Here is a 72,089-nt window from a genome sequence, read left to right as displayed (position 1 = left end):
GAGAACAAGTGACCTTGGAACTTCTAGGCTCATACTCATTGCTTTTGCTTTTGGATGAGTTTATGGGTTGATGTTTTCCTTTGTTATTTTTGTTCCAGTGTGTTCTTGTAAAGGATAAGAGGTTGTGTCCAGGTTAGTTTTTCTAAGATACAGTAAATTGCAGACTGCATGATATGTTGAGAGAAAGGAGATAATGGTCTCCCTGAAGAAGAATATATATATATTTTTTCATATTAAATTCCTATATTTGTATCACCTTTAGAAAGACCTCAGTTGGATTAAGTTTTTGTGTTTCCTTGGAGGGAAAAACATTTACCTAATTTATCAGGAGGGTAAATATTTAATTACCACCTATTTTACCAGAGGGGAACAGGGAAACAAGAAATGGCACACACAGTGGTCCACTTTAATTGTGTAAAAGAGGTCTGAGTAGCAGTTACTTTCTGTTAAAACAGTTTTAAGGCCAGGAGCTTCAACACAGGCCCTTGGGTAGCCAGACAAGAAATCCAGGAAAAGAACAGAGAAAGAACATAGCATTTGGTATCAGTGACTTCCCGTTTTAAAGTTGTTGAAGTTTCTTTGTAGTTAGGCGAGCTCAAGCAAATAAATTTGTAAAGTTTTTAAATCTACAAATGGAATAAAAATTTCTATTCCTAAGTAGTTTTAAAGACTTAACAAAGTAATATTACCAGATATTAACTGACAAGTTATAGCTATTTAATGATCATTAGCTTTCCTCACCTTTCATTTTACATCTTAAGTTCCTGGTGACCAGGGCTACAAGTCTGGCCAGAGTTCAGATCCAGAGTATGCTCTTGAGGGATGAGGCAAAATATGTGAGTTGGGCATGGAGAAGAGTATAATTTGCCAGTATGGGACAAGGAGGGGTCTGAAAATAAATGTTTAAAAAGAGGAGTCACGGTGTCTTCCTGTCTGGGTTCCATTTCTTAACTAATGAGGTATAAGACCTTATGGAAATTATCCTTTTCCTTATTAATTATTTCTATAGCTAGTTGTTTGGGAATTAGAACAAACATTATTACATCACCCCTCCCACCAAACTAAAAAATAAAATCTGTAATGACTATTTATGGTATTTATTGAGAATATGAAATTATATTTATAGAAGTCAAAAAAACAAATGAGATAGGTAAAAGTCAAAGATGTTAAGAAATAAATAAGTTAGTAACTCGGAAGACATGTTGTACATAAAGTAAAAAAAGCATATGTGTGTGAAATAGATGTGGATGAAAAGATCAAATAGACACTAAATATCCATGACATACTAAATGTTCATGAGGCACCAAATATTCATGGATTCATGACATAATAAAGACATATATTATGTTATATACATAACAAATATATATATATACACACACACACATATATATATGTATTTAATAAATGTAACACCCTAAATACCCAATATGCATTAAATCTTAATTAGGCCTTCCATTAATAACACTCATTGTAACTCCATCAGTCCTTTGCCCATTAAAACCATATCTGCTCAGCAGGTTACCTGTCAAGTGACTTGTATCTATATCTCTCTAATGGAGCAAGTGTGTGTCATTGCCCCATGTACTTTTCATCTTATTGAGATCTTTCACTCAAACTTCACCTCCAGTACTCATAACCATTGGAGAAGAAGATGTGTGTGTGTGTGTGTGTGTGTGTGTGTGTGTGTGTGTGTGACAGAGAGGGAGACTGAGAGAAAGAGAAAGAAAGAGAGAGAGAGAGATTGAGAATTCAGGTCATGTATTCCTTACCCATTTATACCCTACCCTAAATGTTCTGACCTGTCCCTCTCTTATTCCTGGCTTTTCACTGTGAGTTTTCCTGATAACATATTTGAAGGCTATCATTGCATCAAGGCAGTTTTTCACATGGCAAAAGCAATAAAGAAATTTTAAAACTGTTAATGCAACAAGTTTTATAATATATCAAATCTGCAAATCCCTTTATGTTCAATTATGGTTTAAAAACAGTTTCAAAATGAAATGTAAATATAGGTATATGGTCTTTATAAGTTAGAAGTTCTTCATCTCATAGCTCAAATAATTCTGCAATATAATTTCTTAATATGAAAAAGAATCCAGAAATAGGCTTCATGATATTTTGCCTGGTCTTATTAATGAGTAAAAATCAAATAATGTAAACTTAATAGAAATGCCACTCTTGATGTAACAAAGTATAGGGTCTTCATTGCACAAAATCAAAATATAATGAACTATTTTTGAATGAGGTCAGCAAAATATTGGACTAAGAAGCTACAGGTCCTCCTTCTTTCACAGAGACACAGAGTTTGTAACAATAAACAGACCAGAATACCTCTGTGAGAACTTTAGAGACAAGTTGAGAAGCTGCAGGACCTAAGCCATTGTAAAATCTGAAGGGCTTACAGTGAAATGGGTAAGAAAAATTTATGACACTTACCTCACCCAATCATGCTTCACCCCCTATGCAACATCTCAGAAGCAACCAAGAGGAAACTTCCCATATCAGGGTCATTCCTTGGGAGGAAAACAAAAGAGTGTACCTGAATCCAATATTCTGACTTATCTAGGGAGGTTACCTGAGGGACTGGTCTCTATCACCTTTGCATGCTGACAAGATTGGGGCCAGAGTTTGGAAGCTGCTGAAAAGAGAGGCAACCAACATGTCAGGGCTACAGTTCCACAGGCAGACACCAAGGGAAGCAAGAGATCAGAAAGTTTGTGAAGTCCTAGAATTTCCATCCAGATGGATTGGTGAAGGTCTTCCTCTGTGAGAAGCCAATACACATAGCCTTAGAGAGGTGGTAGCTTCTCAAATGTCCAAATCCCAGCATTAGAAAAAAAAAAAAAAAACACAAGGCATAAAAGAAATATAAAAACATGGTCCAAACAAAGAAACAAACTAAAACTCTAAAAATCAACCCTAAAGAAATGCAGTCTGACAAAGACTTAAAACAAATATAGAGATGCTCAGTAAGCCAAAGGAAAACACAGATAGGCAACTAAATCAAATCAGGAAAATGATACATAACAAAAGGATAATATCAACAGAGATAGAAAATATTAAAAAAAAACAGAAATTCTGGAGCTGAAAAATATAATAACTAAACAAAATTCATTAGAGGGATTCAAAGACAGACTTGATCAAGCAGAAGGAAGAATCAGTGATCCTGAAGACTATTTGAAATCATCAAGTCAAAGGAGGGAAAAAAGACAAAAGCAATAAAGAAAAGCAAAGAGAACCTAAGGGGAATCCGGAATGTTATCTATATGCACATTATGAGAATCCCAGAAAGAGAAGAGAGAGGAAAAAGGGGCTTATTTGAAGAAAAAAATGACTGAAAACTTCCCAAATATGAGGAAAGAAGCAGATATATACTTTTAAGAAGCTCAAAGAACACCAACTAGACTAAATTCAAAGAAACCACATAGAGGTATTATAATCAAATTGTCTAAAGTCAAAGACAAAAAGAGAATCTTGGAAGCACCAAAGAAAACCAACTCTCACCACATATAAGGAATCTTCCATTAGATTATCAGTAGACTTGTCAGTAGAAATTTTGCAGGTCAGAAAGGGGGATAATATATTCAAAGTGCTGAAAGAAAAAATATCTGTCAGTCAAAAGTACTATATTTGACAAAACTGTTCTTCAAAAATGAAGGAGAAATTAAGATTTTTCCAAATAAATAAAAGCTGCAGGAGTTCATTATTATTAGACGTGCTCTACAAGAAATGCTAAAGGGAGCCTCTGAAATTGGTAACATAGACAGGGAGGAAAAGATGGCGGGGGAGTAGGGGACCCTATTCCAACTGGTCCCCGGACTTGAGCTGGATATCTACCAGACCACTCTGAGCACCATAAAATCAGCCTGAGATGTAAGAAGATCTGGATCTCTACAAACAGAATATCACAAGCATTTGGTTTCGAGGTAGGAAGTGGGGAGCTATGATTCCACAGGCAGATATTGGGGGATAAACGGCAGCGGGAGGGAGCCTGGCCATGGGGATCCAACACCACTGGTGAGCGATAGCCTCCTGCGCTGCAGACGGGGCACAGACTCACAGACCAGTATCAGCGGGGAAAGGACTTTAGACGGAAACCAGAGCGGCAAGGTCGGGCATGCGAACTGGGGGTGGCTGGCGGTTCTAGAAGCACAAAGAGCAGAGATGTGCCCCGACCTGGAGGCAGGACTGGGAGTGCTGTGGAGGGGCACACAACCCAGGACACTGCACTTTATAGCAGCACAGACAGAAATGGAGATGGTGTGGCCTGGAGAGCTCACTGAAGTACAGACTGTGATATCTCTGCTCTGACTCTCAGAAAGCAGCCAGGGAAAGCCACCAGGGAACAAAAGCCCCAGAAAACCAGTTCCCACTGAGCCCATCCCCCACCACAGGGGGCAGGGCAACTCTGCCCAAACATGGTTGCCTGAGTAACAGGGCAGCAGGCCCCTCCCCCAGAAGACAGGCTGGGAAAATAAGAGGCCAACAACCCTAAGGTCCCTAGAAAACAGGTGCATCTTGCTTAGGTTGTGGTCAATAATTTGGACTCTATACATTCCCTCAACCACCCATCAACAGAATGACTAGGAGGAGCCATCAAAATAGGAAAAACTCAGAGATTATGACTTATGCCGCAGATTTACAAATGGACTCAGATATAACCAAGATGTCAGAGATGGAATTCAGACTAGCAATTGTGAAGACAATAGCTAGAATGGAGAAATCAATAAATGGCAGCATAGAGTCTCTAAGGGCAGAAATGAAAGCTGAATTGGCAGAACTTAATGCTATCAATGAGATCCAATCTAATCTAGATAATCTAACAGCTAGGGTAAGTGAGGCAAAAGAACGAATTAGTGACATGGAAGACAATTTAATAGATAAAAAGGGAAAAGAGAAGGCCAGGGAAAAACAACTCAGAATCCATGAAAATAGAATCAGAGAAATAAGTGACACCATGAAGCGTTCCAATGTCAGAATTATTGGAATCCCGGAGGGAGTGGAGAGAGAAAGAGGACTAGAAGATATATTAGAGCAAATCGTTGCTGAGAACTTCCCTATTCTGGGGAATGAAACAAACATTCATGTCCTAGAGGCAGAGAGGACCCTTCCCAAGATCAAGGAAAACAGGCCAACACTCCAGCATGTAATAGTAAAACTCGCAAATCTTAGAACCAAGGAAACCATCTTAAGGGCAGTTAGGGGGAAGAGATTCCTTACATACAGTTGGAGGAACATCAGAAAAACATCAGACCTATCCACAGAGACCTGGCAAGCTAGAAAGGCCTGGCAAGATATATTCAGGGTACTAAATGGAAAGAACATGCAGCCAAGAATACTTTATCTGGCAAGCCTGTCATTTAGAATGGATGGAGAGATGCAAAGCTTCCAAGACCGGCAGAAACTGAAAGAATATGTGACCACTAAGCCAGCCCTGCAAGAAATATTAAAGGGGGTTCTATAAAAGGAGAAAAATCCCAAGAGTGATATACAACAGAAATTTACAGGGACAGTCTATAAAAAAAAGTCTTCAAGGCAACATGATGACAATAAATTCATATCTTTCAATAATCACTCTCAACGTGAACGGCCTAAATGCTCCCATAAAATGGCACAGGGTTGTAGATTGGATAAAAAGACAGGACCCATCCATATGCTGTCTACAAGAGACTCATTTTGAAACTAAAGATACATCCAGACTAAAAGTGAAGGGATGGAGATCCATCTTCCATGCCAGCAGACCTCAAAAGAAAGCTGGGGTAGCAATTCTTATATCAGACAAATTAGATTTTAAACTAAAAACTGTAGTTAGAGACACAGAAGGACACTATATCATTCTTAAAGGGTCTATCCAACAAGATCTAACAATTGTAAATATCTATGCCCCCAACATGGGAGCAGCCATCTACATAAACCAACTGTTAACCAAAATAAAGAGTCATAGTGATAACAATATGTTAATTGTAGGAGACCTCAATACTCCACTCTCAGCAATAGACAGATCATCTAAGCAGAAAATCAACAAAAAAACAAGAGCTTTGAATGATACACTGGACCAGATGGACCTCATAGATATATACAGAACATTCCACCCTAAAACAACAGAATATTCATTCTTCTCAAGCACACATGGAACTTTCTCCAGAATAGACCACATACTGGGTCACAAATCATATCTCAACCAATACCAAAAGATTGAGATTAGTCCCTGCATATTCTCAGAGCACAATGCTTTAAAACTGGAAATCAATCACAAGAAAAAATTTGGCAGAAATTCAAACACTCGGAAGCTAAAGACCACTCTGCTCAAGAATGTTTGGGTCACAGGAAATCAAAGGAGAACTTAATTCATGGAAACCAATGAGAACGAAAACACATCAGTCCAAAACCTATGGGATACTGCAAAGGCGGTCCTAAGGGGGAAATACATAGCCATCGAAGCCTCACTCAAAAAAATAGAAAACTCCCGAATTCACAAACTAACTCTACACCTTAAAGAACTAGAGAAAAAGCAATAAATAATGCCTAAGCCATGCATTAGAAGAGACATAATTGAGATTAGAGCAGAGATCAATGAATTAGAAACCAGAAACACAGTAGATCAGATCAACAAAACTAGAAGCTGGTTCTTTGAAAGAATTAATAAGATCGATAAACCACTGGTCAGACTTATCCAAAAGAAAAGAGAAAGGACCCAAATTAATAACATTATGAATGAAAGGGGAGAGATCACGACTAACACCAAGGAAATAGAAACAATTATTAGAAATTATTATCAACAGCTATATGCCAACAAACTGAGCAATCTAGATAAAATGGATGCCTTCCCGGAAACCTATAAGCTGCCAAGACTGAAACAGGAAGAAATTGACAACCTGAATAAGCCAATAACCAGTAAAGAGATTGAAACAGTGATCAAAAACCTCCTAAAAAACAAGAGTCCAGGGCCTGATGGATTCCCTGGGGAATTCTACCAAACATTCAAAGAAGAAATAATACCTATTCTACTGAAGCTGTTTCAAAAAATAGAAACAGAAGGAAAGCTTCCAGACTCATTCTATGAGGCCAGCATTACCTTAATCCCAAAGCAGGCAAAGACTCCACCAAAAAGGAGAATTTCAGACCAATATCCCTGATGAATATGGGTTCCAAAATCCTCAAAAAAATCCTAGCTAATAGGTTCCAACAAAATATTAAAAGGATCATCCACCACGACCAAGTGGGATTTATCCCTGGGATGCAAGGGTGGTTCAACCATTCGAAAATCAATCAGTGTGATAGAACACTTTAATAAGAGGAGAGAGAAGAACCATATGGTCCTCTCAATTGATGCAGAAAAAAGGATTTGACAAAATACAGCATCCTTTCCTGATTAAAACTCTTCAGAGTATAGGGATAGAGGGAACATTCCTCAAGTTCATAAAATCCATCTATGAAAACCCACAGCGAATATCATCCTCAATGGGGAAAAGCTGAGAGCCTTTCCCTTAAGATCAGGAACATGTCAAGGATGCCCACTCTCACCACTATTGTTCAACATAGTACTAGAAGTCTTAGCAACAGCAATCAGACAACAAAAAGTAATAAAAGGTATTCAAATTGGCAAAGAAGAAGTCAAACTCTCTCTTTTCTCAGACGACATGATACTTTGTGTGGAAAACCCAAAAGACTCCACCCCCAGAACTCATACAGCAATTCAGTAATGTGGCAGGATACAAAATCAATGCACAGGAATCAATTGCTTTCTTATATGCTAACAATGCAACTGTAGAAAGAGAAATTAGAGAAACGATTCCATTTACAATAGCATCAAAAACCATAAGATACCTCAGAATAAACCTAACCAAAGAGGTAAAGGATCTATACTCTAAGAACTACAGAACACTCATGAAAGAAATTGAAGAAGACACAAAAAGATGGAAAAATATTCCATGCTCATGGATCGGAAGAATAAACATTGTTAAAATGTCCATGCTACCCAGAGCAATCTATACCTTCAATGCCATCCCGATCAAAATTCCAATGACACTTTTCAAAGTGCTGGAACAAAGAACCCTAAAACTTGTATGGAATCAGAAAAGACCCCGAATCGCCAAAGAAATGTTGAAAAAGAAAAACAAAGCTGGGGGCATCACATTGCCCGATTTCAAGCTCTATTATAAAGCAGTGATGACCAAGACAGCATGGTACTGGCACAAAAACAGACATATAGACGAATGGAACAGAATAGAGATCCCAGATATGGACCCTCAACTCTATGATCAAATAATCTTCGACAAAGCAGGAAAAAATATGCAATGGAAAAAAGATAGTCTCTTCAATATATGGTGCTGGGAAAATTGGACAGCCACATGTAGAAGAATGAAACCCGACCATTCTCAAACACCATATGCAAAGATAAACTCAAAATGGATGAAAGACCTCAATGTGAGACAGGAATCCATCAAAATCCTAGAGGAGAACATAGGCAGTAACCTCTTTGACATTGGCCACAGCAACTTCTTTCAAGATACATCACCAAAAGCTAGTGAAACAAAAGCAAAAATGAACTTTTGGGACTTCAACAAGATAAAACACTTCTGCACAGCAAAGGAAACAGTCAACAAAACAAAGAGGCAACCCACAGAATGGGAGAAGATATTTGCAAATGACACTACAGATAAAGGGCTGGTATCCAAGATCTATAAAGAGCTTCTCAAACTCAACACCCAAAAAACAAATAATCAAGTCAAAAAATGGGCAGAATATATGAACAGACACTTCTCTGAAGAAGACATACAAATGGCTGACACATGAAAAAATGTTCATCATCATTAGCCATCAGAGAAATTCAAATTAAAACCACAGTGAGATACCACCCTATACCAGTTAGAATGACAAAAAATGGACAGGGAAAGAAACAACAAATGTTGGAGAGGTTGTGGAGAAAGGGGAACCCTCTTACACTGTTGGTAGGAATGCAAGTTGGTACAGCCACTTTGGAAAACAGTGTGGAAGTTCCTCAAAAAATTAAAAATAAAGCTACCCTATGACCCAGCAATTGCACTCTTGAGTACTTACCCCAAAGACATAGATGTAGTGAAAAGAAGGGCCATATGTACCCCAATGTTCATAGCAGCAGTGTCTGCAATAGCCAAACTGGAAAGAGCTGAGATGCCCTTCAACAGATGAATGGATAAAGAAGATGTGGTCCATATATACAATGGAATATTACTCAGCCATCAGAAAGGATGAATACCCAATTTTTACATCAACATGGATGGGACTGGAGGAGATTATGCTAAGTGAAATAAGTCAAGCAGAGAAAGTCAATTATCATATGGTTTCACTTATTTGTGGAACATAAGGAATAGCTTGGAGGACATTAGGAGAAGGAAGGGAAAAATGAAGGGGGGGAAATCAGAGGTATTTGAACAAAGGGGTTCATCAGAGATGAACCATGAGAGACTATGGACTCTGAGAAACAAACAGGGTTTTAGAGGGGAGGGGGGTGGGGGGATGGATGAGCTCGGTGATGGGTATTAAGGAGGGCACATATTGCATGGTTCACTGGGTGTTATACACAAATAATGAATCATGGAATACTACATCGAAAACAAATGATGTAATGTATGGTGACTAACATAGCATAATAAAAAAAATAGCAACACAAAGTCATATGAAAGTATAAGGTTTACCAGTAAAAGTAAATACATGTACAAATATAATAAGCTATACTATTGTAATATTGTTTTATAGAATTTAAATGATAAAAACTTAAAAAAACCTATAAATCTGTGTTAATAGGTATTAACATCTAAAGATATAATTTGTAGCATCAATAACATAAAGTGGGAAGGGGTGGAGTTGTAAAGAAGTAGAGTTTTCTGAGAAACAAACTCAGGGTTCTAGAGGGGAGGGGGGCGGGGGGATGGGTTAGCCCCGTGATGGGTATTAAAGAGGGCACGTTCTGCATGGAGCACTGGGTGTTATATGCAAACCATGAATCATGGAACACTACATCAAAACTAATGATGTAATGTATGGTGATTAACATAACATAATAAAAATAAATAAATAGAGACCAAAAAAAAAAAAGAAGAGTTTTGGTACCCAACTGAAATTAATTTGCTCTCAGTTTAAAATAGAATGTTATAACTCTAAGATGTTTTATGTATTTTCAATAGTAACCACAAAAAAAAATAGCTGAGGAATGTATGCAAAGGGCAATGAGAAGGGAATCAAAGTATATCACTACAAAAAAATAATTCAGTGAAACTCAAAGAAAGACAGTAAGAGAGGAAAGGAGGGACAAAAAAAAAACCTCTAAGACACAAAAATCAATTAGCAAAAAAGCAATAGTTAATCTTTCCTGTTACTGATTACTTTCGAAGTAAATGAATTAAACTCCCCAATCAAAACACATAGACTGGCTCAATGGATATAAAAACAGGACCCCACTATATGTTGTCTACAAGGGACTCATCTTAAATCTAAGGACACTTGTAGGCTTAAAGCAAAACAATAGCAAAAGATATTCCGTGCAAATTGCAACCAAAACTGAGCAGGAGCAGCTATACTAACATCAGACAGCTGGACTTTAAGTTAAAAACTGTTATGAGAGACAAAGAAGGATATTATATAATGATAAAAATGTCAGTTTACCAAGAAGATATAACAATTATAAATATGCATCAAACCTCAGAGCTCCAAAATATGTGAAGCATATCTTGACAGACTGAAGGGAGAATAAATAACAACACAATAATAGTATGATACTTCAAAACTCTACTATCAATAATAGAATAAGCAGATGAATCAATAAAATAGAGAAAATTAACAACATTGTAGACCAATTGGACATAACAGACATATACAGAACACTGCTCTAATAATAGCAGAATACATTCTTCTCAAGTGCCCATAAAACATTCTCTAGGATAGACCAGATGTTAGGCCACAAATCAAATTTCACTGAATTCAAGAAGCCTGAAACTATACAAATTCACAATGAAATAAAACTAGAAATCAATAGCACAAAGAAAACTGAAAAAATACACTAATACGTGAAAATTAAACCATGTACTCTAAACAACAAATGGGCAAAAAAGAAGTCACAAGGAAGTTAGAAAATACCTTGAGACAAATGAAAATGAAAACAAAACATATCAAAACTTATAGCATGGAGAGAAAGCAGTGCTAAGAGAGAAGTTTATGGCTGTAAATGCATATGTTAAAGTAAAAAGATCTCAAATCAATAGCCTAACTTTACACCTCAAGAAACTAGAAAAAGAACAAACTACACCCACTGCTAACAGAAAGAAAGAAATAACAAGATTTGACCAGAGATAAACAGGGAATAGAAAAAAATCAATGAAAGTAAGAGTTGTTTTTTTGAAATTTCAACAAAATTGACAAACCTTAGATTAAAAAAATAAAGATAAAATACTTAAATAATTAAAATCAGAAATGAAAGAGGAGGCATTACAATTGATGCCACAGAAATAAAAAGGATTATAAGAGAATACCTTAAACATGTATGCCAACACACAGGTTAACCTAGATTAAATGGATACATTCCTAGAAAGGCACAAACTAACAGGACTGAGTCTTAAAGAAGTAGAAAATCTGAACAGACCAATAATGAGTAAAGAAATTGAACTAGTAATTAAAAACTTCACAAGAAATATAAGCCCAGGACTGGTTGGCTTCACTGGAGAGTTTTACCAGTTAAAGAAGAATCAATACCAATCTCCTGAAACTCTTCCAAAAAACTAAAGAAGAGAGAATACTTCTAAGCTTATTCTATGAGGCCAGCATTACCTTGACACCAAAGCCAAAGCCAATACAAGAAACAAAAACTATAGATCATTATCCATGATAAATACTGAAGCTAAAGTTTTCAATAAAATATTAGCAAACCAAATTCAAAAGCACATTAAAAGAATTATGCATGATGACCAAATAAGATTTTTTCCTGGAATGTAAGGATAGTTCAACATAGGAAAATCAATCAGTGTAATATACCACATTCACAGAATAAAGGACTAAAACCATACATAATCTCAACCAATGCAGAAAAAAAAACATTTGACAAAATTCAACATTCATGATAAAATCATTCAATGAATTAGGAATAGAAGGAAACTACCCCAACATAATAAAAGCCATTTATAAGAAGCCAACAGCTAACATCATAAGCAGTGGTGAAAGGCTGAAAGCTTTCCCTCTAATCTCAGAAACAAGAAAGAATGCCTGCTCTCATCATTTATATTCAACTTAGTATTAGACATCCAAGCCAGCACAATTAGGCAAAAAAAGAAAAAAATGACAAAATCGGAAAGGAAGAAGTAAAAGAATCTCTTTTTACAGGTAACCTGATTTGACATGTAAAAACCCTAAAGAGTCCATAAAAAAAACTGTTAGAATTAATAAAAGAATTCAGCAAAGTTGTAGGATAAAATGTCAACACCCCAAACTGGGATGTGTTTCTATCCATTAACAATGAACAAGTCAAAAAGAAGATTAAGAAAAAAATTCAATTTACAATAGCATTAAAAAGAATAAAATACTTAGGAATAAACCTAACCAAAGAGGTGAAAGCCCTTTAATTAAAAACTACAAAACATTTCTGGAAGAAATTTTAAAAGACACAAATAAATGGAAAGTCATCTCTATTTATTCAGTTGGAAGACAAATAATATTAAGATATCTATACTACTAAAGAGATGTAAAAATTCTATGCAATCCTGCTTAATAGACCAAAGGCACTTTTTTTGCAAAATTAGAAAAAAATTACCTTAAAATTCATATGGAATCACAAGAAACCTCTTTTAGCCAAAGACAATTTTGAAAAATAAAAACAAATTTGGAAGAATCACAGTTCCTAATTTCAAAACATATTGCAAAGCTACTGTAATGAAAACCAGTGTGGTAGTGGCATAAAGACAGACAAATAGATCAATGGAAAAGAAGAGGGAAATAAGCCAGACATAAGCCCCCACATATATAATCAAATGATCTTTAGACAACAATGGCAAGACTATTCAATGTGGAAAGACCAGTCTCTTCAACAAATGGTTTTGGGAAACTGGGAATTTACATGCACAAGAATGAAGTAAGACCCTTAATATATACCTTTTACAAAAATTAACTCAAGGGGCACCTGGGTGGCTCAGTTGGTTAAGTGTCTGACTCTATTTCAGCTCAGGTCATGATCTCAGGGTCATAGGTCGAGCCCCACATTGGGTTCTGCACTGGGTGTAGAATTTGCTTAAGATTCTCATTCTCTGTCTCCCTCTGCGCCTCCTCTACCTCTCTCTCTCAAAAATAATAATAATAATAATAACTGAAAATGCATTAAAGACCCAAAACCATAAAGCTCCTAAAAGAAATAATGGAGGAAAACTTCATGGCATTGTACTTGACAATAACTTCTTGCATATGACAACAAAAGCACAGTGAACAAAAGCAAAAATAGACAAACCCCAAAAAATATGCACCAAAGGACACAATGAACAGAGTGAAAAAGCAACATAGAATGGGAGGAAATATTTTTAAATCATATATCTAATATGAGGTTACTATCTAGAATATAAAGAATCTGAACAAATGAAAAACAAAACAAAAAATAAATAAAAACTTGATTAAAAAGTGGGCAAAGGACTTGAATAGCTATTTCTCCAAGGATCATATACAAATGGCCAACAAGCATATAAAAAGGTGTCCAACATGATTAATCATCAGAGAAATGCTACTCAAAGTCACAATAAGGCATTACTTAATAGCCATTATGATGGCCATCAAAAAATAAAAACAAAAACACAACAATAGAAACTAACAAGTGGTGGTGAGGATGTCGAAAAATTTGAGCTTGTGCATTGGTGATGGGATGGTAAAATGGTGCAACTACTATGGAAAACATTATGGAGGTTTCTCAAAAATATGAAAAATAGTACTATATGTCTCAGAAATCTAACTTTTAAGTATGTACCCCAAAGATTCAAAAGTAGGGTCTTGAAGTGACATTTGCACACCCACATTCATAGCAGCACTATACACAACAATCAAGAGGTGGAAGCAATCCAAATGTTCACTGCTGGATGAATGAATGAACAAAACATAGTATGTATGTATGTGTGTGTGTGTGTATTTGAATATACATATAATGGGATATTATTCAGCTTTAAAAAAAAGAAAATACTGTCACATGTTACAACAAGGATGAACCACAAGGCCATTATATTAAGTGAAATAAACTCCAGAAGAACAAATACTGCATGATTCCACTTATATGAGATATCTAAAGTAGTCAAATTCATAGAGACAGAAAGTAGAGTGGTGATTACCAGGGGCTGAGTGGGGAGGAGAGTTAGGGAAGTTGTTGTTTAATGATTATACAGTTTCAGATTTGCAAGATAAGAAAAGTTCTGGAGATCTGTTTTACAACAGTGTAATTGTACATAACACGCTGAAGTCTACACTTAATAATGGTTAGGATGGTAAATTCTATATTATGTGATTTTTGCCACAATAAAAAATTATAATAGAATATTTTTGATGCACTGTAAATATCATTAGAAGAGGAATTTCTTTGTAAATGAAGTTATAACAAATAAAACTTACTTGGAAGAAGGTCAAATCCCTCAAGAAAAACACATTTATAATACCTAGAAAGAAAAAGGATCATTTTTTTAAATACACATAAAGTTTTCAGAGTACATTTATGAATATCATGATACTATTAACATGTTAAGCAATCAGCAAATATTAAATTAAGTAAGTTAAGTACTGCTTGAATGTCCATAAACCCAAGATTTAAAATCCACAAATGATTAGGTAAGTTCTTCAAATTCCCACTTTTTCTTTTTCATGCTGTGATGCTTGTCATTCTTTTCCTTATATGAGAACAATTTTATATTGTGGAATATTAATCTAAATGTCTAGAACTCTGGACACCACACCTAAAAATAACAAAATAAACATGTACAATATGGAAAAAATAGGGAAGAGTAATTGAAATTTAAACATTTCTAAGTAATATTTTATCGAGCATACAGTGCATTTTTATAAATCTCATTGTTTTTAAAGGACTGATATTTTCAAGTTACCTTTGAAGGAACTGGAATGATCATTTATACAATATATTTTCTTCCTGTGTTTACTAAATTATTCTTTAAAGAGAACCCACGTGACACTTTCTCTCGAAGTGAACTTAAAGGCATCAACCACTCCAAGTTCTGTCCTCACTCTACTGGCTGGTTGACATGAGGTAGGGTTGAGGTATTGGGCTGTGCTTGGTGGAAAGAAGTCACAGCAGATCCACGTTTTGTCAGGATTGAGTGTGTAACAGAAGATATCTATAAGTACCTGTGACTATAGTGTCTATGCCGGAGTGGGTCCAACATCCACATTTCCTTTCACTGCAATGGACTCAATTAAAATTATCGGGTGACAGAAATAGACTCACACAAATACACTCACCTCAGTTTTGACAATGGTGCAAAAGTAATTCAGTGGAGGACAAAGGACTGTTTCAGTAAATAGTATGGAAACAACTGGACATCAGTAGCTGCAAAAATGATCCTCAACCTAATCCTCAACCTTATACAAAAGTGAACTCTAAATGGATCATAGATCTAATGTAAAAGGTAAAACTATAAAACTTTTGGAAGACAATGTAGGAGAAAATCTTCATGACCTGGGGTTAGGCACATTGTTCTAATGTATGACACCAAAATCATGAACTAACAACAACAAAAAAAATGGATAAATTGGATTCCATAAAAATTTAAATTTCTTATTCTAAAAATTATTCTGTCAAGATGATGAAAGTTCAGTCACCGAACTCTCTAATTTCCACAGTAAAGGAAAAAAAAAAAAACAATTCAATTAGAAAAATGGAAAAAGATATAAACATCACCAAAGAAAGTATACAGATGGTAATTAAACACATGAAAAGATGTTCAACATCGCTAGTCATTAGGAAAATGCAGATTACAACCACAGTGAGATGACACTACGTATGTATTAGAATGGCTAAAATATGGGGCGCTTGGATGGCTCAGTCAGTTAGGTTAAGCATCTGCCTTCGGCTCAGGTCACAATCCCAGGGTCCTAGGATTAAGCCCCTCATTGGACTCCCTGCTCAACGGAATGTCTGCCCCTCCCTTTCCATCTACCTCTCCCCCAGCTCATGCTCTTTTTCTCTCACTCTCAATCTCTCTCCCAAATAAATAAAAACTTTAATGAAATGAAATGAAATATATTTCTAATATCAAATTCTGACAAACATGCAGAGAAATCTGATCCCTCATACATTGTTGGTGGGAATGTAAAATGGTACAGCCACATTGGAAATCATTCTGGCAGTTTTTTTAGAAAGTTCAATATACACTTACCATGTAACCCAGCATTTATCGCTTGGGATTTATCATAAAGACTGAATATTTAGGGGCACCTGGATGGTTCAGTCCCTTAAGCATCTGACTCTTGATTTCACGTTCAGGTCATGATCTCAGGTTGCAGGATTGAGCCCTGCTTAAGATTCGCTCTCCCTGTCCCTTTGACCTCCCCCCCCACCCAACTTGCATATGCACATGCTCTCTCTAAAAAAAAAAAAAAAAAGACTGAACATTTATATTCACACATAAACCTGCACATGACTATTCATAACAACTTTATTTGGGGGTAACCCAAAACAGGAAACAACCCAGGTGTCCTTCAATGAGTGAATGGTTAAACAAACAGCAGTTCTTCCAAAACAAAAGGAATAAATTATTGATACATGCAACAACTTGGAAAAATCTCAAAAGCATTTATGCCAACAGAAAAAAAGCTAATATCAAAATGTTACATTCTGTATGATTTCATCCAGCCTCAAAATATAAAATTACACAGATGGAGAACTTTTTGGTGGTTACAGAAGGAAAAGAAGGGTGTGACTATAAAAGTGTAGTGTATGGAAATTTCTTTGTGGTGGTAGAACAGTTTTATTTCCTGATTGTGGTAATGGTTATTAAAATTTGTACATATGATAAAATATCTTAGAGTTATACACAAAGATATTTTTTAAATGACTGCATGAAAAATTTGGTAAGTCCAAGTAAGAACTGGAAGCATGTTAATGGTATTGTGCCAATATCGAGTTCCTGGTTTTGATAATGTACTATGCCTATGTAAGATGTCATCATTGGGAGAAACTTGGTGAGGGTATAGCTGATTTTTCTGTACTGTTTTTGCAGCTTTTTGTGAGTCTAAAATTGTATATGTGTGTGTATATATTTGAAAATGAAGAAATTTTCCACCAGTTCTGGAAGTCAAGTCCAGAAAAATGGTCAATTAACTTCCTTGGATTGAAGCTTCAATACTTTGATCAGGAAAAAAAAAATAATCTAAAAGATCTTGGCACCAATGTAGATGAAATGAGTATTTAAATAATAAACAGATTTTAAATAGTGCTATAAATACATTTTTCAAAATCCATCCATTCATTCATTCAAAAACAAGATGCATCAGAACATGGGGAATAAGAGTATGGTTATGGAAATCTGGGCTTGAATACTGGCTCTCCCATATAATAGCTATGTGAGCTTTGGCAAGTTCTTTATGTCCTGCTATGTTTTTGTCTATAAAATAGGGATAATGATAGAACTAAACTCTTAGTTTTGCGATGATTATATGTATTAATATATGCTAGAAAAATGTAAAGTGTATATTAAGCACCATCTAAGTGTAAATTATTACTACTATTATTTATGTATTCTTTTATTGAAAGTTTGTTTTGTTCAAGGTGATTTACTACAACATACAGAAGATAAAAAAGTAATTTATTTAAAGTTCTGTGTCCTTGAGAATTTTACAATTTAGCAGGAGACAGAGATGGAAATGGATAGCATAAGTAAAAAGCATAAAATCCTAAGTACCTAAGAGACAACCAAACTTAGTATTGAAGAAAGGAGAGCTAGCACAGCATGTTTTGGAAATTAAGGAGGGATTATTTGAAGGGTGACATCTGAACAGGGCTTGAGAACTAGATTTGATTCATATATTGTGAGGAAGAGCATTTCAAATAGCAAGAACCACATGACCAACAACAAGAGGAAGCAGAGTAGGGGCTGTGCTCTATCTAGAAATAGAATCCTGTTAGACTTGTGTACAGTCTAGAAAGAGGTATGAAACTGATTATCAACACTGAAATGCAGATTGATTGATTGATTGACTTTTATTTAAATTCAAATAATTAACATGTAGTGTATTATTTGTTTCAGTGGTAGAGTTCAGTGATTCATCAGTCTTATATAATACCCAGTGCTCAATGCATCCCATGTCCTCCTTAATGTCCATCCCCCCACTCCCCTCCCCCCCAACCCAGCAACCCTCAGTTTTTTCCTATGATTTAGAGTCTCTTATGGTTTGTCTCCCTCTCTGATTTTGTCTTGTTTTGTTTTTCCCTCCCTTCCCCTATGCTCCTCTGTTTTGTTTAAATTCCACATATGAGTGAAATCATATAATTATCTTTCTCTGATTGACTTATTTTGCTTAGCATAATATCCTCTAGTTCCATCCACATCGTTGCAAATGGCAAGATTTCATTTTTTGATGGTTGACTAGTATTCCATTGTGTGTTTGTGTGTGTGTGTGTGTGTATCCACATCTTCTTTGTCCATTCATCTGTCGATGAACATCTTGGCTCTTTCCATAGTTTGGCTATTGTAGACATTGCTGCTATAAGCATTGGGGTGCAGGTGCCCCTTCGGATCACTACATTTGTATCTTTGGGGTAAATACCCAGGAGTGCAATTGCTGGGTCGTAGGGTAGCTCTATTTTCAACTTTTTGAGGAACGTCCATACTGTTTTCCAGAGTGGCTGCACCAGCTTGCATTCCCACCACTAGTCAAAACACAGATTTAAAACAGATTATGCCAGCACTGAACACCAGAATAAAGACCTGTCGAAAGAGGTAAGAAAGATCATTCTTTCACTGAAAGAGACTTCCAAATCTATGAATTCTCTCCCTTCTGCAGCACAGATCCAGCTGTAGAGAAGCCATGCTTGGTCTATGTGCTGGCAAAATTTCCATCTGATGGAATACTGAGGCAGGGACATATGCTGAGATACTTTAATTGTTTTCTTAATTGCATCTCTGCTCTTGTGAGGGAGAGTAAACACCATTCTGTTTGCCTGGATTTGCTGCACTCACTCCCCCTAAAAGATTCATTTAAATTAATGCGATTGACAATTGTATTTTTCAGATAATAGGCAGTTGAAACAAAACAGTGTTTGCAGGCCCTGTGAGGCAACCTTTGATTGGAGCACTTAACACCCATTGTTGTGGCATTGATTCAACCCCATCCAGCTTTAAAGTAGTTGGATAGCTGTGTAATTCTTCACAGAATCCTGGCTTAGCATTTTGGACTGAAAACAGTTGGGGCAATTTCCAGATGATGCCCTGGAGACAGAGTTTTTTTTTTCTAAGAACTATTCTGAAATGTCCCTCTGGGAAAGAAAAGTGGCTTGTTTAAAGGAGAATAAAGGATTAAGGTCCTTGGGGAATTAAAAAGGCATGAAGGGAATGCTTTAATATTTTCAGATGACAATCAGTGTTCACCTGTGACAGGCTTTGGTGAAAAATGAGAGTTTCATCCTAATAATAAATGCATACCCAATTTATGCATTGCACAGTAGGCAAAGGGACATTTTCATTATCCATATTCAAAGGTATTTGTGTGACAAGGAAAAACTGCATGTACTACATCAAACGCAGAAATAGAGAAGTTCCTACTTGGGATGCCCATGATTTTAATGCTAAGCCAGGTGCCAAGAGGAAGATGACCTCTTTCACTTCCTTCCCTGGAGTCCTTTCCACCTTTTCATATTTCCTAGCTATGCATTACCCCTCAACACAACCCAACTCATGTTTTTATGTAAAGCCAGAAACTTGGGAAAGTAACTTTTTAAAAGCGCTTTCTATTTTCCATCATTTTGTATTTTTAAAAGCAGAGTTTCCTTGACAAAGTATGTTCTAGGTATAATTCTCAACTGAGTAACTATTTAAGGTCCTTTTGGTAATCTGTAAGGACAAAAGTATATCAGGTAATAAAATCCATTATTTTCTTTCAATCGCTCCCTACCATTTTCAACTTTCAATTTCCCATTTCTTTACCTTAATGGCTCAGAACTATCATTTATTTCACTTTTACCTTCTACATTGAAGACTACCATAAACGCTTTAATGGAAAACTTGGAAAATACTGAGAACATATCTTATGACAAGGGATCATCCGAATTATGTAGGATGATCTGAAATACCTGGTTCTGAAAGCTCTTTATCCTTCTACTCCACACCATGTAATGGCTTATTCTTTCGGAAGTATCCTAAGCTTGACACAGAAATAATAGTATAACTTAAATGTATGCTGTCAGAGCAGAAGCCAATCTTAGGAACTACTTTATTGTTTTGTTGTTTTATTGATTGAGAGATTGTTACTTATAACACTAATATGTGTGTATGTAGTGGTATAATTAAAAAGATGTAGTCAAGCTAGACATTTCTGTTTCCTATTCTCATTACCAGCATCCCTTTCTCTTACAATGGGCCACTAATGGAATCTGAGGACACAAAGCAACACATTCCCTTAATCAGATATTGAACTGTGTGGAAGTGATCAAAGGTTAAGGGAGCACCTGGCTGCCTTTGGTCACCTTCATGAGTTATGACAAGCTGGCATTCTTGGGTTCACCCCCAAAGGTTCTTTAGCCTCAAGGAAATTTATGTGGATTAGATGACATGAAGAGTTGAAGAAGGCAAATTTCTAAACATTTTTAGAAAAACCAAACAGGGAAAAAAAGACAGTTATATAGTTTAATAACAGAAGCTATACATTAGATGTCTTGATGTCACAAAGGTGTATAAAATCATCTGAAAATTAAAATAGCTAGAGAGAACAAAAGGGACTTATTTTCAGCCAAGGTAAATGGCAAGTTAAATTCAAAAGAAAGTTTTTTTCATCATATTTATGCCCCTTTGATTCCCTGTTCTTAAATGAATAATGAAGAAGTCTTATCTTGCCTTTTGTTCTATACTATACAACTACATTCTCCCAGAGTTTGATTTTTAGCTCATCTTAAATTTTTTCCCCCACTTTGGTTCATCCTAAAATGAACAATGTTTCTTTCTCCTCAGTTTGTTTCCTGCTCTTTTGCATCAAATCTTGGTGATCAACCTTGATACATCAAGCCACCAGGATAATTTCTATGTCCTTGCTCTTTAAATCTAAATTCCCTTTGCTTGCCCTTTATGCATAACTTCAGGTCCCTGATATTGCTCTTCAGACATGTCAATCATATTTCATCAAAAAATTGCAAACATCTGCAGCCAAATTCCTACCTTTATTCCCTGTGGCTTTTATTTTGCCTCTTAGCAGTGGCTATAAAATGTCTATCATTACATTCTCAGAAAAACATTATTATGTGCTTTATGCATTCTCAAATGTCCTCCTTAAAGTGTCTCTTTGAAAGTCTTTGCCTCCCTTCTTTTTTATCACCACTTTATTTCCAGGATATATTCTTAATTAGAAAAAACTACATTTGACAAGATAAATTAAGGAAGCTTGAATTTAGATACCTGAATTGATTACAGTGGGGCAGGGCTGAATAACAGAACCAGATGCTTCCCCCACAGCCACCTGATCTCTTCACATTACTCTTACCCTGATTGAAACAGCCCAGACATGGCAGAGGATGAGTAATGTGGCACCTACCAGCACCACAAACCATAGATGGTGTGTGTACACATATGTATTAGCCATAGACATGATATAAATTCTAGAATTTATACAGAAAAAACAAATATATAGACCAAATCCTAACATTTGGGGTTTAAAAATATCAAAATTTACATATTTGCCTCAGCTTTTTTACTAATGAAATAAAACTACAGACACAGCAAAAACTCTCTCCAACCAGTGCCCAAATAACAGAGAACCTGGAATTCCTCTATACACTTTTCATGCACATACCTATAGTAATAGGTAGTAAGTGCGATAGATTAAAAATTTTAAATATTCTTCATGACAGGCATCATAAGCAAAGTGAAAACACAATAAATTGGGAGGAGATATTTGCAATGTAATTAATCAACAAAAAGTTAATATCTTAAGTACAAAGAGAGTTACACAACCTTAGAAAAAGAGAGCTCAGTGGAAAGATGGGCAGGCATTTGGAAATGCATTCAGCGCTCACTCTCTGGAAGGAAGTCTGCATGCATTGTGTGGGTCTTATTCACACAAATGTGGGAGGGCCACTGTTCAGAAACTCCACAAACAGGATTCGACAAGGTATCAGTTTTGGCACGTCATCATCCAAGACATCAATCTGCATTATTATCCCTGTTTGTGCAGAACAGAACTCCCAATTCTGGTGAACAAAACTTTAAAGATTTCAAATTCAGGGACAGTTAATCTATAAGAATCTTCTAGAAGATATCAGCCTGGAGTCTCTTGAAATTTGCAAGGGGCTCTAAGTTAGTCAATTCCTGATGCTATTTGACTATTACTTTGTTTAACAATTAGATATGTCCATTTTGTTTTTCAACAAAATTGGTATCAATGATATGATGTCTGTTCACAAGAATGAAATAAAAATAAATTTGAAATTTCATAGGTGCTTTGACAAAAAAGAGCTACATATATTTATTATTATATCTCTTACATATAACTGGAATTTAATAATAGCATAAGAACTTATTTACAATAACCATGAAATTAAAACTTTGTGCACAGGGTGAGGAGATATATTTTATGGCAAACTTTTTGGTTTTTTTGTTTTACACAGGTATCTCTAAAAAAAGAAAGAAGGAAGACTGTTTGCTGATCTCTCCCTCTCTCTTTCTCTTTTTTTACCCAGTTCTGAGGGAACTAACTGAGGAATGACAATTAAGAGAACCTACAAGATATATTTTTTCTCAGAAGACAAATGGATACATATATGAAAGGAAGAAATTTAAAGGAAAAAGAAAAAAAAGGATAGTCAGTACTTTCTTTAAATCTTTTGAGTATTAATCATGGTCAGCCACATTTTTGATCACTGTTATTTCCATAAAACTATTGTCTTTAAATTATACCTCGGTTAGCTGAGTCATTCTGAGAAGTGGATGCTGAGATGTAAGAGATGTGGGGCTGGGGAGAAAAAGTCTGAGAAGGGTAAAGGGAGGGAAATAACAATGGGCAGGAAGAGTTGCAGACCTCAATGCAGTTATGATGAGTGCCAGGGAAAGGGGGAAGAAAGAGCAGACAGCAGAACGAGTGCAACATAGGTCTGAAGATCTTTTGGCCTAACCCATGGGAGTCTCCATGCCAAAGCCAAGGAATATGCCCTTTGACTCTGTTCTTTGGGTCCTGACACTGGGAAAATCTGCATTGAGCAGTGGAAAATTTCTGGAAATTTCCAATTTCTGAAAAGTGAATTGCATTCAAGGATATCAAATTCAGAGGATGATAGGGGACAAATCAAATGCCCTATCAAGAGGCAAAGCAGATGTGGTGAGCAGACTAAAATATTTTCTAATTATAATTCCCATCTCCTAATAGTCATGCTCTTACATCATTGCCCCCACCGCCTTAAGCATGGACAGGACCTTACACTTGCATCTAGCCACAGAATTGGGCAACAGTGAGGAAAGTTACTTCTGTGATGAGGCTAGGTAACATAAAGATACCCATCTTGATAGCAGACTCTCTCCTTACTGGTCTTGATAATGTTGTCCAGTTGGGGAAGTCCACATGGCACAGAACTAAGGTGACCTCCACCCAACACTTAAGAATCGAGGCTCTCAATCCAACAACACTTGTAAAGACTGAAATCCTGTCAGCAAACACTTGAGCTTGGAGTGATCCTTCCCTAATCAAAACTTTAGATGAGATCCCAGCTCTGGCTGACACTTTGATTGCAGGTGAGCCATGACCAGATTTCTCACCCACAGAAAATTTGAAATAATAAATGTATCTTATTTTAAACCATTAAATTTCTGGTAATGAGTTACCTATCAATAGAAAACTAATACAACATCCAAAAGAATATAGCAGGTTGGAGTTCCTAGGTGGGCCAGTGGGTTAAGCCTCTGACTCTTGATTTCAGGTCATGATCTCAGGGATGTGAGATCGAGCCCCTGGTTGGGCTCCATGCTGGGCATGGAGCTTGTTTAAGATTCTCTCTCCCTCTCCCTGTGCCCACTCCCACCACTAGCCCTGACTCTCGCTCTCACTCTCTCTCTAAAAAAAAAAAAAGTAGCAGAGATGTGTAATAGATGTATCAGGTAGATAGATATTTGGGGACATTATTTAATTAACTTCTTTAATGGATTCTGTGATGTGTGTGGTATTCTTTAGATTTCCAGAATTTTTAGTTTGCTATTATTTTTTACTCATTTCAATCTTCAGTCAGTGATTTATTAGCTTTTAGCTAGTAACTAAGATCTGAATAAAGTATCTGGCACATAGTAAGTTGTTAGAAATAGTATCTGCCATTTTACCATGGGGAAAACACTCAAAATTAAGTTTATATACAACAAATTACTAGTGGTACACACCTCCTTTTCCTGTAGCTCACTTTGATGTAATATAATGTCATCTCCTATCCCTTAATTGGCTTTATGTTCCACAATAAATTGAATTTAACAGCATGAAAATCTTAGATGTCATAGTAATCTGAGTCAGTATGTAGTAAAAGTCTACTGATATAAATTATCCTCGGACAATAAAAACGACCTGCTCACAGAGTGGATTTAACTTGGCAATTATGTGGCAAATATTCGGAGAGATAAGGATTTCTGCCTTCTGTGTTTTAAATGCAGTACTGCCCTTTTTATTTTTGAAAACCAAATTTGACCCAGTGTACTGCATGTCACATGTTGCCTCGAGTTCAGCATAATATCCACAATATAGGGAAATGAGTCACTCTTATAGGAGGATTTGGCATTCTCCTTGCAGTGCAAATCCATTCTTTCATCTCCAATAGCAGGTGTTAATGTAAATTCACTGCATACTTTTGGAAAGGGGGAAGAAGCTAAAGGTTTGGGCTGTTTGCAAATCGCCTGTTATTGTACCTCTTTAAACTACTCTCTTTGACTGCATGAGGCTTTGATAGCTCATCTAGTTGCAATAGCATGAGCGTAATGCTTGCAGGCGTGAAGCAATTGGGGGCAGTGTGTTATTGACAGAATCTCCTGAATGATGATTTGTTATGAACATCAATGGGAACAACACTTGTTCTTTCTAAAAAGCCTGTTTGTTCCTCTTGCCTCACCTGAGAGGAGCACACTGCCCAGAACTGAGACACTGTTTGTATGGTTATTTAGCCTACTTACAACTGCTGTATTTTTACATGGACTGGCGATTTTTTTCTGGTCTTTTCTATTATGATGACTTCCAATCATTTAGAAGTGTGACCTGCCCAGAAATATCTGAAAGCAAGACCATTTGGCAAAATATAATTAAAACAACTAAGAAAGGGACTCCATGATTAAAAAAATAGTTTGCTTTTTGGGGTGCTTAGGTGGCTCCGTCGGTTAAGCCTCTGAGTCTTGATTTTGGCTCAGGTCATGATCTTTGGGTCGTGAGATCAAGTCCTTTGTCAGGCTACACGCTGGGTGTGGAGCCTGCTTAAGATTCTTTCTCTCTCTCCCCCTCTGCACTTCACTCCTCCCCTAAAAAAATAAAATAAAACAAAACAAAGCAAAATGAAATAAAATAGTTTGCTTTGGGGCTCATAGTTCGTTTCCTAAAAAGAATAAGAGGTGTTTATAGCATGAAGGTATTCATGTAAATCTTGTGCTAGAAAATGAAGAATCTTATGTGTCATGTGTATTACAGGCAGGCTAAAACACAAAACTGATTATTATATAGTAAATAGCACTGAAAACACCACCTCCCTTGGCTAATTCCTGGCATTTTGTACATAGCTAATCTTGGTTCTGTTCCTGCCTTTGTGAATATTTATTTTTCTTCTTCTTAAAGCAGTTTGGTAAATGTTTCCAAAAAAACTATTCTCTTCAGGTATTTATACAGATCCTCAACTTCAAGTAAATTAAATGAATTAAGAAAATTAAATTTTAAATAACATAACAAAATGTAATATTTAAAATTAAAAATAATAGTTGCTTCAAACCAGTGAGAGAGACAATCCTAATGCAGACTTTAGCCAATGCGTTAAAAAAACAAATTTGGGGCACCTGGGTGGCTCAGTCGTTAAGCGTCTGCCTTTGGCTCAGGTCATGATCCCAGGGTCCTGGGATTGAGCCCCACATCGGGCTCCCTGCTCGGTGGGAAGCCTGCTTCTCCCTCTCCCACTCCCCCTGCTTGTGTTCCCTCTCTCGCTGTCTCTCTCTCTCTCTCTCTGTCAAAATAAATAAATAAAATCTTTAAAAAAAAACAAAAAACAAAAAACAAATTTAAGGTTAGACTCCACACAAAGTTAGCTTATAAAAAATATATGTATATGCATACATGTGTGTATATATATATAGTACATATATGTATATATGCATATTTATATACAATATGTATAAACTATACATTATGTGTGTACACAAATACATACACATGCATACACACACACATATATATACATACTGTTGGTTTCCTTTCAACTTTATATTTTCACCTAATTAGAAATTTCTAAAGCACATACTAATTCAACAGAAATGCTAGCAAGGAGTCCATGTCTTCCTCAAGGAATGCTAATTATTCACGTCTAATATTGATCAAGGACTATAAAATAATTTCTCTTTCAAACTAATGGATTTTGTCAGATGCTATTTATTTTTTTAAATATTTTATTTATTTATTCATTTATTTATTTATTATGTTTTTATTTAAGAGCTAAAGAAAGAACACAAGGAAGGGGAGGAGCAGGGGGAGAGGGACAAGCAGACTCGGCGGTAAGTGCAGAGCCTGACATGGGACTCGATCTCATGACCCTGAGATCATGACTTGAGCTGAAATCAAGAGTCAGACACTTAACCAACTGAGCCATCCAGGCATCTCTGTCACATGCTATTTAGAAGATATATTTTTTTTAAAACCTGGAAATTGTCAAATGATAGTAGTGAAAGAATCTCCAAATCACTATTTCGTAGAATTCTACTCTGTAAGCTATGTCTTCTTATTTCTAAGGTATTTGGATGTGGCTTTTTAAATATTTTATTTGTATTTCTTTTTCTTTTTCTTTTTTTTAACATTAAAATGACACCATTTAATCTTTATCCTGATGACATAATCAGAAATCTTCTGGACCAGATAGAACAACAGTGTGTATTAATTTTTACCTTCATACCTCTTAAGAAAGCTATTATACAAATTTAGCAACTACTAAAAGAAAGATGAAATATAAATTATTTTTTCAGGGCGCCTGGGTGGCTCAGTTGGTTAAGCAACTGCCTTCGGCTCAGGTCATGATCCTGGAGTCCCTGGATCGAGTCCCACATCGGGCTCCCTGCTCGACAGGGAGTCTGCTTCTCCCTCTGACCCCCCCCCCATCATGTGCTCTCTCTCAAATAAATAAATAAATAAAATCTTTAAAAAAATAAAATAAATAAATTAATTAATTAATTATTTTTTCATTTAAATTCAATTAATTAACATATAATGTATTATTGGTTTCAGAGGTAGATGTTTTATATAATATCCAGTTCTCATTACATTATGTGCCCTCCTTAATGTCCATCACCCAGTTACCCCCTGGTTTATTTTTTTTATAATTTTTTTTTATTATGTTATATTAGTCACCATACATTACATCATTAGTTTTTGATGTAGTATTCCATGATTCATTGTTTGTGTATAACACCCAGTGCTCCATGCAGTATTTGCCCTCCTTAATACCCATCACTGGGCTCACCCATCCCTCCACCCTTCTCCCCTCTAAAACCCTCAGTTCGATTCCTGGAGTCCATAGTCTCTCATGGTTCATCTCCCCCTCTGATTTCCCCCCTTCATTTTTCCCTTCCTTCTCCTAATGTCCTCCAAGCTATTCCTTATGTTCCACAAATAAGTGAAACCATATGATAATTGACTTTCTCTGCTTGACTTATTTCACTTAGCATAATCTCCTCCAGTCCCATCCATGTTGATGTAAAAGTTGGGTATTCATCCTTTCTGATGGCTGAGTAATATTCCATTGTATATATGGACCACATCTTCTTTATCCATCATTCATCTGTTGGAGGGCATCTCAGCTCCTTCCACAGTTTAGCTATTGTGGACATTGCTGCTACAAACATTGGGGTGCATATGGCCCTTCTTTTCACTACATCTATATCTTTGGGATAAATATTCAGGAGTGCAATTGCTGGGTCATAGGGTAGCTTTATTTTTAATTTTTTGAGGAACCTCCACACTGTTTTCCAAAGTGGCTGTACCAACTTGCATTCCCACCAACAGTGTAGGAGGGTTCCCCTCTCTCCACAACCTCTCCAGCATTTGTTGTTTCTTGCCTTGTCAATTTTTGTCATTCTAATTGGCATAAGGTGGTATCTCAATGTGGTTTAATTTGAATTTCCCTTATGGCTAATGATGTTGAACATTTTTTCATGTGTCTGTTAGCCATTTGTATGCCTTCTTTGAAGAAGTGTCTGTTCATGTCTTCTGCCCATTTTCTGACTTGATTATTTGTTTGTTGGGTGTTGAGTTTGAGAAGTTCTTTATAGATCTTGGATACCAGCCGTTTATCTGCAGTGTCATTTGCAAATATCTTCTCCCATTCTGTGGGTTGTCTCTTTGTTTTGTTGAACGTTTCCTTTGCTGTGCAGAAGTTTTTTATCTTGACGAAGTCCCAAAAGTTCATTTTCACTTTTGTTTCCCTTGCCTTTGAAGATGTGTTTTGAAAGAAGTTGCTGTGGCCAATGCCGAAAAGGTTACTGCCTATGTTCTCCTCTAGGATTTTGATAGATTCCTATCTCACATTGAGGTCTTTCATCCTTTAGTCTATCTTTGTGTATGCTGTAAGAGAATGGTCGAGTTTCATTCTTCTGTATATAGCTGTCCAATTTTCCCAGCACCATTTATTGAAGAGACCGTCTTTTTTCCATTGGATGTTCTTTCCTGCTTTGTCGAAGATTAGTTGACCATAGAGTTGAAGGTCCATATCTGGGCTCTCTATCCTCTTCCATTGATCTATGTGTCTGTCATGCTGTCTTGGTGATCACTGATTTGTAATATAGCTTGAAATCAGGCAACGTGATGCCCCCAGCTTTGTTTTTCTTTTTCAACATTTCCTTGGCAATTCAGGGTCTTTTCTGGTTATATACAAATTTTAGGATTGTTAGTGCTGGATAGTCAACCTTCAGAATATATATCATTGAGACATATAGCTTTTGCAAGTCACTTAAAATCATGGAAAAGGTAATTTCTAATATTATTGACCTTATGAGAAATGTTTCCTTCAATAGTTAGCTAACTCAATAGGTAAAGTCAGTCTTCTCTTGTTGTCCAATTATTAGAGCAAACATATGTATTTTGACTACATGTACAATGTCTAGTTCTTATCAACACTGAAGGAAGATTTGGTGCAAGTTGCTCCCTACCAAACTCTTCACTGTGAATCGAGTTATGCATATACTGGCATTGAGGAGGAAGCTCTGCTACTTAGAGAGCTGTACCCTTCCTTTCTGCATATATAGATTATGCTCCAGTGATACATTTTCTAGTCTTTATCATGACCTACAGATAATCTTAACCACACAAAGCAACCTTTATCCTTGTGTATGTGTTATAAATTATGAATGGAAGAGGAAACCGTCAAACTTCTCCTTCACATGGTCATCATCCAGTGGGCAAGAGCTGATTCACATGGCAAATCACTGGATTCTCCCAAATGTAATGTCAAATATCTGCTCAGAGATATGTGATGGTAATGTCATTATGTTGTCTGCATGAATATTATGCAATATCCAGTGGATATTGATAGATCAATATTCTCATCAAACACATTGCCCTCAATGAGCATTGTACTTATGTAGTGTCAGTCTGCCCCTCCCCCATGGGAAATATGATTTGGAAGGCCTTGATTCTTTTTAAGGAAAGTTATTATGTTTTATTTTAAAATTTGATAAGACTCAATGGCTTACTTCTCCTCTTTAACAATGTTTCATAACACTTGGAACTTGGAGTAAGTGGAATACTGATCCAATAAAATTGAATTTTTTTTTATATAGCCATTTTGGCAACTCCTAACCACATTTCTTGGCTGCTATGCAAAATTATCACATTTACAGATTCGATTGTCCCAGCATATGTAGATTCACAATCTATATTCATGCCATAGTCCTCTCTACTTAAAAACATGTGTGATGCCATTCTAGATCCTAATTATCTATTTTAGCAGTTTTCCGAGTAATTTTTTGTTCCACTGAACTAAGTATTCATTACTGTGAATTAGAAATAATATAATTTTCAGGCGCCTGGGTGGCTCAGTTGGTTAAGCGACTGCCTTTGGCTCAGGTCATGATCTTGGAGTCCCAGGATCGAGTGCCTCATCAGGCTCCCTGCTAGACAGGGTGTCTGCTTCTCCCTCTGACCCTTCCCTCTCTCATGCTCTCTCTATCTCATTCTCTCTTTCAAATAAATAAATAAAAATCTTTTAAAAAAAGAAATTATATAATTTTCTATTGCTGCATAAAAAATTACCACAAATTTAGAGCTTTAAACAATACCCATATATTATCTTATACTTCTATAGGTCAGAAGTTCTGATATACTTTGTTGAACTATCAGCTTAGGGTCCCCCAGGTTGAAATTAAGGTGTCAGCTTAGCTAGGCTCTTATGTGGAGGTTCTGGGGAAGAATCTGCTTTCAAACCCATTCACGTTTGTAGCAAAATTCAGTCACAGGTTGTTGTAGGTCTGAGATTCCTCTTTTTTTGGCAGCCAAAGGCCTCAGTGTTCCCTAAGACTGCCCACATTCCTTCATATGTGGGTCCTTCATCCTGGACACCAGCAAATAGCACATCAAATTCCTTCACTTAGCAATTCTCTGACCTCCCCTTCTGCCAGCAGCAGGAAAAGCTTTCTGCTTTTAAGCTCTCATATGATTAGATCAGGTTTACCTGGATAATCTAAAGTTCAGTAATACCTTATAAAATAACATAATTATGGGACTGATAGCATGAACTCAGAGGTTCTGGAGATTAGGGCCGGATATCTTTAGGGGCCATTTAAAAATTATGCCTACCATAGGGATATAGCACAAACTAATGCCAGTTTAATTTAAACATGAAAATATGAATATTAAAAAAAACATAAATGAACAACAACAACAACAAGCCAAGAAAAAAAGAAAAACAAATGAACATGGCCTGAAACTATTAGCAAAACCCAAGTGAGTTGTATTTTCTCAATGTAAGCAGAGATAAGTGACTAACATGATTTTTGAAGCAAATGTGTAATATTGAAGATCCTAATGTTTAGACTTTGATGTAGGGGAGGAAAAATTCTCCTCTGCCATCTTTAGGTTTCTGGCTGAGCCTATAAATTAAACTGACATAAGACAGATTCACAGGACAAAAGCAGACAGATTTTATTGACTTTTTTACATGTGCATGGGGGCCTCCTAAAGAAAATGAAGACCTGAAGAAGGGGCCAGAGCAGGATGCTTTTATACATTTTAGACAAAGAAATAATAAATTTGTGAAGAACTGACAAGACAAAGAGTTTTGGGTTAGGGGTAGTAAATGGTGAAGAAGTAAATGAGAAGATAAGGGTTAGTTTAACAAGGTTTGTTTGTATAGATTTCTTGGCTCCAAATTCCCTGTCTCCAGGGATGAGAATGGCTTTCTTCCTCCTGATGCAGGGAGGGAACTTCTTACGTGGGAGATTTATGTCCTGCTCTCAGGAGGATAAAAGAGGGTCAGAATGTCCTTCTTGAGCTGGTTATTTCTTAAAGTGCCTTTAATTCAAAATAAGCAATATGCCCAAGTGGCATACTTTGGGATGACATATTCTGAATCTCTTCAGTGAGATTTCTATGAAAGTTATTATTATTCTTATGAATTTGCTTTGTTTTGTTTTGATTTTCTAAATCAACTCCTGTGTACTAGATGATAAACCATAAAGATCTGCTACTGGTCTCTCTGAGAAATGCCAATCAAGATATTTATGATCCTCTTTTCTTGTCCCTCTACACATTCTCACCTGGTTATCTCATTGATTGTCATGGCTTTAATTTTTATCTACAAAATGATATTTTATAAAATGATGTCCCATGTAAAGTGATAGACCAAATCTATGTCTTCATCCCCAGTCTCAAGTTAGAAAATACGATTTCTAGAAGATTCTTATGCCATGTATCAGATGAACTCATTATTTCTGTCCACTCCAATATCTACTCCTGCTTCTGGTGGTGAATATAAATGTATATTTCAAATAATCATTTTTTCAAAGATGTTTGGCTGACCCTATATAATAACTTCTCAGTAAAATCTTACTCTGGAAATATTTTCCTGTTCATTTGTACTTCAACTATTAATATTCATTTCAATTTGTTTTTTGCAAAAATATTTTAAACTGGTTTTACATCTTGTAAGGATTGATTATAAACAAACTAGTGAGAGTAGTGAGAGCACTACGGTCAACAGTACATGCCATATATATACACATATATGTGTGTATTTGTCAGGAGGAAGTGACACACATTTTTTTTAAAAGTGGCTGTCTCACAAAAAATTAAATGCAGGTACTGGGCCAATCTTAATATGAAACAGCAGTTCATTATTTAGATAAAAATAAATGTAAACAGGACATCTAATGTTTCCTTTCCATCTATGCAATATCTCTTATGGATGCCTACCCATTTTAGGACACTAGTATTATGCACAGCTCCAACTGCAAGCTTCGGCCCCTCAGTGCCTGACAGCTTTCTCTGCCAGTATGGCCTCCATATGGGGAAGACAAGAAGTTCCAAGACATTCAGGTTCAGGGGCAACTTTTAACCAAAGACTGGGAATTTGTGGAGAGTTATCAGCTTTCTAGCCCCTCATCTGAGATACCTTTGACACATAGTCTACACTGTCTGCTGGAGTTCCCCAGCTAAATTGAATACCAGCTGCACACAGGAGTAACCTGTTCAATAAAGCAATTTTTGTGAAACCCATTTTCTTCCCTATCTTACTTCCCTGATTCCTTATTCGTGCTCTCTGTGATCCCTCCCCCAAAAGAGTTAGTACATGTTTGTCTCAGGGTCTTCATATATATATATGAATATATACATATGAGTATATATATATATATATATATATACATATTTCCCCTAGGGAAAACCAACTAAGACAATATATCTATGTATCAACTTGTGCTCTTCCTAGAGGCCATACACCACACTTGGAAAACCACTCTTCTATAAGATAAAACCTACATATCTCATTTTATATGTAAGATTCTCATCATCTTGCCCTTGCCTATTACCCATTATTCCTCCCCAACCCGACCCTCACCTATAGAACAGACACATGGAAAGTCTAACCATTCAGTAGCAACCTCATTCTCTTTCATATTCTAGTTCATTGTACCATTCTATGATCTCTCTCCTGCATGAGTTGACAAATACCCTGGAGATCTGTTATTTGGGGGGGTCTAGAACCAAATATATATTTTTAAATGTGGAATAGATGAATGAATGAATGCATGAATAAATGGTTGGATTAATGATCAAGAGTATATCTCAAACAATATCTAGGGGCGCCTGGGTGGCTCAGTTGGTTAAGCGACTGCCTTCGGCTCAGGTCACGATCCTGGAGTCCCTGGATCGAGTCCCACATCGGGCTCCCTGCTCGGCAGGGAGTCTGCTTCTCCCTCTGACCCTCCCGACCCTCCCTCCTCTCATGTGCTCTCTCTCTCAGTCTCTCTCTCTCAAATAAATAAATAAAATCTTTAAAAAAATATATATCTAAATAGATTCAATTACTAACAAACAACTTTTTTTTTTTCAATCACATGGTGTCATATGTAACATAATGGCTATAATGTGGTAGTGCAAGTTCTGGGAAAAAGAGTTTTGGATGACTCTAGTGATAGCCATCAAAGAAATTCTTTAAAAGGTACAGATGTAGTAGTAAAGATGCCACCTCTACCATAACAAAACACAATTCTCTTCTTCTCAAGAACTTGGCAGAAGAGAAAGGGTGATATAGATGAGCCATGTGAAGTATGTCAATAATGTGCATCCTAAATGCATTGTTTTTAAGTAATAACTTTAAAAAAAAAATTTCTGTGGACACATAGTGCTGCTCACTCATTCACCAAAGGGGTATGTAGATTAGCTTCCTCACATCCAGATTGAATAATATACACAGGTGTCACCAGAATTGATAAAATGATTTTAATCATTGGAAACTCATATCTTTTATAGATGATCATATCAAGGAAAGAATGTGTATCCTACTCCTTCCAAATGACATTGCATGGTTTGTACCCAAAAGTGACAGCATGTGCAGATCAAAACTAAATATATGGCATACCCTTTCCAAACCTAATGCCATGCCAAAGCAATGCCTAACCACAACACAACAAAACCTAACCACAACACAACAAAAGATGTTTAGAAGAAAGAAGGAAAGAAAGAAAAAGAAAGAAAGAAAGAAAGAAAGAAAGAAGAAGAAAGAAAGAAAGAAAGAAAGAAAGAAAGAAAGAAAGAAAGAAAGAAGAAAGAAAGAAAGAAAGAAAGAAACTTAAACATTGAGCAGCCGAGTGGAAGCATCCATTAACAAATCTGATGTAAAGTTGCATGCAAAACAGGATTTAGATTAAAATAATACTGCAGTTTCATTTTGTAATGTAATTTGAAAAGGCAGAAGTGAAAGTTTTAAGGGGCAATATGAAGATGGAAATAAATTTTGCCGTTTTGTCCTTTCGTATGTTCCTTCTACACAATTTCATCCCTCCCGCTCTCCCCTATTTCAGCTTCAGGTGGGTGTATCAGAAAGTAAACCATTAAAATACAAAACATGCAAATACTCCAGAAGTACAGTTTCTGCAAAGCTTGATACAGCCATCATCTTTCACAAATTACATTCTAAAGGTTAAAAAGAACTCAGCACTGAGAGTTAGAAAGAGGGGAGATGTTCTCCCACAGGGCTTTGAGAATCTATTTCAATAGTGTTCTAATCACCTGATTTCGTTCCAGAGGTAACTATTCCTTATTTTCAGCCTCTGAGAGTTCTGACTCCTGGACAAAACAAGTTTATAATGACAAATAAAAACAAATGTGTTCATTGAGGTTATTTTTTTTTTTCTTTTTTCTGGGTTTGCCCTAAGAAGAGGCCAAAGGATTGTCATCGGGGAGTAAGTTTGGAATCTTCAGATTCACCTGTCTTTCACAAAAACAACAAAATACATCTCTATCAGAAGTCATTGCTGCCAAAATAAATCCACTTCAGGCAGTAGGTATTTCAATAGATAATAAACTGGATGGATTAGATGCCTGAGTCGCTATGTTAGGAAGTCCAGATGGAAACACAGATCAAAACACTGAATGGCTGGAAGGCACGGTAAAAAAAGAAACAAAAAAAAAACCAGGCAGATGAATCTGTGCCTGCTCTTCTTACAGTACCATCAAAGACGTAAGGGTGTTTGAGCTTTGAAAGGAAAATGTAGGCAAAATATGTATGTATATATATAATACATGTACATGTGTAGGCAAAATATACATGTATATACATACATGTATGTATATACATATATAAATGAAATTATTACGGTAGGTGCTGTCTTTTTCTCCTCTAGATTACACTGACAGTGTCACAGAACCTAAGAGCAAGTAGGTGCAAGATAGTATACTTTAAAGTATGAACTACATATCATCTGTTCAAGATAAAAAATGAAAATCTGTGTCTTCATTATAATCTGCAATCTCCACTTTAACCCAACGTTCAGCTTTTTCTTAGACATTAAGTTTCTTTTTCTTTCTTTGCCTCCTGTATTTTTAGAGGAAGATACTGCTAAATACTTAAACTCTCTCACCATCAGAAAGCAGAAGAGAGAAATACAGCAAATTACAACAACCAAAAAATAAAATGAAAATAATACAGACTCAGAAGAATACACCCACATAAATATCCACTAAGATGATAGGAATGGATTGCATTAACACGTTGCCTTCCTTCAGCATCATAAATACAGCATATTGCTCTTATGGATTGAAAACAAAAATGCAATTCTACTTATTGAATATTCCCATAGTCAGCTAATATTTGCCACTGTAATCCCTTTACTAGCTAAAAGGAAGCCAAATAACAGATTAATTTTACACAAAAACAATGGCTTTATTATCTTGTTGTCTCTTGTATAGTGAAGCAGATCCCAACAGATGTTTCCATTTCTGTTGTTATGCATATCACAGACTTCTGTATAAACCGTAGCATCCAGCACTCTATATTTGCATTGATGTTTTTCTTTTGACTATTTGATTGGAATGATAGTATTATTATGCTCACTTAGTATTTATTGAGCACCCACATGAGTGTATTGCACAGCTGCATAATACAAAGAGACAGCCCCAGTGCTATACAGAGATTTGATTTTTTAAAAATAACAAAACTCCCTTTACTCGCATTAAGTAGGTTATTACCTAAGAAATGTTTTATTTGTTTTAGTCTTGCATGGTTACCTGTTTTACAAAATTAGATCAATTTTTAATGAATCCATTAAATTGGCAGTATCTCCATTCAGATAATGGACCAAATAAAATCCATTCTTTAGGTAGTTAAAAAGCATGAAAATAAAACTTGGCAGAATGCTCAGTCATTTCTGTGAGTATGATTATAGACAGAAATAAGAAAGAAGCATGTAGTTAAAATCCAGATGTTATGATTTTTAAGAAAATGTTTTTCTTCCCAGGGCAGCATATTTTTAAGGTTAAAAAAAAATTCACAACAAAAGACAAATATCACTATCAATGTTCTTGAAGAACCATGTGCCATATAAGCAACAAAGGCACACTATCTATCTGAATTGACACCAAGTCCTGGGAATAACCTAGAAACTACAGATTTAGAGACTTCTCTTTGCAGGCAGGGACTGTAAATTAAGACTATTAGAAGCTGAAGCTCTCAGATAATTTCCATCTCAGCTATCATGAGTGAAATCAACATAATCACAACACTTTCACTTCCGGATATATTCCTGGTCTTTGCAGAAGCTGCTCATTCCTGTATGTTTGAAAATTTAGAATGGAGGATCTTTTGCAAATGAGGGCAGTGTGTAGAAGTTGTTCTTAGACACTCTTATGTGGAAAGGTAAATTTGACCAAAATTTTTAGTCTGGGATTTTAAAACGTTTTAACTGACTTTGAAAAAAAGATCACCCTATCTAACTCAGAGACCCAACAATTTTAGTTCATTAAAGAATTTATTCAGTTATTCCACAGTATTTATTGAATACTTATTACATGTCTGGCACTGAGCTAATTGCTAGATATTCAAAGGTGAAAATTAAGAATAATAATTTAAAAATAAATGATTTCCACCTTGACGGAGCTTTTGGTCTAGTAAGAAAGACAGAGCTTAAATTAAAAAACAAGACAAAACAAAATTAAAAAAATACCATATATAATATTGCAAACACTGATAAGAGCAATGAAGGAAAAATATAAAACATTATGACAGCATACCTGGATTAGAAGAACAAATATTGTTAAGATACCCATGCTATCCAAAGCAATCTACAGATTTAATTCATTCCCTATCAAAATACCAATAGCATTTTTCACAGAACTAAAACAAACAATCCTAAAATTTGTATTGGAACCAAAAAAAAAGACTCCGAATAGCCAAAGCAATCTTTTAAAAGGAAAACAAGGCTAGAGGTATCACAATTCCAGACTTCAAGTTATATTACAAAGCTGCAGTATCAAAACAGTATGGTATGGGCACAAAATAGACACATAGATCAATTAAACAAAATAGGAAGCCCAGAAATAAACCCACAAATTAAATGGTCAATTAATCTTGAACAAAGGAGGCAAGAACATACAATGGGAAAAAGATAGTCTCTTCAACAAATCATGTTGGGAAAACTGAACAGCAACATGCAAAAGACTGAAACTGGACCACTTTCTTATACCCTACACAAAAATAAATTCAAAATGGATGAAAGAACTAAATGTGAGACAAGAAACCATAAAAATCCTAGAGGAGAACACAGGCAGCAACCTCTTTGACATCAACTGTAGCAACTTCTTACTAGACCCATCTGCAGAGGCAAGGGAAACAAAAGCAAAAAGAAATTGACTATATCAAAATAAAAAGCTTCTGCACAGCATAGGAAACAACCAATAAAACTAAAAGACAAGCTACCAAATTGGAGAAGATCTTTGCAAATGACATATCTGATAAAGGGTTAGAATCCAAAATATATAAAGATTTTATACAACTCAATACCCAAAAAACAAGTAATGCAATTAAAAAATAGAGGACATGAACAGACATTTCTGCAAAGACAACAGATGGCCAACAGACACATGAGAAGATACTCAACATTTCATCATCAGGTAAATGCAAACCAAAACCACAGTGAGATGCCACCACACACCTGTCAGAATGGCTAAAATCAAAAGCTCAAGAAACAAGTGTTGTTGAGGAAAAGGAATCCTCCTGCACTATTGGTGGGATTGCGCACAGCCATTGTGGAAGACAGTATGAAGGGTCTTCAAAAAATTAAATCAGAGCTATCATAAGATCCAGTAATCACACTACTGGGTCTTTACCCTAAGAATATGAAAACACTAATTCAAAGGAATATATGTACCCCTATGTTTATTGCACCATTATTTACAATAGCCAAACTATGGAAGGAGCCCAAGTGTCTATTGACTGATGAATGGATAGAGAAGATAGGGTATATATGTATATACCCTATATATATATATATATATATATATATATATATATATATATATATCTCACAATGGAGTATTTTTCAGGAATAAAGAAGAATGAAATCTGGCCATTTGCAACACCATGGATAAATCTAGAGAATATAATGCTAAGTGAAATAAGCCAGTCAGAGAAAGACAAACACCATATGATTTCACTCATATGTGGAATTTAAGAAACAAAACAAATGAACGAAGGGAAGAAAAAAGAGAAACAAACCAAAAAATCGCAGACTGTTAACTACAGAGAAGAAACAGATGGTTAGCAGAGGGGAGGTGGGTGGGAGGATGGGTAAAATCGGTGGCGGGGATTAAGAGTATGCTTATCATGATGAACACTGAGTAATACATGGAAGTTGAATCACTATACTGTACACCTGAAATGAATATAACCTGTATGTTAACTACACTGGAATCAAAATTTAAGAAATTAAAATTAAAAAACACTATGAGAGCATAACATTCGAGGAGTACCCAATTTGGATTAGGGAGTTCAGGGACTTTTCTAAGACAGGGTTTTCCCAGTCTCCCTCGGCAAAATCTTCTCCTCCCAGTTGATGTGCTCAACTTCTTTCACTCTGATCCCTCTTTGACCTCATTAAGATCAAGTTGAGGTTACCATCTCCTTTCTTCCCAATCCATCAGTCCCTTTTTTATTCACCTTCCTGATTAACCTGCTTACATTTCACTTACATTACTTCAGTGTCCATTTGGCCAATACCTTAACTTCCTGTCCCTCTGTCTTCTTGTTGCTCCCCTCTGGTAAACCCCTCTCAAAACTCCTCCTTTCTCCTCCTGCCTGTGCCCCTGAGCTCTGAGTGTTACTGGAAGAAATCCATGAGTATTGGTCCCCCCGTGCATTTATGATCCCAAAACTTGAATAGGCCCTTTAAATCACCTGCTTGTCCTACTGCATTTCAAACCTTCTCGTTTCACTTCTCCCTTCTACTACTTCACACTCAATACATCTGCTAGTCCAAATGAAAAAGCACAGAAGCCATCACATTAAATCTTTATCTTCTCAATACTAAAAAGACAAGCCTGCACAATGGCACCCATCTTCTATTTCTTGCTGTTTATTGCTATAAAAGGGAGTCTCTTATTATTATTTAAAACTAATTCTCCTCTCACTTTCTCAGGAATGAACCTAGGCATTGAACATGGAAATATTCTTGATATTTCACTTCTCTCTCTCTCAAATATTTTTCTCCTCATTAAAAAAGAACAAAAAGAAAAAGGTCCCAACTTGACTACACATCCCATCCAATTCCAACTTATCTGTGATTCCACTCAGAGCTAATGTCATGAAGCACTGTTTAGAATTTAGACACTCCAATGTTATGCTTCTTACTATCTCTGATGGATTCTCTCCTCTCTCTGTTTCCATGGCATTGCACATTTCTTATGTTCCTCTCAGCTCTCTGGTTGTGCATTTTGTCTCCTTTGGAATATTTTTCCTACTTAGCCATTTAACATTGGTGTTTCACAATACTCAATAGGGTCCTCCTCTTTTCTCAATCTATACTCTGTCCCAAGGCAACCTCATTTTGCTATTTCTTTCCTATACACACATATTTTAGATTCACATCACTGCTTTGACTTTTCCACATGTCTATATAAAAAGTGCTTCATACCCATACCCCAAAATCTAAAACTTAATTTATGATCTCCTCCCTCCAGTTTTAAAATATCTGGGCCCACCCCCATATTTCCTTTTGCACCAAATGGCACTACTATCCATCTAGTTGCTCAAGACCAAAACCTAGGAATCCTTTTAACTGCCCCTCTTGTGCCCCAAATCCAATCTATCACCAAGCTTTGTCTCTTTAATCTTCAGAGTATCACTTGCTGAAAGTATCTGTCCACTTTTCTCCATGTCTGTCACTACCACTCTAAGTCTAGAGTATCACCTCTCATTTGAACGACTCCAACAAGTGCCTGGCTGTTTAAGGTGCAACTCCTCATATTCTGTTATTCATATACATGCAGAATTATATTCTTGAAATAGAAATCTCTTCATGTCATGTACTTACTAAAAACACTTCAAAGGCTTTTCTGAGGTTTCTGGATGAACAAAACACACACCTTGATACGGCCTGAACGATTCTATATAAGTCAGCTCTAAGTAGGTCTTTGGTCCATCTTGCATCATGCCCCCATATGCTTCTCTGTGTTCCAGTCACACTGGCCTCGTTTGAGTCCCAGGTTTGAGATATATATGCATACACATATATGTTTAATCTGCCCATGTGCTGTTCTGAACATGCTGTTCCATCACCCTGTAATTCTGGGGAACTTTTTGAAAGTGAAAGGATCCTCTATTACAAATGTACAGGGAAAACAGGCATAAACAAGAATGACTCTGTGTCAGTTCTAATTGAGGTGTTAATAGGATAGTGATTAATAGAGATTAAGATACTCTAGTGAATATGAAACAGATTCATCCCCACCACCTCAGTGCTACTCCTGAAATTTAATGATTCACCTATATAACACTCCTGCATCATTCTGTATTTGGAGTTGTCACATTCACCATGATTTCTTCATTATGAATTGAAGTGAAGCTAAGCTCAAGCATTTACATATTTTATTATGTTGTATTTAATACAAATGAATTTTCTCTTCTTTTGCTTTCATATTACAATCAGAATTTTTTTTTTCAAGTATGTGTAAGCTAAGTTACGTCATCTAGGAATTTAAATCAGAACAGCTAAAGAGTTTTACAAAATAGTCACTATATGAGAGAAACATTTTGATGGATGAGGTTGAAAGCCACAAGGGAATGAAAAGAGTTGAGCAGGGAGAAAATGGAAGCAGCTGCGTCAAAAGAGGGAGCTTCCCTTGGCAAGGCCCAAGTGGGGCGAGGAGAAGATTGACTGCAAACCAAGTTTGGAGTTTGGGCTCTTACAAGATGTGATGGTCAGTTTTATGTCTCAATTTGGCTAGAGTATAGCCCTCAATTACTCAATAGGATACTAATCTAGATGTATCTGTGAAGGTATTTTGTAGATATAATTAACATGAACAATTTGCTGACTTAAAGGAGATACTCAATAATCTGAGTGGATCTGATTCAATCCGTTGAAAGACCTCAAGAACAGAGCTGAGATTTTCCTGAAGAATTAGAAGCTTTGCCTGGGATGGAAGGGTCAGTTCCTGTTGGAGAGCTCCCAGTCTGCCCTTCCTGATGGCCTACTCTGCGGACTTTGGAGCTGTCTAGTCAGCATCCACAGTTGAGCAAGCCAACTCCTTATAATAAATCTTTTATTATATATACATCCTGTTGATTCTGTTTCTCTGGTGAAACCTTGACTGATACACATGGGACAGGGCATTTTAACTATTGAAATAAGGTTGTTTCCACTACTAAAACAACTAGAAAAAAAATCAATATTTGATGGGCGCCTGGGTGGCTCAGTCGTTAAGCGGCTGCCTTCGGCTCAGGTCGTGATCCCAGAGTCCTGGGATCGAGTCCCACATCGGGCTCCCTGCTCAGCAGGAAGCCTGCTTCTCCCTCTCCCACTCCCCCTGCTTGTGTTCCTGCTCTCGCTGTCTCTATCTCTGTCAAATAAATAAATAAAATTTAAAAAAATCAATATTTGAGAGTGACCAGAAAAGGTCAAGACCTGTCCAAGTCCTCATCTGGGGGAAAATAGTTATTCTTACTGAGTAAAATTTAGAAGAATGGGGAGGGAAACAAAGGAAAGTTGCATCCTGATCACAAGACTGACATCAGGTGTGCTCAACATGCAGGTTGTACTCTTCCTTTCTCTTTTCTTTTGGTTTACCCTTGCTCATCTTTCATTTTTTACTTGCAAAAAAGAGCTGTGAATTTTTAGAAATCTGAAAACAATGTTCTGTATGGTCAGAAAGTAGCAAGTCAGGAAGAAAGGGGCATCAGGTGAATTTGGAAGATGAGACGGAGGGAGGAGGAGAGCCAGATCACACAGTCCTTTGTTGGCCACAATAAGGATTTATATTTTATCCTAAGTGCTAATGGAAGCAATGGAAGCACTTTGAAAATAGGAGTGATATAATCTAATTTAAGTTTTAAGATCACTCTTGCCACTGTGTGGAGTGGAGAGAAGATTTAAAAGAACCAAGAGCAGAGCTCAGGGGACCTGACAGGAGACTATTACAGCACTCTAGGTAAAATAGCCTTTTATGAACAGATCCTTAAAAATAATCTTAAGTAGAACATTTTATTTATAAGGATGCTCTTTTTAGGAGTTTATATACATAGGGATTGGCAAGGCTTCCAAAACAAAGGTCCATTTGTTAAAATTATTTCTTCTTTCGGTCATCAGACTGTCCTCTAAATTACCTATTATCTGGGCTGGCAATATTCAGTTTGCCCCTGTAGATCCAGCGTCTCTCTTCTTTACCTGCTGTGCAGAGGTGTGTGTGTGTGACCCATTTGGACACATGGCCTCAGAGGGCGCTTTTGCCTCTGGCTTTCTAGTGATTGGACCAACAGGGAAGGGGAGCAGTGGTATCTGGGAGGAGAGGAAGGAAGGAGGGACATGAGAAAGGAGTATTATTCCCCAGTTTCTCTCTTGATGTAAGACTAAAGTAGCTCTTTATTGAAATCCATAGTAATACTTGGTCCGCCTGCTATGCAAAAGTAGAACATTCCCTATGAAACCTTTGGTAAGCCAAATTGACCTAGAGCAAAGAAGCAATCACCATTAATATAAAGGAAATTTCAAAAAGCAGGGGAGAGCTGTATCATATCAATATGGGGAAAGGAAACCCTGTCCTGAGCTGAGCATTCTAAAGGACCTTGTTCTGGCCCTCATCTAGCTTTACCACTTTCCAGAGAGCAAGGGATGTGTAAGCCAAGTAGACATGCCCACCCAGAGCCCAACCTCTCCATTCTGGACCATGTTCTTGGTACACAAGTTCCCAGCATTTTCTGGTGAAACAGGTCTGAAACCACTGTAGGACTCTTTGGGGGGATGGAAATCAGGGTAGAGACAGTTTAGTAATATGGACTGGGGTGACCACATATGTGCTTAAAAATATCTTTCAGTGGGTCTGCAGTTTTGTCAGGAAACTTTCTTCATACAGGTGACACTCTACCTTCTGTTTCAGGTCTAGCATGGTGACAGCTCCTCTTACCAGCCCATCCCTTACGGGTCTTCTTGAACCCCTCCCCCCACCTTTGTAAAGAATCCTTACATTAATTACTTTTCATTTGACCAGGCTGAGGGTAACATCTGTTTCCTACCAGGACCCTGACAGGTACAAAACCTAGAGGCCAAAAGTTGAAAGCACAATAATTCAACACAGTTATAGAGCAATTAATTTGACTTTAGGTGTAAACTCTGTGTTAAATATCAGTTTGATATTAACTTTTAATATATAATGCACATGGACTAACTAGTTGCTTGGGTGGAGGAGCCCAGTTCTAGAGCACTTGGCTGTCTTTAACTAAAGTTGTACCATTTAGGCCAATTAAAGAAAGAGGCCTCACTTTTCTCTCTAAGGAACACATCCAGTCCATGCTGTTACTGTTTTACCTTCTGGAACCTGTTATAGGAATTACTGTTTTTCCTCCGAAAGGATGAAGCAGACAGAATTCCTTGGGAATCCCCCAAGCTACCAAACACAGTCTACCTGTCTGCTCTATGCTTCCTATGCATACTACCTGCCTACAGGGACTAATTCTGTAACTATTGACTGGGGAAATGAAATCCACTTTTCTTCCCAACTAGGACTCGGGAGGTCAGGAGACAACACCAGGGCTTGTTTTTGCATTTATTTGTTTTTGCTTTTGCTGAAATATATGTATGCATATGCAGAAACAAATGTTTATCAAATATATAAAAAATTTATAAGAGTTGTTTTTGGATAGCTCCAATATATATTACTTTTACTTTCTGTTGCACATTTTTTATATTTCATTTAATTAAAGAACATTACACTCATTATAAAAAATTGCTTTAAAATAAAAATGATTTTGGAACTTTTTAGTGAGTGTCTGTGAAGTAGAAATAAACATAAGTAACCCTAAAGACAGACAGAACAAGAAACCCAAACACCCTTCAAAAGTCAAACAACTTGGTTCTGTTATTTTGACAACAGAAAACTAGAATATGTTATTAGAGTTTTCAGCAAATCTATAGAAACAGGTCATGTGCATACAATAGCCATTTCAGGAGACACTTAGGAACTTTTCTAAGTATTATCAGGATAAGGACGTCTAGAGAGTTTCCAAAGTATCTGTCACTAATTCATTACACTACACAAATCCATTACGTTACATTAGTGAATGCCTATTAGGTACCAGACAATATTTATGGTCCTGTAGACATAGCAATGAATAGATAAGTCAAGATTCTCTTTTCTTAGATTTTGTGAAATTGGAGAAGTAAGTAAAAAAATGACAAGATAAGTTGATAGAGTGGTATGTACTGTGAAGGCAAAAAAAAAAAATTAAAATATAGAAGAAGGTGAGAAGGAACTGCTATAGCTCGCTGGTCAGCAAAGTCCTCTTACAGAGCTGACATGTAGCTGAGCCCTGAATGGCAAGACCAATGGTCCAGTAGAAGGAGCCCTCAATTCCAGGGTTTTTTTGTTTTTTTGTTTTTTGTTTTTTAAAGATTTTATTTATTTGGGCGCCTGGGTGGCTCAGTCGTTAAGCGTCTGCCTTCGGCTCAGGTCATAATCCCAGAGTCCTGGGATCGAGTCCCACATTGGGCTCCCTGCTCCGCGGGAAGCCTGCTTCTCCCTCTCCCACTCCCCCTGCTTGTGTTCCCTCTCTCGCTATCTCTCTCTCTGTCAAATAAATAAATAAAATCTTTAAAAAAAAAAGATTTAAAGATTTTATTTATTTATTTGAGAGAGAGAGAATGAGAGACAGAGAGCATGAGAGGGAGGAGGGTCAGAGGGAGAAGCAGACTCCCTGCCGAGCAGGAAGCCCGATGCGGGACTCGATCCCGGGACTCCAGGATCATGACCTGAGCCGAAGGCAGTCGCTTAACCAACTGAGCCACCCAGGCGCCCCAATTCCAGGTTTTTTAAAAAGAAAGCAAACTTGTCTTATTCTAGGCACCCAAAGAACAATGAATGGGAAAGTCAGATGAGATGGAGTCTCAGATTAACTCATACGTGATTTTGGAGTCCTTATATGGAGTTGAGAAATCTCAAATCTCTAGCAGTCTACATCAAAGATTTGACAAAGAATGATTGCAAAGGTAGCCTGCAAGCTCTGAGGTACCACCAAGAGCACTTTTACACCTGGATCCTTTTCAGCAGTGATGCACATAGGTGGGTACTGAGGGAAAGGAGGTTGTGTTGTTACTATATATATATGATTATATATATATGTAGTATGAGAGTGGCACAGAGTTGTAGCACTTCATCTAGGTCACACAAGTTGTTTTATGGGATGTAACTGTTATCTTCCTGTATGGTTAATGGTTTGGATAAAAATATGACAGATGACAGATTCTACAAGGGCACCAAACGAGTTCTATGCAATAAAGTGAGACAGACTGACTTATGGGTGTTAGTGCCCCAGGAGTGGATTTATTTCCAGCATTATGTTCAGCTCTCATGCACAAATATGTGAAATTGATCAATTAACTATTTCACAAAGATTTTCCTTTTTATTCAGGGGTATGAATCAGATCACTACTCCTTTACAGAATTTTCCCAGGGGGCTACTTGTGAATTGAAGAAGGGTTATTTTAAGAGATTCATAACTCCTTCATACTTATAGCCTCAGATAAGATGATAAAGGGGAGGCAAAGTTTACTATTTTCTCCCCATTTGCTTTCGTGCTTTTTTATTTCCACTTTGTAACTGTAGGCAAGCCTTGATCGATGAGTATAATAAAGGATATGAGTAGTTTAAGAAAATAAGGCAAGCTAATAGGAATAAAACTGACCATTTTTCATTTCCATAAGTCTTGAAATACATTTAGGATGCTACTCCAATAGCCCCGTGGATGCGGAGAGTTTCTTCGCAATTGGTTCTAGATTAATGGACTTTTCTGCTTGCTAAGAAAATGTTTATAAAGATACAGTGCTTTTCATGCATTGACACATGATCTTTTTTGATAGGCTTATCTAACATGTATTTTTTTTTAATTTAAAGGCAGAAAAATTTGAAAAGGACTAATTACACCCTACATCACTTGGTGACATAGTATCAACAAACTATTTTAATGACAAGCAGTCTGTTGAAAAAATACTTCCACTTGGAAGTGCCAGTTTAAATTAAATTAAATCACTTCTGTGAGATTATTACTTTTTAAGGATTAAAAGGGAGTGGTACTAGGGTTTTTGTAAAGTAATCATAACTTATGTAAAGGTAAGAAACAATCTCATGAATTTTTTTATTCTTATGTTAATCCCCATACATTACATCATTAGTTTTAGATGTAGTGTTCCATGATTCATTGTTTGTGCATAACACCCAGTGCTCCATGCAGAATGTGCCCTCCTCAATACCCACCACCAGGCTAACCCATCCTCCCACCCCCCTCCCCTCTAGAACCCTCAGTTTGTTTTTCAGAGTCCATCGTCTGGACCATTTCCTTACACCACACACAAAAATAGACTCCAAATGGTTGAAAGACCTCAATGTGAGACAGGAGTCCATCACAATCCTAAAGGAGAACACAAGCAGCAACCTCTTCGACCTCAGCCGCAGCAACTTCTTACTAGAAACATCGCCAAAGGCAAGGGAAGCAAGAGCAAAAATGAACTATTGGGACTTCATCAAGATAAAAAGCTTTTGCAAAGCAAAGGAAACAGTCAACAAAACCAAAAGACAACCGACAGAATGGGAGAAGATATTTGCAAATGACATATCAGATAAAGGGCTAGTATCCAAAATCTATAAAGAACTCATCAAACTCAACACCCAAAGAACAAAGAATCCAATCAAGAAATGGGCAGAAGACATGAACAGACATTTTTCCAAAGAAGACATCCAAATGGCCAACAGACACATGAAAAAGTGCTCAATATCGCTCGGCATCAGGGAAATCCAAATCAAAACCTCAATAAGATATCAATCTCATGAATTTTTAAAAGAACAGAAACATTACATGCATTTGAAGAACCATTAGCTGTTCTGTGTGTCCCTAGAAAACCCATGATTAGGAATGACCACAAAATACTGCAATAAGTGAGCATTTATGAAATGATAAGACTCCCTTTTCACTGAAAATTATGTGAGAGACTCCAAAGAACAATAAGCAACATGCCTTATTCCTGGCTGGATTTGAATCAGGACACACATGGTCTGGTCCCAGCTCTGCTATTAGGTAATTGTGTGACCTTGGGTCCATCATTGAATCTCTTTAAGCCATAGTTAACTCATATGTAAAATAAGATTATTGGAGTAGATGACATTCAAGAGTCCTTTCATGTTATGCTCTAAAATGATATGTTTTCTCTTTAAGAACTCATGTGTGAAATATAAGGAGTATATAACTGTTAAAGTAAAACTTGTAATGCCTAGGAGTAATGATACCTCTATCAGTTTGCAAAGACTGCCATAACAAAATACTGTAGACTGGGCAGCTTAAACAGCAGGCATTTATTTCTCACAGTTTTGGAGGTTGGAAGTCTGAGATCAAGTTGTCAGCAGGGCTGGTTTCTCCTGAGGCCTCTTTCCTGCCTTCTCCGTGTGTCCTCACATGGCCTTTTGTCTGTGTGCATGAGTCCCAGTGCCTCTTCCTCTTCTTACAAGAATGCCAGTCATATTGGATTAGGACCCCACCCTTATGACCTCATTTACTTTAGTTAACCCTCTAAAGGCTCTATCTCCAAATATAGTCACACCGGGGGGTTAGAGCTTCGATATACGAATTAGTGGGGGAGTGGGCACAATTCACTGTAGAACAATACCTCAATAATAGTGAAGAATATAAGTACTAAGTGAATAAGAGTTTTGAGGTTGTATAAAATGGATCTACCACACCAAAAAAAGTAAGTTTTATATGTGTGTGTACATATTTTCACTTATTATTGAAATCAGATTAGAATTTACCTTGCTAATGGTTCATTCTGAGATTCTTGAGTATTGTTTCCTTCATGGATTCAGCATATGGTCATTAATTTTATAGATTCAAATTTTAAAATATTAAAAATAAAACCAGAACCGATAATAGATAACTCAGTCTTAAAATTAGCCCTTTATTTCCATAGCAGATTATGGTTATGGGGAAAGTTTCCCTCTGTAATGTTTGTGGTGAAAACATTCTAGGGCTAAAACTTTCTCTGTGTAGCGATCCCGTCTGTGTGGGGCACTTCTGACTTGTATCTTCCCAGAGGTTCTGGGTAGGGTGCCATTGTCCTGCTTTCCACATCATCTCTCAGTTTGGGTTTCCCTTGTGCTTGAATGCCCCTTCCTAGTTGTATTGCTTTGTGTGAGAAGATAGTTGTTGACTGTGCAAGCATCGGCTGGAGCATTCTCCACCCTTCCACCGGGTCTGTGGCTTCAGGTCATTAGTGGGCATGGGGTGTCTTTGTCCAGTTCACAACAATGAGTCACAAACAGTTGCAAACTCTCTGTTAGTTCAAAAAGGCTTCTGAAAAGGGCCTCAGCAGTGTTCTCAAGCTGCTTGATGAAAAACTCTAATTTACACACACGTTTAAGAGAACTGCTTTGGGGATGCGAGGACATTCTATTGTCTGCTGGACAGTGTTCTGTTTCTGGTTAGTTTAGAGTGATATTTGTGTTAAAAGTCAAGCTGAATGCAGCTGTCTGCTTTTAAGAATAGTACAATATCATGGTTCCCAAATATGTACAACAATGATCAAAGGAACTCATCTTTCTGATCAGGACAAAGGTCACAGTAGAGTGCCCAGTGAGCAGAGCATTATTGATAATACAAAAGAGAAGATAGAAAGGATAGTTACTCCCAAAGTTCAGGAAAAAATCACAAATCCTGTTCATATTAAGCTATCTCTTTGGGAATTCTCCTAATTCTGGCAAGCGAGGTTGTCTAATAAGTAATTATATTTCCAATTTCATACTATCATTATAATTTACACATTAACTATGACCCATATTATGTAAATTGCCCTTGAAACATGTCCAATGTGAAATTTTAAACATTTATAACATTGTCCACAAGCTGTGATTTAATGTGATGATTCACAGATTTGTATTTGTGAGTTGTACCTAGTTAGTCAGTCCTGTTACTAAAACCCTAAGAGGCAAAAGGCCGTGGCTAAGGCCGTGCAGTCTCAATTTGGATTGCTTATGTTCTATATAGGACAAGTTGGCTTGACCACGTATGGCCACGTGAGCTTCATCATGTCACTCAATCTCTTCAACTCAGTACAATGGAGATAATAATAGGTCCCACCACACCGGGCTGCTGAGGTAAGGCTCCAGTGACAGGCTACATACCTTAGTGGAGTGCTGGGTGCAGAGTAAGGATGTACTAAGTATCAGCTATAACCGCTTTGTTATTTCTTGGGTTATTACCGTGTTCCAGTCTAGGAAGCTGGATATATATTCAAGAAATAACTAAAAAATAAACATAAAATAGAAGGTTCAATATCACTTCTAGGTGTAATTTGTATGATGGAAACTATGTATGAAAAATGTCAACAAATAAAAAAGGCACTCTTGAATCAGAAGGCATTGCAGTTTTTAAATTATGTCTATATAAATGCAGGTTCCTGAACTGACATTCGCTTTCATGTTGAAATAATAAATCACCAGTTGATTTTTAAAAAAGAGTGCACTTGTGATCTTAATAATAAATTCAAATTTATTATCATATATTATGCTTTTTCTTTGTTCAAAATCACTGAAACAAACTAACATCGAAGAATAATTATGGCTATATCTATGTTGAGAATTACCTCAAGTAGCTTAAATGAATTAGGGACACACTCACGCCCACATAGTTTGTGTCAAGGAATTCAAAATCAAGATAAAAATTCCTGCTAATAAAATGATGTACAAAAAAGAGAAATATGGCTATATCGTGATCCTAATAAACACATTTACTAAAGGCTTCAGAATTGTGACAGATGCTTGATCACAACCAACCACTCCTACCCCTTCTCCCTTGCTGAAAGAACCTTTCCCACTGCAGACACTGAAAATGCTAGCTTTTTGCTTCACCAGCCTCTTGTAGCTAGGACACAGGCACTTGGTCTCAGAGGAGATCTCCCTCTGGCTTATGTGAAAGGACTTCGTCCCCGATGAAAACAGCAATGTGTAGGTGAAAACATCTTGCCTTTAGGTGCTATTCCCTATAGAAGGGAAAACTGGAAATGGAGCTGCAGCCTTAGGATCATAGGGTCAAGCTAAGAGACTTTTCAAAGAAGCCAATCCAGAAGCTTCTGGATTCACCGACCTGAAAGCGTTTACCTTCAGAATTCTTATAACATGAGAAAATGAATCCACATTGTTTAAACCTCTTTTGTCAGGCCTTCTGATAGTTGCAATTAATATGAGCATTCTTATGGAATAGTAATGCTGATAATTGCTTTCATAACCATATAAAATTGTTATAAAAGCGTTAAGTTTAATTAAAATAATCAACATCATATTGATTATTGAGAAATCATTCCCTAGTCTTAAATCAATCTTACCAACTAGTAGAAGGAAGAAATTGATTGAGCAAAGAAGTTTACAGTACAACAAATTTAATATGTTCCCATTTAATTAAAGTGGGGAAAAGGGAGAGAATGGGAGAGAGCAAGTGAGAGAGAGAATATCTAGATATTCCCCAAAATTTTAATGCTGATTACCCCTGGGTATCAATTAAAACAAATTTTATACTTTTTGAAAAAGTGATTGTAAGCTCATCCCCACTTTTTTGTATTATTTAATTTTTTTGTTAATATCTAAATAAAAGCCATAGCCATTTCCATTTTAGAAAAAAATTAAGTCAAAGCAAGGATAATTCAGGTCTTACCTAATAAACTGTGTTGAGGTTGGGAGAAAACACAGAGATATTCCCGAAAACTTATTGTGGAAGTATAATTTGTGCAAATGTTCTGGGAAATTAATGTGCATCAAAAACTGAAAACTATGCCTCTTTTTTACTGAGAAAAGCCAATTCTTGATCCTTGATGACTTTGCTTCATAGTTTGGAGTAGCAAGAATGCAGAAACCACCCATACCTTATTAGATTAACAGCAGTCTGACAACATACATACAATACAATACTCTCAGGTTGGATATATATGACATAGAGAGATGGTCATGGCATATTTAAACTTTTAAAATATATGTATGTATATATGTATATGTTATTTTCGCGGCTTCTGTATAAATGTATGTATATAGGTATGTTTAGGCAAAGGAAAACATTCTGAAAGAATAATCACCAAATTCTTAATGGTGGTTTTAATTAGGATAGAATATTATGGAAAAGTAGAGAACTTTGACTTTTTACTTGTACATGCTTTTATTGTTTGATTTTTATTATTTGATTTTGCCTTGGGCTTATATTAACTGAGTAAATTTTTTTAATAAAAAATGAAAAATAAAGCATGAACTTGTTTCTGTCCTTCTATTTTTTAACTTTTAATTTTTTTATTGAAATATAGTTCACACACAATATTACATTAGTTTCAGGTGTATAGCATAGTGATTCACTAACCCTATATGATATGCTATGCTCACTACAAGTGTAGCTACCATCTATCACTACACAACACTATTATAATACCATTGACTATATTCCCTATGCTGTGCCTTTTATTCCCATAAGTTATTCATTCTATAACTGGGAGCCTGCACCTCCCACTCCCCTTCACCCATTTTGTCCATCACCCCGTCCTCTGGGAACTATCAGTTTGTTCTCTATATTTATGGGTCTGTTTCTGCTTTTGTTTGTTTTGTTTTTTAGACTCCACATATAAGTGGAATTATAAATCATATAGTATTTGCATTTCTCTATCTGACTTATGTCACATAGTATAATACCTTCTAGGTCCACCCATGTTGTTGCAAATGGCAAATCTCGTTCTTTTTTATGGCAGAATAATATTCCATAGTGTGTGTGTGTGTGTGTACACACACATATATATACCACACCTTCTTTATCCATTCATCTGTCGATGGACATGGGTTGCTTCCATATCTTGGCTATTGTAAATAATGCTACAAGAAACACAGGGGTGCATATATCTTTTTGAATTAGTGTTCTTATTTTCTTTGGGTAAATACCTAATTGTTTCTTTCCCTTTAAACTATAATGCTAAAATGCTCAAGAGACTAGCTGGTAAGCCAGTGTGTCTGTGTCCAAATTGACATTGAATGGTAATGTGAAAAGTTAGTTTTTACCGTAGTATTGTGACAGTAGTTGCCGAGGACACTCTATACAAGTGTGGTGGCTCTTGCAAGAGACCACAGTATGCAAGACTGCTTGGTGTGTCATTATTCAAAATAGGCAAGCTTGTTTGCTTTTGCTCCATATTATTTTATATTCTAGCTTCCAAACAGGATGAATCATTATCAAACATAATCACTAAGAACTTTTTTTTCTCAATAGACAAAGAAGTGAAGTGTGTCTTTTCATTCTCTATACATTCAACTCAATCCATTAGTTGAGGAAGTCCAAGTACCTAACATCTCCCTCTCTAAGCATGTACTTAAAGTCCTTTGTAGGAACTACCTTTTCCTAGTCTTCTTTTCACCCTCCTTTTTGACACTAAATATCAAATCAAGATAATTCCATAAAAATTCAAAGAAAATAAGTGTTTGATAATAATTTTAACTTTGGATTACATTTTTCACTTCTGAATGGATTGCAATTACATGAACACGGTCTCTATTCCTTTCAGGTATAAAGCAAGTTCCATTGGCGAAACAGTTCAGAGAGTGCTTCTCCTCTTATTTAAGAGTACACTCACTGGGGGTGGGGGGGAGTTTTCTATTTTGTACTTTTTCCTCCAGATCCTTAATGAAGAGCAGAAGGTCAGTGAAGTGAGCAAGTGAAAAAATAAGCATATGAAAATCTAGCATAACCAGGGTTAGGCACCCAAGATGTTTAGTCTTACTGTATAAAGATTTATTTATTTATTTACTTATTTGAGAGAGAGTGCGAGGGGGGTGGAGGGCAGAGGGAGAGGAAGAGCGTCTTAAGCAGACTCTGTGCTGAGCATGGATCACGGAGCTCCAGGCGGAGCTTGATCCCATGACCCTGAGATCACAGCCTGAGCTGAAACCAAGAGTCACTTAACCAACCATGCTACCCAAGGGCACCAAGAGGCCAGAGTATATAGATAAGTATTAAAACTGTTTCCATTACTTAATTCGCTGCTTTAAAATTTGTTTTCAGCTTTCGCAAGAAAGGCTATCGTCCAGACGAGGAGTCCATACCGGAGCACAGATGCAGGTTTCATAATCCCCGTTTCCTGAAGGAACTCAGTGCTTACCCCAGGCTTCATGAGCTCCTTCTAGTCAGTGTCCTCAGGCCTCTAATGTGTGAGATTTAAAATCAAGTCATATTGCTGAGGGAATGCATTGCCTATTTCTGAGTCAGTTGCCCATCTGAGTTTTCTTTCACTCATGTGGAATGTAACCATTTTGTTTACTTACCCATTCTGATTTTACCAAAATGTTATAAGAGGATATTTTTCCAATTTCCATTAAACTCACATTAGCTTTGAATTTGTATTTATAGCAAAATATTTTAAAATCTTGTGTCAGAATAGTCTTTCGTTTATCCTTTTTAAAAGCTGGGATAAAGACCTAGAAATGTGTTAATTTATCCATCAAACATTCATTATGTTCTATAAAGGATCAGAGTAAAGTGTTCAGAAGGAATAATTTAAAAATCTAATTTGCATTTGGTGATATGGGAGAAAAAATAATTATAATAATATTCTCATACACAAAATAAGCAACTAGACAATATGCTTTTTAGGTAGATCCATAAAGCTAGGGAGAATATGAAGCACACACACAAATGATTTCCTTTTCTGACAAAATTATGGAAAAATCCATGTTAACTAACTTGCCCTGCTTCACTGTGTTCGATAGCCTTGAAATGTCTCATTTTCTTTACCAGTTGCAAGGTCTAACTGAAGCATATGCAATTGCAGTAACACTGTGAAGGGACACTGATAGGAGATTTATTTTAAATCTTGTGCGAAAGCTTGGTACTCATTAAACTGGAGGATTAATAACACTCTCCACTAGAGCCAGGTGTAATGCAGGCAGGCGTGCAGGTGTCTGAGTGCAGCTCTGTAAATCCTCCTTCATTTTGACCTGCTCCCTCCCTGTTACTCCAGTTTTCGCCTGTTTGAGGAGAGATTCCAAATCATGCCAAATTGCTCAGTGGACTTTGCAACTTGGTTCTATACCCAAGGAGAGCAGAAGAGTAGCATGAAACTCCAATTTCTTATCTGACATTGAAAAGAATGTAGGAAGGAATAGTATTGAGGTCTCTTAAGATGATAAATGGAAAGAACTTTTCTGCAATTGAGTTGAGTGAAAATTATTGACTCAGCTAATGTCTACATAGAAATGATTAGACTCACTTTTTGCTTAAGTACAGGATGCAAAAAATGCATAAAATGAGTATTGTTAGCTCACAAAGGACAGTTTTAATTATAAAATAGATTCTAAGGGAATATTTGGATGTGACTTCGAACAGGAAAATTGAGTGTATCTATTTTAAAAAAAAAGAAAGAAAAAGAAAAAAATCTAAGCACACAAGAATCCACAACTCTGGATTTCTGTTTTAGGGTCTTACAGTCAAAAAGTTGTTTGTTTGTTTGTTTTTAGTAACACTTATACGATGTACTGATTTTTCCTATATCCTTATTTATTCTTTTTCTTGCCAAAAAGCCTAGGTTATCCTTCTCTCCAATTCATAAAGAACAAAGACAGAACCGCATACTAGAAATCCAGTTCCACCTTCATTACAAACACCGATGATACCAGGCAGGCTTCTGCTATGTTTCTTTTAGTTAAACTATGTTGACAGTTAAAAACAATGAGTTGAGTAAATCAACTGTGCTTGTACTCATAAACAAAGTTATCATAATGAAGAAGTAAGTTCCATGAAATTAAAACTGTAGAATTAGGAAATGAACAGATTTAATGTTTTTTTTTCCCATAGCTAGAAAGATTTTGAGCATATTACAGGTGGCATCTTTAAATCTTTTCTTTGGTTGCAGTTTTAAAATTAACAGAAAGATAGTAAGTCAAAAAGGTTTTAGTCAAGTATTTTAACTGCAAATTCTGCAAGAAAAATTTGAATTGGCTTTGGAATACATGTTATCTGAAACATTAAAAATCCCTACATATTTCAATCCAGTTAAAGATTAATTCTTATATAAGTATGCAATCTATCTAGATTTTTTTTCCCCAGACAGCTAAAATAAAAGGGAGTGGTACTGTAGAGGATTAAGCTAGATCAATGTAGGCAAGTTATGGCAGTGGTAACCCTGAGTGATAGCTGCAGTCATTATCCATGGCATTCTACTCCTCCCCTCCATATGCAATTCTTTTCTCTCTCCCTCCCACTCTGTTATATTGTACCGTTCTGTGTTTTCTTTGCTGCAACTCTCTCTTTCTCTTCCCTTTGCCATTATCTTAGACCTGAAGGTGAGCCCTATAAGATTGTTCAATGCTTTGTCTGATTCTAAAATATAAAAGTATCATTGACTATTTCTTTTTGCTTCATTAATTTCTTTCTTTTTTTCTGTCATGCCTGAAATCCCCGGAATTGTCTTTAAGATAATCCTTCAAAAGTATTATATCAAAACCACCATACTGTGACCAACATTATTTTCTGCCTTCATTTGAATCCTGAAAAAACAAAAAAAAGATGATTTTTTAAAATTTTTTAATTAATTTATTTATTTATTTTAGTCAAATCAGTGCTAGGGATGAGAGAATATTGTTTTACTCTTCTGGAAAGGTTTTATCTCATTACTTCTTTTTTTCAGATACTGAATTTGTTAGATGATTTTTAATGTGGACTAATAGAAAAAATTTTTTTTTCATTTTCCAGGTTCAGGAAAGTGCTAATTTGTTTGGAAGAAAAACATTTCCTTACATTTTATGGGGAAAAAAAAGTATATGGTAATCTAGACATACACATAGAACAATGAGACTTTACCAAAACAGAGTATATCTAATGGGAAGTCATTAAAATAGCACTTTCATGGCAACACCCCAATCTTTAGGTTGTAATATAAAACTCTGGCCTAAACAGGAGGTCTGCCAGAAGCCAGCTGTATGACCTTGGGCAAGTCACATGCTCTCTAAGGGTCTCAGTCTCCTCATCTCTCAAATGAGGTACATGGACTAAATGATTTCCCCAAACCTGGAAACGAGACCATAAGTATTGAAACCACGGTACATTTTGCAACTTTTCTCATTTCAAGTTGCCAAGGGGGTTAAATTGTCCACAAAGACTGAGGTCACAATAACGTTTCAATTTCATTGCATTCTTTAATGTTAGTACAGAGATAGAAAAAAAAGAGTACCGCTGTTCAGCTTCCATTCTGAGAGGAAATTATAGAAATAATGTTCTTTCTCTTCACCTGGTTAGCCATTGTTTTAGTGTATCTTAGACTGTGTCATATTGGAATCCCTATATACCTTAATAGCAGTCAATCAGGAAATCCCTTAATGGCGCCCCTCAATTTTTATTACCAGTCCTAATCACTTTTTTATTTGAACTAAAATCTCTGATGTTATTAGTATCATCTTTGCTTCCCAGTAGATGGTAATATAACTCAATTCAACAAATAACTGGGTAATCAAAATGTGCTGTAAACGTTCTGTTCATGTAGAAGTGGCATTTCCTTCACAAGATCCACACATCGTGTTAAATGCTTTATCATTAGCTCATATACTTTTTACAGAACACATCATCATTCCCATTTTAACAGATAAAAAGTTCAGATGGTAAGTAAGTTTGGGTAGAATTAGAACACAGGGCACTTTGACTCCTAGTCTGAAATAATTTTTGGACTTCAAAATTCTTGCTAATATAAATTACAAATATTAATCTGACCTTCACATTTCTATTGTTATATCTTTAGTGGAGCCCTGATCTGACACTTTTGTTTGTTTCTTTGCAATCCGTTTTGACTTAGGAGCACAATAGAACTAGGATTTTTCTTTTCTATCTGACCATCTTAATTAATTAAGGATATAAATATACAAAGTAAATTTTCAGTGAAAATATGATGACAGAACATTCATTTTAGACCTTGAGCCATCCAGAGAGGCTGCCCATGTGCACATCCGAAAGATCATCAAATTGACTGACAATGGCTTTTATTTCAACCCTCTCATTCACTAATGCACTGAGCCCATTCAACTCATTGCAAATATTACCCCCCGAAAGACAGCAGTGGCATAAATATATCTTTCCTTTATGTTTATAATACATAGGACAGTGTCTAGTTTCTCAACTGAAATTGTAGGGCTCATTCAGTCCAGAGTGCTGAACAGTCATAATTAATAAATAATTTTATTTCAATTTTTTGCCAGAGTCTATAATTACCTTGTTTTTCTGCTAGAAACCTTTGTGTTAGAAATAGGAAATATTTAAGCCAAGGTATTTTTGGAGCTACACTTCTAAATATTGTGTGGAAGGCACTAAATGGTTTTCCCCTAGTGGGTTGTCTCATATTATATAATGGTTTGATTCCATCAGACAGAGACTAAAAATGTACATGAACTTCTAATTTTAGGTTGCATCATGAGGGCTCATTGTGACATTTTCAATGAAGTTAAAGGCCAAAAAAATCCCTATTATTGCAGTTTTCAATTACTAGAAAAGCAGCTAGACTATGCGGCACACCTTTCTAATGCATGACCTGTCTCTAGTATTCTCTTTCTTCCTCATGTTATTTAACATGTAGGGCAAGTTTTGTGGTATGTTGTAAGCAGAAATATGGATCACATTAATATTTGTAAGGGGTTAAAAGGGCAGTTCGACTCAAAAAAGAGAATTAAGTATTATATGTCTAAGTGGACCAAGAATCTGCCCTCAACCTGTCCTTCTAAACCAGAGCTCACAATCCTATGTCATAGCGCCAGGACCCCGTGTCAAGTTCAGTGTTTTTGAAATGCGTGCTCTTCTTGCTATTGTGTTCTGAATCTACCAGTCTTGCATCTCTAAAAATCATTTCTCCTGCACAAACCCTTAATTCAACAGTCTTGCAATTCTCACTGATTTTAAGCTTCCTTTTTTGTTCTTGTTGTTAGTAAATGTTAATGACACACTATTGGTTGCCAAACAATGAAACATATTTTCTTATCCAGCACAACACGACTAATGCTTTTAAATGAGTATTCTTCTTCATAGTCATTCTTATTAGGAAATATAGTAACTCTTGCGATGGAACCCATATGTCCCCATCACCAAAGAGAAGGATACTTATTCCTCTGAAGTACCTTCCTGAGCTGACGCATCAGCCAGATAAAATGATTGCAAAATACATAACCAGTACAGGTTTTCTTTCTTTCTCACTTCTCACTTGTTTTTCCTCCGCTTACACAGTTCTGTCCTTTCTTTCCTTTTGAATGGTAATAACACAGCAACACCTAAGACAAGATCTCTGAATCATATTTGGGATATTAGTGAAAGACTAAAATCACCTAGATGGGATATGGTTTTTCTGTTACAAATTTCCCTTTTCAATGCACTGAAAATCTTGATGACCTACTGTTTTTTGTAAAACCATTATAATATGAATTTTTTGCCATTTAAGAAGTAACCAAAACATGAAGTGTTTTCTACAATATTGTTTATATAGCAATGATCTTTGATGGTCTAAAACACTATATATGAAATCCTGAGAAACTCCGTCTCAGTCAGTGTTTAACTCAGTATCTTTTGAACGGGCACTGAGTAAGTTAATGAAGCCTGAAGACCTAAGCAGTAAACAGTGTTACTTTATGATCTCATCTTTCGTATGAATTCCTTGGTTGGATGGAACAAGAGTGAACCAACCATATGAACCTACTGACAACTGACCTCTCTCCTAAGAGGAAATAACGACTCCTTTCTCAGAGGTATAGAGCACTCTGCCATATCTGTTGAAGCCTACTGAAGAGTCATTTTCACCCTGACTCCCTTTGTTCCTATTAAGCTGAGCATGTATCCCCTCGTCATTATTACTGTCCACTGATTCCTTCCGGTTTGACCATGTGATGGGTGCAACTTCCACAGACATAGAAATTCTAGGGAGGTTGTAGAAGGCAACATTAAATGAGTTTATGTGTGCACTGTTTGGCACAACCAAAAGCTAGAAATTTACAGACAGGTGGAACTCTAACCTGAGAAGAAACCCTTGGCCATCACTACCAATATAACCTACAGAGAACAACTGTATCTAAACATTGTATGTTCTTGAAATTGACTATATTTATTTAATCTTATAACTTATTTTCCATATATCTGTGAATACATTGACCCTAAGTATTAAGTATTATAAATGATTTGTGTAGATTTATGTGGTTTCTACAATGATCGAACTGAAGTAGACAAGGACTGCTGGAAGGATAAAACCCACCGATCTAAGCAACCCAGAATGGCACTCTAGATTTAGGAAGGGCCACTGTTACTAGTGATGGGGGTGAGATTAAAAAAAGCAGATATTGTACAGAAAAAAAAAGAGCACTACTTAAATAAGGAAACTTACTAGGAAAAAGTCAAATTGTTTGAAGACCTTGGACAAAGGGATAGTACTTGATATGTTTGTGTGAATATCTCTTAAAAACAAAGTGGAGTCAGTCAGGATGGAGGGACTGAGTTCAGAGAAAGAAAATTGAGACTTGGTTTAAGAAATAAGTTGTGAATTTTAGCCTTTTTTTTTAAAAAAAGATGTATTTATTTATTATTTTCGAGAGAAAGAGAGCCCATGGGGAGAGGGGCAGACAGAGAGGGAAAGAGAGAATCTCAAGCAGACTCCCTGCTAAGCAGGGAGACTGACATGAAGCTAAATCCCACGATCCTGAGATCATGACCTGAGCAGAAACCAAGAGTCGGACACTTAACCAACTGAGCAACCCAGGAGCCCATGAATTTTAGCTTCTGATTTAAGCCTTTAATTTATGCCTCTTCATGCTCTGGGTCACTGTGAACCACTATGAAGGTACAATGCTAATCACCCCAGGAGTCTCACCAACTTACTTTTTCACACGCAAATGGGATTGCCATTCTAGTAGTAAGAACCTTCCACTCTAGTAGTGAGAATGCACCATTTGTAGCTGCTCTTTAAACATTGAATACTTCTTGAGTAATATTTTTACTTGAAATTATTTACTGGATAAGTCTATTTCCTATATCAAGACATTGCCCTTCTCACAGTATATGTCATTTCATTACTCGATACTACAACACACACACACAGTTAAAATTTGTTTTCATTGAATTTAAATATAAAAGGTAATTTTTTCCCTTTGATTGTACCTGTAGTATTATTCACTCAAAGAAACACTTGACAAAATATCTGCTAAATAGTTTAATCCATGGGATGGGAGTTGGATAAGGATCTGATTATCTGCAAATGGTATTTTCTTTAGTATTTTTTCACTCGTTCTTCCTAAGTAGTGCCTTCTGCCATAGTGAGTAAAATCTGACAAGTTAACAGGTGATTAATCAAGTTTTAATCAGTGAAATAGCCTGGTAGGTCTAATTCCTGGTGAGAAGTCAATAGTAAAACCTTAGTATCTCAGTCCATGGAGCTACTATATTAACCGCTGTGGTCAAATTCCTATTTATTATGGAGCTTGAGACAGGAAAATATTGCACTGTCAGATGATTATTTTTTTAAGAGAGAAAATAGCCATGCAGCACAACTTTGGAAGACTTATCTTTACTTTGTGTCAAAAAGGCATACTATTAAACCCAATAATGGAAGTACCACTTCTTCCACCTTTCATCAGCAGTCCAAAATGTCATGCAGTGAGAATTTAATTGGACTAAACTGACTATTTGACATGCAGAACTGAGCTATGTCATCATGGCTCCATAGGTAGTGAACACTTGGTGACTGATGGGTGGAAGAGAATGTACATTCTAATAAAGGGTCAAAGGACTTCAGGAGTTCTACTATGTAATTACTTGCAGCAGCAGGTGAGATGGTGCATGTCAAACAAGAAAATTACAATTCTACCACTGAAGAACAGGGGCTTCGTATACAAAAAATAAATATAAAACAAAGCACTGAAGCCAAAGTTATCTAAAACTATGTTATTTTGTGATAGGCTTTTAAAAGATTATCTTTAACTGAAACACACAGTAAAAGCTTTTTGTAAACTAATTTTGTATGACAAGATGAATAGCCACTTCATTGGCTAATCTGTTCATAGCCAGTTTTGTTCAATAGTTGTTTGTAGGGGATACATTTTACTTTAATAAAATCGATTGCATGTAATAATAGGCCATATACTTTATGAGATCCCAGATATAAACTTCTAAGTGCTTTTGCATATTCTTTAACAATAAATACAGTTAGAGCTTATTTGTTCTGATTATATGCATAAGAAATGGAAACTTTAGGTTAATTTGAATTTTCCAATAAACTGAGCACTAGCCCCCATACGACAGTCAAATATTCGTGCAATACTGGAGTGGCATAGACCAATATCTTGTGCCTTGAAATCCCCTTTCTAGAATATGTGATTACATTTGCTCATCTCTTGTATGCTATTATTTTTAGGAAAGCTTTCCTTTATTAACCTCAATACTTTATTTTAATAACCAGATAATTAACCACATTAGTAATTGAATTGCCTAAAACTTATAAATTAATTAGGTTCTAATAGTTTTTTTAAGCTCAGTTTTTTAGAAGTTGGAGTGTATTTTTAATACAATCAACATCAATAGTTGCTAAATTTGGAAGCTGGGTCACATAAGTCTAATTAAGGAAGAAAGAACTCCTGGAAGAAAGAAGCATGTGCTAGATCTATGAAGGTTATTATATACCATAACTTTTATATCTATCTGCGTCCCTGTGCACAACCCATTTAGGGATTTGAGTTGGAATACCAAGACATTGTTCCTCCCTTCGAGTTCTATAGTGGGAGCAGGTGGATACAAAATTCGGCATCAGGAAAGCGTAACTTTTTCAAAATGAAAACTTTCTAACAGTTCTCCTTTATCAGAATGGGTGAAGAATATGAGGTGGGAAGAGCAGAGGAGAGAATCAGAGGAGATTTCAGGAGAAAGGAAGTTAGAGGGGGAGGCAAGGAGCATGGGGGTCAGTAAAGTTCAAATGGGAACTGGTCCAGTGGTGTTCTTGGCAAAAGACAGATCAGAAAGAGGTTGATTCTGGAGAAAAAAGAAGGAAAGTTTGAGGGGCTGACAAGTAGAGCTGGCTGTGTGTGAGGAAACTCCAAGGGCAGCAGCTGAGGAGGGAAGCAATTGGTATATTTATGCAGATGCAATTCAAGAAAAAATTTCTCCTGGGGAATTATCAAAAATAAGAGTGATCACACAGAGAGGAAAAGATTAGAAAGTCATGGAAGTGTGGCCTCACACAATCACACACAACATTTTGAAGAAGTTTATTCAAGGAGGGGTGTAGATTTTTGCAGCAATGAAGCATTGGAGTCTCAGTATTTGAAGGCCGTATGCTAAGCACATGAACAAAGACTAAGCCCAGTGATAAGGGAGAGTCTGAGTGAGCAGAGGCCCAAGGTGAAGATGAACAACGCACTACCAGCACTACCAACTGCCTTCCTGAACGCCAACAACCAAGAGCAGTGAGCTACATTTCCTAAAACTGTGCTGTATTTTTAATATATATCTATACACTGTTGCCTCTGCCTGAAAACTTTATGATTCTATAATAACTTAGTAATAGAGATAAAGACACAAAAATGATGAAAAAGTATTGGGGGGCACTGACAAAATGGAGAAACACTTCTTGCTAGTCTTCATATTTGCAACAGATAAAATCCCTAAAACACAGAAAAATATATAATATGATATAAATAAAGTATTATATAAATCAATCAATTAATTATGAAAAATATATAAATTATAAATACACACATGTACTCTGAAAGGTGTTGAGAAAAAGGAAGACTGGTTGGAGACTTCAGGACCCAAGGAAGGACTCAGTGAGTTCCCTGGGCTTTCTTATACCTCCATATGTCCCAGACTGAATACTGGAGAAGCCAACAACCCAGAAAATTACAGCATTGTTTGATACGGGTCTTATTGTTCTTTGAGCCAATATTGAAGATGATTATATTATAATGGGGAAGAGTAAAGGGACTAAAAGGAAGGTGAGTTTTCTAGACTTCACCCTAATTAGTAACATGATGACATTAGTAAACTGTGATAATTTATGTGTGTATAATATAATGCCTAGGGCAATCACTAAACGTCTATACAAAGAGATACACTAAAAAAACCACCACAGATAAATCAAAATAACTCACTCTATAGGGAAATGTAACTGAATGATCCGGTATTGCATCTTTACTATAATGGCTTCCTTCTCATTGATAAGACGAAAGGCCAGGAGAGGAATCTTGGGTTACATCATTTTACTTCACCTGACACTTTTCCTATAGACTAGACACTTCTTGTGAATTATTGAAATGTTTCAGTAAACAGGAGTACGTTCACCATCAACTGGCTTGCAGGGTTATTGTTACAACTTTTATAAAGAGTCATTTTTATCAATCCTTAATCTGCTTATGTATTATATTGATATATACACAATCTGTATCAACCTTCCTCTATGAAAAGCTGAGACAAAAGAGATTTTATGTCCAGATGGTCACTACTGCCTCAAAAGTGTAAAGCGAGGTCTTTATGATTTGAGTAAATCAGTGTTTTGCCCACCCCATCTTAACAACTTTCTGAGGTATAATTAATATACAATTTACTGCACATAATTAAAGTATAAAGGATGTGGGGGTGATCTGGCTGTGACATCTATCACCTCACTGATCCGCAAGGTTGATTCGGCTGATCTGGCTGGCTGGGCAGGTGATCCCTTCCTCCCTTACCACTCTATGTGCATCTTTCCAGAAGCTGCATGCCGGGTTGAAGATGACAACCTTCCCTGATAGAGGAGAACCATTCTTCAGTCAAGGGTATAGGAGTGGCTGGGCTCCCCTGCTAGAACCTCCAGGCAAGCTCTCAAGGTCAATTTGTAGGAGAAGGTAGGGTAGTCAGGCTTCCAAAACTCCAGACATATCCAAATGAGGAGCTGCATGCGACAGTCTGCCTTTTTTATTTATTTATTTATTTTTTATTTTTTATTTTTTTTTTATTTGAGAGAGAGAATGAGAGAGAGCACAGGAGAGAGGGGAGGGTCAGAGGGAGAAGCAGACTCCCTGCCGAGCAGGGAGCCCGATGCGGGACTCGATCCCGGGACTCCAGGATCATGACCTGAGCCGAAGGCAGTCGCTTAACCAACTGAGCCACCCAGGCGCCCAGTCTGCCTTTTTTAAAGAAACAAACAATCAAACAAAAAACACCAAAATATATATTAACACAAGTCTACATATGCTATCTACCAGATGTGATAAAATTGCCTAGAATTATCCACACATGTTGTGTCAACCTGTATTTTTTATTTTGATATTATACCAGAGTTACAGCAGATGTCACCTTTGGGGAAGATAGGGTTCTGGGGAAATGGGACCTCTCTGTGTTATTTTTGCAACTTCCTGTGAATCTGGAGTTATTTCAAAATAAAAAGACCAAAAAAAAAAAAAAAAAAAAAAAAACCTTCATTGACAGACTACAAGTGATTATATATTGCATGATTCCATCCACATAAAGTTTTGGAAAGGCAAATCTATAAAGACAGAGTACAGATCAATGATTGTCCGGGGCTGGGAGTAGTAGAATGATAGAAAAGAATGACCATAAATGGACATGAGAGAATTTTGATGGGCGATGGAAATGTTCCACAACTGGATTGTGGTGATAGCTACACAAATCCATAAGTTTACTAAAACTTGTTGAATTGTACACTGTCCATGGGTATATTTTATGGTATGTAAAGTATACTTCAATGAAACTGTTAAAAAATGCATGGTCATAGTAACCTGGGAAAAATAAGGTCATGCTGAACTTTTATTAACTTTTCTTTGAGGATTTAGTATTATTTACATTTTGAATTACCTAGTATCTGTATAGGAGCAGAGGGAGGATGTCAACAGCTTATCTGTGCCTTAGGCCTCTAGAGGTCTTTTCTAAGCACTGGCTTGCACATGTCAAGTCAGATGGCATAGGGAGGGAGCCATGTTGGGGATGAACTGAAGGGGATCTTTTATCCCTCTAGCTGCGCCGGTTAAGAGTTATTATCTATTCTTATTGAGAGAGGAAAAGACCCTGATATCAGAATCTATTATATATCCTTTACAGTTTGCTGTCTGTGGATATATATTTCATACATATAGGAGGCTATAAAATAGTTGTCATTGCACCGTGTGTGCTCATTCATTGTCAACAAATCATTTTGTCATCTTTACAAAGCCCTAAGAAAAAAGACAAATGTTCACGAAAACAAACAAAAACCCCCTCACCTCTATAATCAGAGTTGACTCTGTCTGACTATTTAGTATCAAGAGTCCCGTGCCCAGCATGAGAAAATAAGGTCAGTATCACACTTTGCAGACTCTGTCTGGAGAGATTTATTTCTGCACAGATGTGTTTCACTTAATATAGCAACATTGTTATACTTCTATCATTTATTTATTACCCGGAACCATAATAGTCTGTTTATATGTTCCGCCAGACTGTTAGTTCACAGTGTAGTGGGAGGTGGAGCAGGTGGGGTTATCTTCTGTATCTGTAGTACCTGTGAGAGGACCCGGCACGTAATAATGCGTATTTGTATAATTGATTAGCAGTTAATGGAGAGGCTGCTGTAAGTGAAAATAGATATTGGGATGAAATTGGGAGGTCAGGAACTCCCTGAAGATTTCAAATCTACAACACACTATTCATAAAACACAAAGTTAAGGCAAATTCCTAGGGTTTTAGCATCTTAGATTAAACAAAACTGTGTCATATCACAGAGGTAGGAATCCAAACTTAAGAGTGTGTGAGCTGGAATAAATATTTGAAACATAAAATCAGAGTAAAAGGCAGTTAAACAAAGGTGGTCCTAAAAACAAAAAAAACAAAACAAAACCAAAAAAAGCAAGCAAACAAAAACCAGGGCAGCGAGTGAAAAGCCGACTACAATTAAGTAGAGAGGGGCAGTGAAGATAACGCAATTTGGAACTAGCCTGTATATCTCTCACATAAAAGGAGATAAAGAAACCTAGATGAAAGCGTAAATTACTTTCCCCACTAAGATCAAAACTACCTGCTATTGTCTGAGTGTCTGTGGCCCACTCAAATTAATATATTGACATCTTAACAACCAAAGGTGATGGTATTTGGATGTTGGGTCTTTGGGAGGTATTCAGCTGTGAAGGTGGAGCCCTTATGAGGGAGACTAACGCCCTTATAGAAGAGGCTCTGGAGAGATCCCTAGCCTCCATGTGCGGACACAGCGGGGAGTAGCCAACTATTAACCAGAGTGAGAACAGTGACTAGAACAGGCCCATGATGGTGCCTTGATCCTGGATTCCCCAGTCCCCAGAACTGTGAGAAATAACCTGTTATTGTTTCTAAGTCACCCTACATGTGGTATTTTGTTATGTCATCCTGAACAGACAAAGAAACTACCATATTTGTTATGTCATACGTATAGATTTAAAAGGGGGATGTCTTAGTCTGTTTGGACTGCCATAACAAAATACCATAGACTGTGTAGTTTCAACAACAGATACTTATTTTCTCACAGTTCTGGGGGCTAGAAGTCCAAGATCAAGTTTCTAGCTTCTTTGGTTTCTGGTGAGAACTCTTTTCCTGGATTGCAGATGTCTCCCTTTTTGCTGTGTCCTCATATGGCAGAAATAGCTTCTCATACAGTCTCATGGGGGGTTCAGGCTTCAATATATGAACTTCAGAGTGATCCACTTCAGTCCATGGCAGTAGTTGAGATGAAATACACATACATCTGTACAGTGGGCCAACACCTGTGCTGGGCACTTTTTTTTTTAAGATTTTATTTACTTATTTGACACAGAGAGAGCACAAGCATGGGGAGCAGCAGAGGGGGAGGGAGAAGCAGACTCCCCACTGAGCAGAGAGCCTAACGTGGGACTCGATCCCAGGACTCTGGGATCATGACCTGAGCTGAAGGCAGATGCTTAACCAACTGAGCCACCCAGGCGCTCCTGTGCTGGGCACTTTCATTTAATTCTCTCCACAAAGCTGCAGAGTAGTTTTATATTGTCTTACTTTATTCATTAAGAAACAATGGTGAAGATGTCAAATATGTTTACCAAGGTTGTGCAGATACTAATAGATAGGTCTAGGATTTGTGATCAAGTCTTCTGGCTTAAAAGCTGGTTTTCCTACTTTATTAAATCTTGGGAAAATGATAGGTAAATAAAGTAAATATTCTAGCATGTGATAATTTCATTCCCATACTTTTCCACCATTTTTTTTATACCTGGGATATTTGATCTCATGGGATTTTCCTGTTAATAGGCTCCATGCCTCCTCAACTAAACGTCAAGTTCAGATAGAGCCAAAGTGTACAGTTCCTGTGCACACTGACAGCCTCCCCCTAATAGTGCCTGCATCTCTCTTGCATTTTTTCTTGGAGGCTTTATCTAGAACCATGGAAATTGCTGAGCGCAAGGGATTTCTGAGCTTAGCCATACCAGGGGTTTAGCACACTCAGGTGCAAACACACACACATAAACAAACTCATAAGAATCCTGAACAATATTACCAATAAAGGACAATTCTGAGGAAGGTTCTACAAAATTCCTCAAAGGGTCCCCAGACAAATTGAGCCCCAGTTGTCCACAGTAGTTACATATTTATTATCCTTCCCCCTACTTCTAGTTCTTGCTTTCTGAGATTACCCCTCAAACGCACTCCTTATCTCAGGATCTGCCTCAGGAGCTCAGAGACATTCCCTGCATGGTGGCCTCTTCATCACCCCACTCCCAATCTAGAAAACCTTCTGCATTAATTTTTCAAACCTAAATAGTCTTGGAAAAATTCATTTATTTATAGCAATTAAATTAAAATGGCATTGCATGGCAGTACAGATTTGGGGAAAAATGATATATTATTTTAATCAGTGATAATGTCTAAAGAAATACCATTTTCTTCATCATCATCATCATCATTAAAAACATTAATGCACAATGACTCTGCCACCTTTGTTTTTTATCCCATGAATGACATTTCCAACTTCATCCATAGCAAATGAATTTGTAGTATTATGCATCACTGTTATCCTATTTACATCTGTGAAGGGTATTAATAGAGTTTCCCATTGCTGTCATATGCATTCTCTCATTTGTACCTCATAGCTGTAAGTTAAATAGGATAGATATTATGTTTTTACACATGAAGAGATGAAAGCTTTGGAGAAACTAAGTCAAACTCAGTTGCTCTACTACATTTTTTCATATAAAAAAATATAACGATTTGTAATTCATAGTTCATTGTTGCACAGCGCTGCGTTGTCTTCTTTATAATAATTAAATCTTTGAAGAGTTACAATGGACTTTTGGACTAATTGCTTATTTCCTGGTTACTATAATTCATATTGCAACTCCATATGACTCAGAATACTAAAACAAACCCAGTTTCTTCAGCCTGGATCTCTTGCTTTCTTTAAGATTACAGTTAACATTGCTTTTAATATCAAGTAATCTTTTTCTGAGATTTTTAATGTCATATCTGTTCAATCTAGTTTGATATCCAATAGAAAATGTGTCAGTACATCATGACTTAATATATATTATACATCATATATTAATATAATATTAATTATATTAATATATATAATGTTAATATAACTATACGGTTAAATATATACTCAATAATAATACTGAATATATATGAAGACTCCTGTCACCCACTCATCTAACTTGCTCTTCTCTAAGCCTTACGCAGCTTTAGACCGGGTTTCTTTGCTTCAGGTTTTCTTAAGGCCCTCCTTACCCCTTTGCTTCAGGTCTCCTTAAGGACCTCCAGCTGTGTTTGTATATGGCGGCATCCATATGAGATAGCCATTACTTTTTATCAGATAATCCCTGTTTCCCAGTACCGCGCTTACCTCCATCACCCCTTATTTGGCACCAACCTCCCTACCGCCACTTGTTTCCCAACAACACTATCGGGAGTAGTAGCTGCTAGCCGTGCTAGGGTATGGCCCTCTCCTCCAGAGGACAGTTACAGACTTCAAGCTTTTTTAAAAACAGATGAGTGCAGTCCCAGACTGTTGGGGGGAAATCCAGCTTTCCACCTGGGTTTCTCTCCTTTACTCTCATGCTGTTACCACACCTACATGTCTGAGACCAGATGTGTGGAGTTTTTTGCCCACACTAAGCAATTCAGTGACACTAAGATGGGTGTGTTTTACAACTTAATTCTGACACTCTCTACCTGGAGATGGCATTGGATCCCACAGGTTAAGGGCTCCGTCCCACAAGACTGCCTCCCCCTAGACAGCAAGATGACAATTGCAAGTAGTAGGTCCTCAAGTTACCCACCTCTTCTTGTCTGAGTTAGCTACGAAGCAGAGGTTCCATGACCGCCTCCTCAGGTTCAATTAATCTGCTAGAGAAGCTCATAGAACTTAGGGAAACCACTTACTTATGTTTAGCAGTTTGTTAAAGTCTATGCCAACAGATACAGATTAACAACCAGATAAGGAGATACACAGGGCCAAGTCTGACAGGGTCCTGAGCACAGGAGCTTCTGTCCTTGCGGAGTCTGGGTGCATCACTGTCCCAGTATGTGAATATTTTCACCAGTCTGGAAGCTTTCTGAAGCCCATACTGTCAGGATTTTTATGGAGACTTCATCCTGGAGTTTTGATTGATCATGAACTCCATTTCCAGCCCTGCTTTCTTCTCGAGAGAATGGGGGCAGGCCTGAAAAGTCCAAACTTCTGATCCTGGCTTGGTCTTTACGGTGAACAGACCTCATCCAGGAGCTATCCAGGAGCCCACCTAGCACCAACTCATTAGAATAAAAGATACTCTTATCATCCATTAAATTACGAAGGTTTTAGGAGCTCTGTGCCAGGAACAGGTACTGAGACCAATATTTATTTTGTATTATCTTATATAGAACATAATTGTGTTCTTAGTAGATGGTGTTTGTGGTCATGTTAATGTTATAAACAGGGAGATATATTCAAAGAGAGGATTTATGGAACATATGAGACCAGTGTGCCATCCTAGGATTTTGACGTAAGACCATCCTGCAACAAATTTCTTTTTTTTTTTAAAGATTTTATTTATTCATTTGAGACACAGAGATACAGAGAGAGAGAGCATGAGCAGGGAGAGAGGCAGAGGAAGAGGGAAAAGCAGGCTCCCCGCTGAGCCAGGAACCCGATGTGGGGCTCTATCCCAGGACCCTGGGATCATGACCTAAGCCAAAGGCAGATGCTTAACCATCTGAACCATCCAGGTGCCCCAACAAATTTCTTTTCCTAATTCTGCAACCATATTCTGATAAATGGAATAAGAGATGAAAATCCATTTTAAAGAATCCATGTTTTTATTAATTATACTGAACAGTGTAAACAAGATATTCAAAGTGAAACCACTGAGCAGACTCCAGATCCCTCAGGAGCTAAATCATATCCCTAGGTCTGATCCACCTCAACTGATAAAAATCTTTTAATGTCATTTCATATGTTGGCTTTGTTTTTATTAAATTTGATTGATTTAAAGTATAGATTGCTGAAGAAATTACTTCAGATATATATATGTATATATATATGTATATATATACATATATATATATATATGACAGAAAAATGCTTTATCAGAAAGAAAAACTTTTTATTAGATAAATCATTCTGGTGTCATCAGTTTGCCTGATGGTGTCAATAACATTGAGACTGCTAACTAATGAACCAGAGTAACCTCCAAATTAGTATGATAGAGTATAGTTTTAAATAAAACTTTAGTTTAAATGGTGTCAGGTCATCAGCTGAAGAATTATTTTTGGTAAAACTTTCAAATGCAGCACAATCTCTCTATTTTACTTTTTAAAAGTTTTAGAACTAATTTTTTTTTCCTAATTTGATCTCTAAGCTTTAGTTAGTATCAAAGATATCTAAGAAGAAAGAAGCAGAGTTGAAATTCGGACATTAAAATTATTCCCTTGGTTCTCCTTATACATTTCATAAGGAACGAAGACTCAAGAC

The sequence above is a fragment of the Mirounga angustirostris genome, unplaced genomic scaffold (assembly GCF_029215605.1).
Source record: "Mirounga angustirostris isolate CCGP_5_RB_7025 unplaced genomic scaffold, mMirAng1.0.hap1 SCAF_8, whole genome shotgun sequence".
In the NCBI taxonomy this organism is placed as follows: domain Eukaryota; kingdom Metazoa; phylum Chordata; class Mammalia; order Carnivora; family Phocidae; genus Mirounga; species Mirounga angustirostris.
Note: the sequence above shows the minus strand (reverse complement) of the source record.